The sequence below is a fragment of the Camellia sinensis genome, chromosome 1, assembly GCF_055761805.1.
Source record: "Camellia sinensis isolate YWXY chromosome 1, ASM5576180v1, whole genome shotgun sequence".
Classification (NCBI taxonomy): domain Eukaryota; kingdom Viridiplantae; phylum Streptophyta; class Magnoliopsida; order Ericales; family Theaceae; genus Camellia; species Camellia sinensis.
Genome location: NC_138961.1, coordinates 250770630 through 250841601, shown reverse-complemented (window position 1 = coordinate 250841601; position 70972 = coordinate 250770630). Strand labels below are relative to the sequence as shown.

The 70972-nt window shown below is 35.2% G+C and overlaps 5 protein-coding genes and 1 long non-coding RNA gene across 12 annotated transcripts; 3 read left to right on the top strand and 3 right to left on the bottom strand.

Annotated features, from left to right (window-relative positions):
• Positions 1-6917: 6917 nt before the first annotated feature.
• LOC114255883 (P-loop containing nucleoside triphosphate hydrolases superfamily protein) lies at positions 6918-9568 on the top strand. The gene is made up of 4 exons (XM_082902080.1): positions 6918-7371; positions 7875-8015; positions 8195-8422; positions 9107-9568. Exons 1-4 carry the CDS (start codon positions 7042-7044, stop codon positions 9257-9259), a joined length of 852 nt encoding a protein of 283 aa, XP_082758206.1. The 5' UTR covers positions 6918-7041; the 3' UTR covers positions 9260-9568.
• Positions 9569-10166: 598 nt separating this feature from the next.
• Positions 10167-17229, bottom strand: LOC114277561 (EEIG1/EHBP1 protein amino-terminal domain protein). Of its 2 annotated transcripts, none has more exons than XM_028219456.2 (9): positions 17092-17229; positions 15357-16129; positions 13936-15077; positions 13161-13455; positions 12591-12815; positions 11475-11648; positions 11154-11360; positions 10938-11051; positions 10167-10795 (listed from the first exon to the last, which is right to left on the bottom strand). In XM_028219456.2, the coding sequence occupies exons 2-9, from the start codon at positions 16068-16070 to the stop codon at positions 10460-10462; spliced, it is 3207 nt and encodes a 1068-aa protein (XP_028075257.2). In that variant the 5' UTR covers positions 16071-16129; positions 17092-17229; the 3' UTR covers positions 10167-10459. The 2 variants fall into 2 exon arrangements, with proteins under 2 accessions (XP_028075257.2, XP_028075258.2); XM_028219457.2 differs by having other exon boundaries at positions 15357-16083; positions 17092-17227.
• Positions 17230-18333: 1104 nt separating this feature from the next.
• Positions 18334-27953, bottom strand: LOC114277562 (Leucine-rich repeat protein kinase family protein). 2 transcript variants are annotated; one of them, XM_028219460.2, is made up of 8 exons: positions 27513-27953; positions 25943-27382; positions 25675-25808; positions 20994-21237; positions 20065-20276; positions 19952-19977; positions 19532-19643; positions 18334-18880 (listed from the first exon to the last, which is right to left on the bottom strand). In XM_028219460.2, exons 2-8 carry the CDS (start codon positions 27297-27299, stop codon positions 18647-18649), a joined length of 2319 nt encoding a protein of 772 aa, XP_028075261.2. In that variant the 5' UTR covers positions 27300-27382; positions 27513-27953; the 3' UTR covers positions 18334-18646. The 2 variants fall into 2 exon arrangements, with proteins under 2 accessions (XP_028075261.2, XP_028075262.2); XM_028219461.2 differs by having other exon boundaries at positions 25943-27371.
• Positions 18794-19569, top strand: LOC145806111 (uncharacterized). The gene is made up of 2 exons (XR_014348763.1): positions 18794-18931; positions 19052-19569. It is a non-coding gene; the product is annotated as an uncharacterized LOC145806111 (long non-coding RNA).
• Positions 27954-38850: 10897 nt separating the features above from the next.
• On the bottom strand, positions 38851-48145 carry HEMG2 (Flavin containing amine oxidoreductase family). 5 transcript variants are annotated; one of them, XM_028195427.2, is made up of 18 exons: positions 47827-48145; positions 47696-47735; positions 46503-46638; positions 46298-46363; positions 45760-45810; positions 45567-45623; positions 44841-44911; positions 43461-43497; positions 43135-43200; positions 42753-42793; positions 42177-42306; positions 41502-41681; positions 40860-40934; positions 40403-40526; positions 40083-40191; positions 39880-39954; positions 39653-39759; positions 38851-39396 (listed from the first exon to the last, which is right to left on the bottom strand). In XM_028195427.2, exons 1-18 carry the CDS (start codon positions 48005-48007, stop codon positions 39272-39274), a joined length of 1671 nt encoding a protein of 556 aa, XP_028051228.2. In that variant the 5' UTR covers positions 48008-48145; the 3' UTR covers positions 38851-39271. The 5 variants fall into 5 exon arrangements, with proteins under 5 accessions (XP_028051228.2, XP_082758190.1, XP_082758180.1 ...); XM_082902064.1 differs by having other exon boundaries at positions 46503-46627; positions 47827-48105; XM_082902054.1 differs by lacking the exon at positions 40860-40934 and having other exon boundaries at positions 47827-48130.
• Positions 48146-58790: 10645 nt separating this feature from the next.
• Positions 58791-65288, top strand: LOC114255887 (ankyrin). Its single transcript, XM_082901798.1, has 4 exons — positions 58791-59336; positions 62045-62320; positions 62918-63055; positions 63574-65288. Exons 1-4 carry the CDS (start codon positions 59010-59012, stop codon positions 65125-65127), a joined length of 2295 nt encoding a protein of 764 aa, XP_082757924.1. The 5' UTR covers positions 58791-59009; the 3' UTR covers positions 65128-65288.
• The last annotated feature ends 5684 nt before the right edge of the window (positions 65289-70972 follow it).

Sequence of the window (70972 nt, the reverse complement as noted above, 5' to 3'; positions counted from 1 at the left end):
CTCCAATCTGATTGAAAGTCTCCCAATACCGATTATTATAAGACTTTAATGTTTCCTTCTCGCCCATATCTATGGAGAGAAGTTGGTCAATCTCCACAGGCGTTTTGGTGTTTGTTTTGAATCTAGTTACAAATGCTTCTGCTAGTTACGCTCATGAAGCTATGCTACCCTCTAGCAACCTTTCAAACCATGTCAGACCCAGGTCACCAAGACCGGAAAGGAATATGATACACATTAGAGCCTCGTTTCACCGATACACCGCCATGAGCTGGCAGAAATGGCTTAAGTGCATGTAGGGGTCCGACTTTCCCTCATAAATAGTGAATTTGGGGTGGTGGAAGTTGAAGGGTAATGGTGCGTTCTCTATCGTCGGAACGAATGGTGAGCTTTGTAACCTTGCTAATGCTTTGTCTGCCGGTTCATAGGCAAGGCGTGGCTCTGGCATTCCTACCTCGACACTCTCATGTGTTCTAGGAGTCAACCGTCGTAGTGCAGAGACTCTACTGGGGTCGCTGGCCTGAGTGCATTCTCTCCTTCGAGCCCTTTCCTTAAGCACTGTTCGCAGGTCTATCGACCTAGGCAGCTCCGTGTGCCTAGATGTCGTTTGGTGTGAATATAAAGGCTAATAACTGCTTCCTTCTATGTAAGACCTTTCAGTTCTCATTCTCTCAGACATGGAGTAACGAGTCCTAGAAGTTCTTGATTGTGTATCGCCTGTCCTTAGGCTTATGCTCTCCATGTGAGACAACGTGACTTGCCTGTCACAATCTTCTGAGTGGGGAGGGTGCGTCTTGCTCTTGCCCACCTTTTCTTCTGCCACCTTTTTACCCTTTATCTGGCACTTCATTGTCTCCATATCTACCGCCATCCTCCGAATCAATTCATCTTGCTCCCTTGCGCGATCCTCCAGAACCTAGGGATCCAACCTCCGTCTTTCAGGACTTGGGAGCGATGAGGACTGGAGCCCCGTCTTTCCGTGTATCCCTCCGGGGGTTCTGTCGCTAGGGGTCTAACTCTGCCTTGAGTAGGATAAAATGTAAGCCTTTGTGTCTCTCACCCCCCTCCGGGGTTTTCTTACTAATAGCAAATTGTGGTAAATCTTCATTGTGCGCCATTGAAATCAGTTGAAGGAAAACTTAATCAAGAGGTTTGTTCTTTGTGATTGCTTCCCATAGATGACGCCAATTGTATGAGCCCAAAATAATCTTCTCGTATAATCCTGTTGATCAAGTTTGCACTTCTTCAAACTTCATCGCTTTGTTACCTGAAAACACAAACGTGAGCTAGCTGGCGGATATGTGTCGAAAACCTTTTTGATTCCTAAGTCAGCAAATAGATAATAGACAAAATCTCTGTGTATTCGAGAGTAAAAATTGTGATACCTGCACATAGGTCTTGTCATGAGCTTTTATAGATTTCGCCTGGCACAATCCTAGTAGGACTTCAACTCTCTTGAGTAAAATCCTCCTAGGAATCATACTCTCAAGGATAATGCCTATCCTGATAATATCCTATTCACTACCAACCAAGTGAGATGGCTTAAACCCCTTTACCTTGGTTTCGTAACAGCTCAACTGAGCTAGCATGGTAGTGCCCTACGCCAGACTCAACCGTCCTCACACAGCTCGGTGCTACTTTATGCAACACCGTAAGTCTTTACTGTTTAGACGACGCCCTGTAGAGTTATCATACACCTCGGTCCTCTTTCCTCCGATACCTCAGTTCAAGATAGCTAGACCAAGCCACTGGTAGCCTACCTCTGACCAAACTGTTGGGATAAAGGACCAAGCTTCATTACCTCGGCCCGCAGCGCAACCCAATGACCAAGAGTGAACCTAGCTCGGTCCATTCAATAGATGGCCTTAGTTCAGCCTTATTTAGACATAAATTGTCCTCTCAACAAGGATGGAACCAGACTTTTGAGGTCGGGGGACATTAAATAGGAAAATGGATTTACAGTGGTGCTACAGTAATGCTCTAAACAAAGTTGATGAAAAATAAAAGTTTCAATGTAGTAGTGAATAATGCAAATCTTAAAACAAAAACGAGAAATACTCAATGATATAAGTACATAATAACAGTGAAAAGATTATGGTGCACACTCTTCCTCTCCTATTATAAAAAAATAAAATAAAAATAAAAAGAAGTTGATATTTTTTGTGATATTAGTTACAAACAATTGTGATTATACTAAGCGCGCATCATAAAAAAATCTCAATTATGAACCATTATGGTTATATATAAAATGTTAAAATGTCACAAAAATTATTATGGTGAGAAAAATTATGAATCATTCTAATTTTATCACGAATCAATATTGTAAAATTATGAAAAATATTCTCTCTTTTAAGGAGGTATATTATAGCCTTCCCCTAACAATGAATTTTTAAAAAATATAATTAACTCCACATTGTCCATTAATTAGAATAAAAATATATATAATCAATAATGATAAATTGATTGATTACGAGATATTTTAATACAAATTGAGATTTCATCATAAATTAAGATTCTAAGTCCAACTAATGAATAAAGCAGAGAGCTCTTTTATTTGAGATAGGAAAAAGAGTTGACAGATGTTCAAATGGGAAGAGACCAAATAAGTATAAGGAAAATGTCGCGTAACTCAAATTTTGTGGCTCAAATGGCCAAAACGACGTCGTTTTAAGTACAGAACAACATAAAAATGGCCAAAACGACGTCGTTTTGGCCATTTGAACCACTTTTGAGCCACAAAATTTGAGTTACGAGACATTTTCCCATTGTCGTAAGTATAAGGCTATTTGCAAATAATAATAACTGTATGTTCAAGTGAGCATGGGGCATGGCCCCTCGGTGTCTCTTCTATAGTCCGTCCTTATATATAAGAGAAAAATTGGGGATCATGAAATTTTTTTTATGGAAATGATCATGAAAAATTTATGATCTTTAGATTATTTTAATTAATGTGTGGTGTTTTATTTTAAGCATAATCCAAAGGTCATAAATCTTTCATGATTATTTTCATGAAAGTTTTTTCATTATACCTAATAAGAATCGCTTACTTTTTTCTTCTTCTTGTTCTTCTTCTTCTTTTTTCTGATTTTGTTCTTTTATTTTGAATATTTTATTAATGGTGGATTATATGTTGAGTGAATTTTTTTCATAATTATGCAAATATTTTTGGCCAATTATGAAATAATTTTTTTTGTAATTACACAAACATTCTTGATCAATTATAAAATAGGTTTTTTTTCGTAAATACGCAAATATTATTAGTCAATTATGAAACATAAATCTTTCATTTTTTAACCAATTACAAATACATCTAAAATGTTTGTTTAAAATATGAATCGGTCCTATAATACTAAAAATTACAACTATCGTTTGTTATAAATTTTAATTTAATACAATACCTAGGAAAAAAAAATTCTCCTATGCAATAATAAATTATCAAAATTATTTATTGAAAAATATTTTTCATATCATTAAAAACTGTTAATTGATTTAGTGATTTATTTATTAATAAAATGGTTACTGAAGAATATTTTTCATATCATTAAAAGTTATTAATTTACTTAATGGTTTATTTATTAATAAAATTGGTCATTTGTTATGCGAGTCTGATTTGTGTATTAATAAAATTAGTCATTTACATATATATATATATATATATGTATTTTCTTTTATTTCTTTATTAGTTTAGCAAATTATCTAAGTAGTTTTTTTTAGATGAGAGAATTATCTCAGCATTTGTTTTATATTTATCTATTGAGAAAAATTACACACCATAATTTTTTTTATATAAATTTGGATGAAATATTAAAAACTCATAAATTCTTCCAAAATGATATAGTAATAGAATTGGAGTCTATATTATTATTATTAGGTGTATAACAAATCAAAAAATGATACGTATTTTATCACATAATTCTATTATATATCTAATGATTTATTCTATTTAATTTCATAAAATAATATTTTAATCTTTAAAAAACTATCAAAATATAAAATTTAAACATGTTATAATAATAATACGTGTATTGTACAGGCGTTTTTAAATTAGTTATTATACATATTCAAGATGACATTAAACTTGTAGTGTACACCAACAATTTTTCATCTTTCCTCCCAATCGATTTTCTTCTCTCTCTACCGATTGCAAGGAAGGTGGGTTTGGTATTGGTGGCTCTCAAACATTTTTCCAAACATTATTCGTATTGGTGGGGTTTTTTTAGTGGTCATAATAGAGTCATGGAGGTGACAATGTTAATGACGTTTCAATAGTGAGAAAAGCAACATAAATGATTAAAAAATTCCGCATTTATCTTTTTATTTTTACGAGTATTTAAACACGCTTATTTATTTATTAAATATATTTAATTTAAGTGTTGAGTTGAAATTATCAAGTAATTTCTAAATTTATGTATTACTTTAATTTAATTGTTAAAAAAGAGATAGATGTTAACTGAAAGTATTAACTTCAATTATAATGGATAAGATTTTGACCAGGAATTTATTTAACATATAACCACTATATTGTTATAATAAATTATAAGAATAATGTTACATTTATTATCTTTTTATATTATTTTTAAAGTTGAATAATGTTATATGCACAAATTAATGTATTAACTAATATATTAATAGATGATGTAATATAATTTAAGAGATTTTTAATATTTATAATGTAATTAATTAGTGGGGTCAATAATAATATCATAACTAGTGTTAGTACACTAGTTAGAACATTAATTGATAGATACAACACTACCATTTAAAGTTTCAAATCATTTGTTAACTCATCATTGGTATAATACGTTCCACTATATTTATGTCAAATGATGTGCTAACATAGGAAATGATTCCTGACTTAATCAAAACTTGTCGTGGGAGGTCGGGACAAGCTTCCAGGTTATAATCTCTTATTCGGAACGGACAACAGGACACCCTGCTGATCTCCTCATGGGGCGCTGCCTTGGACCTGCGGGAGGGTGGGAGGATTTTCCTGTAACCAAAAAAAAAAAAAAACATAGGAAATGATATAAAAGATGATATGTATAATATTGTGTATAGATACAATATAAATAGTATGTTTTATTAACAAATTTATTATAAAAAATTATTATTTTAACATTACTCAAGCCAATTGAATAAATGTAAATAAAAAATTATTATTTTAACATTCCTCGAGTCAATTGAATAAATGTAAACATCAAACACATTTGACATTTGAATTGACAGCACATGCAAATTTTTTGCCATAAATGTGGAAAATGTGGCAATTTGTCAAAGGTATTATGCCAAGAAATTTGACTCTTCTTCATCTTTAAAAATGTAGTGTATTTTTCCAAGTCAACCCTCATAACAATGCCGCGCCCCAGCTCAGTCGGTAGAGCGCAAGCCTCTTAACCTTCACCTTTTCCAATCACTACTTTTGACAATTTTGTGGGCCTACAATTTCAACATAACTAAGCCCAATGTTGAGATTTCTCGTGTTTCAGCCCATGTTTCAATTTCAACATAAGAAGCCCAATAACAATACCCATTTGTTGTGTTTCGGCCCAAGTTTGTTTCGTATTTTGCATCTTTATTTTTTCCGGTCAAGTTGAATTATATGATATTAAACAATTTATACAAAATGAAATTAGTCATTAAAAAAAAGAATTTCAACTCAATTAAATTTACTCCAGTTTCAAAAAACAAAAACATAATTTGTAATTTATTTGTTTGTTTCTTAGATTGGTGAATAAAAAGAATAAATTACTTCAAATGATTAATAAAAAAACTCAATTTATCTATAAAATCTTATTTTTTACATATTTTTTTATTAGTTCAACCGAGTCACATGAAAAATTCTATCAAAAAACCTATTAACACATTATTTATGCGTAATTACTTTTCTTGAATTGATGGGATCAGTTCACCCACGTACTTAGCGCTTTAATCAATGGTTACCAATGTGAATAACACAGAGGAGCCAAACATTAATCATTGTTTTAAGATATTATTATGACATAATTCTAAAATAAATAATATATGTAAAAATTATAATAAAACATTTTCCACTTATTTTTTTAGGTGAAAAAATTTGAAAAATTTATTAGTTATGTGGGTAGTATTTAGAAGGGTGCGATATATTTAGCACTTGTTACTGTTAGCATAAAAAAATGCAAAATTATATTAAGGAGTCAAATGTATTTTAAAACTTTGTACAATTATTTTTTAGAAAAATGTTTGAGGGCCACAAAAAGTGTGGCTCAAATGACTTAAAATTGCCAAAACGATGTTTTGAGTCATTTGAGTCACACTTTTTGTGGCCCTCTACCATTGCTCTATTTTTTATAAGCAATTTTATTTGTAATGTTCAAGTGAATGGAGATTAACGATATAAAAATTGGTATTGTTAATGATTTTAGTTTGAACATCATGTGACGGTATTTCAAGACTAACTTATTTTTCCTGTGAATTATCAGTACGAATTAGTATATTATAGGAATGATTATTGTTCTATTAATAAAAAAATAAATGGCATAGACAATATCAAATACTTTAGAGTTCTAATTGAATTAATGAAAAATTTATATCGAGTAATTAAAAAATATAAAAATATATGATAAATTGCGATTAGTGTGGAGATGACACTCCAAACCAGCCAAAATTTTTTCCAAATTTTGTGATTCGTTTGGCAACATCTAGATTACAAAAATGGAGTGATGCATGGGCCACAAACTCCATGTGCTACACGCCCCTGTACAAGTTGACGCCGACGGACACGGTCGTCATTCCTGATTCCCATTTTCAAGGATCGTAACGTTGTCCACGCGTCACCCATCCTACGGTCCACATTAAATCTAGTTTGTAACAACCACACACATCCATCCACCTGGCATCTCTCCAGCTATAACATGGCAATCAGTGTAATTACAGAACAAGACAGTGTCTTTTCCAGAACCTTCTCTTCTCTTAAACCTCAATTGTCTCTCTCGTCAAACCCCTCTTTCTCTTTCCGCCGCTCGCTCTTCCACTCTCTCTCACAGAAACCCCTCTCTCTCAGCCGCTATGGCCGGACTCTGCGGCTTGAGAGTGGCGGCGCAACCGGTGGCATTGCGTTGTCTGGGGATCACCACCGCCAGCCGAGCTTACGGATCGGCGGCCGCGATCCAGTACGACTACGACTACGAAGAGTACGAGAGCGAACCGTACAGGGCGATCGAGGACTCGGAGGGAGCGGTACGTGGAAGGGGAGTGCAGTGGGTGATCATGGGGGATCCACTAGCGAAGAAACACGTGTATGCCGAGGGGCTCTCGAAACTTCTCCATGTACCCCACATTTCCATGGGTACCCTAGTTCGCCAAGAGCTCCACCCTCACTCCTCCATCTATAAACAGGTTCGATTCTCTTCTCCCTCTGTTTGGTTGCCAAGAAAAAGCAGCGAAAATAAGGCAAATTGGACAAATTCTTTTCTTCCTCTGTTTTTTATTTATATGTCACAAGTTCTTTTGTTGTGTTTGTATTTGCAATCTGTTTTATATGTAACTCTAAAATTTATTATTTCGATTAAGTGTAGGTTTAGAACTTGGGAATTGTAGGAAGTCGAAGTGAACGCATGAGATTGTGCTTCGATATAGTGTTAACGAACCAACAATATTCATGATTGTGGAACGAATTTATATATAATGAAGTTTTGAGTTATAATAGGGAAAATCATTTATAATGATCATCCTAATCAGTTTCATATAAGAATGTATGTAATTAAGTGAGCACCTGTTATGTTACACAGTCCGTTGTGTGCTTCAGAGATGAGTGTGGAGTCTGCGGACTACATTTTTTTCAATTCCTTAGCAACATTTTTTTGTAATGTGAATTTATGGATTCATCTATTTTTAAATAGATTGCGAATGCTGTGAACCAAGGGAAGCTTGTTCCAGAAGATATAATTTTTGGTCTGTTGTCAAAGAGGTTGGAAGAAGGTTACTCCAGGGGTGAAACTGGCTTCATTTTGGATGGAATTCCGCGTACAAGAATCCAAGCTGTAAGATGTAGTTTTTCTTAAAGCATTTACACTCTCTTTGGAAGATACACATGCCTGTAAATCAGTAGTCCTACTCACTTAACAACCACATCCTATACGTCTGTTGTAATTCCCTGAAATTTTGTTTATTAGGGCAAGAAACAATAAGACTTTACTCATTTGATTGTTAATGTGATCAGGAGATCCTTGACCAACTTGCTGATATTGATTTAGTCGTGAATTTCAAATGCACAGAGGATTCCTTATTGAAACAACCTATGAGAAATGGAATCTGTTCTCCAGGTCAAGAAATTCTCATGGGCAAGTCCGGGTTAAAATTAAATCTCCCATCACAGGACAATCTAAAATCTTCATGTGCTGATGCAGAAGGTGCCTGGAAAGAGAGACTTCGTATTTATGCTGAGCAGGTACACTTTAAATTGCTTTTGGATCAGGAAAAAAAAAAAAAAAAATTTATGACAATATGTCAATTTGAGATGATTCATTACGATTGCAATTGGTTCTGAGTATGTAGGAACAATTTTCAGTTTCTTTTATCATCTGTTGTTTCTTGTTTCATCAGCACTCTCTTTTGTCTTTTCATTTTCAAAAAGCTATTATAAGGTTTCGTTGTGTTGAGGGCAAGTATCATGGATATTAGTAAAAACAGTTAGTTTTGATAGCTAGTTTAGAGAGAGCCTTTCTGATGAATCTCTTGGTTTCTTTTCTTTTTTTTTCCCCCCACCTTTTTTGGGTCTTATTCATTTTGATTTTCAAAAACAACTAACTTAGGCTTGAAGATAATGGTGTTTGAGCATGATACTTCTATGATTATTGTTTGAACCTTATGCTCTATTTTGTGGGAGTCTTGTGCTTTCTTCTGTTGTCTCTAATAACATTACTCTTGAGACATGACGATAGGCTTCAAATTTGAAGAGAGAATTGCATCACTTGATCTCTGAAAACATGTCGCTTGACAAAATGCTCTTTTGTGTTTTTTTTGTAATTTGTTAAATCTATGCTAAGGGGTAGTAAGATTTGAGTTGTACTTTTGTCATTACAAGAACTGCATTGAAAAACAATTTTCACTGATACAGCAATTTTTTCTCCAGAGCAAGCCTTTAGAAGATTACTACAGAAAACAGAAGAAGCTTCTTGACTTTGAAGTAGCTGGTGCACCTGGAGAAACCTGGCAAGGTCTATTGGCTGCCTTGCATCTTCAGCATATGAATGCTGTCAGTTCTTCACAGAAGTTGACTGCATGATCTGTCCAACCTGATCTTTTGATGATCTTCATTATTGTTTCGGCTTCATAGTAAATATAATCAATTTGAGTGTAGCATAGTTGGCTGGAGTTTTCCATGGCTAGTATCTCCAGCTCAGTTTTGAAGGCTCAAGTTTTTTTTTTTGCAAAGTGCATACGTTTTGATGATGCGTAGGCTATTGGTATGTTTGAGCACAATACGTATTATTTACATTTTATTTGTATTTTTTCTTTCTTTTGCATTGAGATTTATGATTTTGTGTCCTATACAATATATATTCAGTATGTATTTTCTTGGATCGTCTCTCTATTTCCCTGAGTTGAATCTGCTTGAATAGATCTTGTTATCTGTTTCCTTAAGTTAATGGAAAAATATGATTTGATTGGTAACATAGAATTCAGGTGTTTTAAGTGATACAAATCTTCTTGTGTTCGGTTGTACAGTATTGAGTTTATTCTCTCCATGCCCAGCTAGTAATTGAGATTCAATGTGTTTGATTTACGTTTTTTGGATTAAGTTTTTTAAAAATTGAATTTTTTGATTTTTGTGTTTTTTTTTGTTTTTGGTAAATATTTTTAAAATTTTAAATATTTTTTTTAAAATTTTTTTAGATGCACTTTACTTAAATGTATTTAAAAAGTAAAAAAATTATGAAAAAATATTTTAAAAAATACATAAAAATACAACAAATGTATTGAATTCTTATTTCTTTTTTTATATTTTTGGTATTTAGTAAATTTTTAAAATACTTTTTTCATAAATTTTTTATTTTTTAAGTATATTTATGTTAGGTATGCTTAAAAAATAAAAAAATTACTTAAAATATTAAAAAATTGAGTAAAAACAAAAAAAATACAAAAAATAAGAAAGTATTGGCAAAATGGAACCAAGCAAAAAGTGAGGTAACTTGCAAATTTCTCAAACCAGCATTTTCATATATACAATCAAGAAAAGTACATCGATCAACAAAGAAACCTAGCACAGCTCTACAACTAAAATAGTGATCCCAATTATTTATGCACTGTTGCATACATGTCATATACATATAGCTAGCTACTCATTATTCGTCTATGCCTTGCCAAAGGGATCTGCATCTACACAGCATTATAACTGCACTTTTCCTACGATATCAAGCTAAACCCTACAGGCTGTCTGATGTTTCAACTATGGGATGAACCAAATCTACGAAGTCCATTACTGCTACTCACTAGTCATCCAGATCTCACGAAGAAGCTGATACCTGACAGCATTTTGACTACCATTTTCCTTGGATAACCAGCAGGGTTTAGTTGAAATAGGTGAAGAAGCCAGAGGGCTGTCGATAATTGCAGTTAAGGGTGAATCCAATCCATCAAGCTCATCATCACTAGTGTACGATTTCCTCAGCACCAAGGACCCACTTCTTGTCAGCTGGGATTGGCTTCCAATCTCTCTGATAATACCAGCAACTGAAATTGCTGGTGGTGGTAAATAGACTATTGGAGTTGCGCTGCACGGGAAGTCCGTGACAAAACCTTCCTCAGCCTCAAAAAGGTCCTAATTCAAATTACAAAAAAAAAAAAAAAAATGATTCTCGCAGTAGAGTTTATAAGCTTGTGTTTACCATAAACATGAGGTAAACATAGGATAACTGAGCAAGGAAAACATAGGAAACAGAAACTTTCAGAAAGGGACGAACCTCAGAATCCAGAGCTTCAAACAAAACCTCAGGAAGTGGGTCGGGGCAAAATTCATCTGGGACAAAATTTTTGAGTACCCTCTTGATCAGTTGTGCACCAAATGTAGGACATACCTTCAAAAATAAAAACATTAGCATGGGGACAAGTACATGATAATATATATCATGCAGGTAAAAGACTGGAATGGAAGGGTTTAAAAAGTTCCAGAGTAAAACCTCTTTTCTGATTGACCTGCTTAAGAGCATGTCCTTCGGAAGCATCATGAGGTCACTCAATGCATTTAGAAGATGGAATGACTTGAAGGACGCATCATAGTCTTTGCTCTCGTCGTCGTCATCATTATCATGATCATTCTTGTCATTAAATGAGTTGTCATCATCAATACCAAACAGGTCAGTAAGCCATCTAGACCAGTTCCCAATCTGTCATCCAGAACACACAAAAGGGCTTCTTTACTCGAGAGCTATCAGAATTATGGATTACACACATTTACTAGTAAACGTACTTTGACTTGCAATATAAGATGTAATTCTCACCGCATTTTTAAGTAGTGCACCAGCCCCAAAGCTTGCTTTCCCTGCTGGAATAGGGAGAACCTTGGCATCACTAACAGGGTCAGATACAGGATCAGTTGGAATGTCATCATCAGATTCACGAAGAATAGCATTGAACATTGCCACATCCAATCTAGCCACACATTGCATCATTATCTAGTCACAAAGAGAGATGCATCCCAAATCATATTTCTATGGAGGTTAGTCGGCTACAATTTATAATCAACTATAACTACTAACATACATCTAGCCTTCCTCAGACTTCAAGTCAGGCAGCGCCACGTGGACTAGGTCACCTTTTTTAAGGTACCAACAAGTATTATATTATAAATGGAACATTATAACTTCATGAGAAGAAAAACAAAAAATTAAAAAATGGAGGAAAAAGACTATGTTCAGCTCAAGGACTGACAAATGCACCAAACTGTTGAAAAAGAGGCAAAAGACCATGGTATCCTAAAAGATGGTAGGAATTATTTTTTGGGCAAGACAACACCGTATATTCCTACATGTATTTTCCTAAATAAAAAAATATATGAAAATGGGGTTCCAACATAGCATACATACAACATGAATCTAGCCCGTACATAGGCCCCGATTGCTAGTGTATTTGAATCATTTAGTCTATCCAAGTTTAGCACCAAGAAAAGCAAATGAAAATACCATTATTATGCATTTTCTTATTCCTTTTTTTGGCTGAACTAGAACTCCAATTTCTTTACTGTTCTTTTTAGCAGTTAATTTGCTGTTATAGTAATCACGTTAGTCAGTTATACAGCAAGAATATTTATCATGCCATGCAGAATTACATGTATAAACTAAAAGATCATTCTTTCTCTCCAAAATGCTGCTCCATCTTGATTTGAGAGCTTCTGTTATCACCCAATCAGGTAGCTCCTTCACCATATGAATTTGCATCTCTACTAATGTTATTGTAGTTTGCTTTTTAGTCCTTTGGTGTATTATTTCATATAGCTGTACAGTGGCTGCCATGGTACAATACTGGGGGTTCACGTATAAACATACTGACAAAAAGGTGGTGTTTTGAGGTGCTAGACCTCAATAGTATAAAAGGAAACTAGAGCATGTAGATTTTACCAATCTAGCCAGCACAGGTAAGCAGCCACACTCGTGTCCGCCAGCTCGAACAGGACAAAGCCGTTCACAGGCATCCTTGAAAGCCTTCTTCCAGAGCTCTAATGAGAAGTTTACCTGATCTTGATCACTTAAACTAGATGTCCTTTGATAGGTTTTACTTGCGCCAAAATCCAAACCTGTATTTATTGCTTTTGTAGCAGCAGATTGCATATGGGGTGTCAGAGTCTGAAGAAAACAGAGAACAATGTCAGGTCAGCTAAATACGTAAATTCGTTTAGGGTTCAACATAGTATTTGCAATTACTATCTGGATTAGATTTGGCCCAGATCCAACCCCACCCAACGTAGACAACCTACAAGCTCTTAGATAGACTTGAACCATAGTACATGGAAAAGAAAAGAGAAGAAAACAAAACAAAACAAAAAAGAGCCATTACCCAATGTCACTCAAAGGGATCACGCCAACATGGGGTGTTGGGAGAGGTTGTCCAGTACAGATTTGATTTTTGACATTAATTTGAATACATAAAATAAAAATAACAATAAAAAAAATCCGTAATTGTAATATGACCTGCCACCAGACAGACTCGATGATCCGCGAGAAAATCCAAGCTTCAATCTTTTCCAATGCAGATATAAATGTACGAGGGTCCTCCCAGTCTTCAGAACTTTCACATAAAGCACCTTTAGTCTCCGTTCTTGAAGAGGAATCCCTCCATTTAAGTGTAGATAATTTACTGTGGCTTCGCTTCCCACCATCAGTCCTTTCAACACAAGGCCCAGCAGAAAGTGGTAATTGCTGCTCTGTGAAGGCTCGGCTTATAATGGCTCTCAACACAACAGAATTTGATAACCAAAAAGTCAACCTGTGTATGGTAATGTGGTAAAGTAAATGAGTTGTTAAGAAAAAGTCCAAAATTTTCTTAATTGGTAAGCATAGTTCAACATTGTGCTTCAAAAACATCACATGCAGTAACATTGAAAAGTACTTCAACTAACCACTATCCACTCCCCAAGTTAGGTAGGTCTCTCTAGACCTAGTGACCAGAGTTTCCATTCTATCAAACTGTGTTCATTATTGCATCTAATAGAACAAAGTTAAAAAAATTTAAATACCATTCTATAAAATAATTGGAACACTCAAGGCATATTAAACTTCCGTATGAGCAAGACGAACAAAAGGGCCAAAGAATGATTTTTGCAACCAACCAAGCAGAAGGATTGATAGATTTGGTTCCACAGCGAACTTACCTAGCAAATTCCAATTCAACATTCTATAATCTATATGATGTTTGATATATAGGATGTTTTCATAGGATCGAAAGAATGCTGTGATTTGAAAGTACCTTGGGACATCATTTCCACATGCTTTTGCAACTAGAACTAATCCTGAGACAGCACTTCTAGCAGCACTTGCTCTCCTTGTTTGGGAACTGTCTTTGCAAGCATGGAAATAGAGCCTAGAAAGTCGCCGAGCTGGAATATGGACCTTATTAATGGAACTTCCATGCTCTGGAATAACTGAGTAAAGACCAAGCTCCATAGCAGCAGCTTCTCTCAACTCTCCTTCAAGTTTCTTTATTCTATGTTCCAGTTGTTGGATTTTACCATCGGAAGTGATGTTTCTTGTCTCCTTTGGATAACTTTTGGTGTCTTTTCTTTCATAGCTAACAAAGCCTAGAGGGCCATTCTGAGCATCTCCCAGCTTACCACACCTGACTGATCCATTGCTCCTACCTGAGTCCACAAGTGATCGCACAGACCTCACATGCTTCAATCTATCACTGTTTAGGATATTACTGTTTGACCCAGAATTTTCCCCACAGAAAGAAAGTGCATCACTTCCTGAGAAGACTTGTGCTCCTTGTCCATTTTCTTGATGTTCCTTTCTGTTTATGTCCTTTGCAGGATCATTATGAATAACATCAGCACTTGCACCTTCGTGCGTTCCTTCTGTGCTAACACTCAAAACTTCATCACTATCCTCTTGAGTGACTTGAGATTCCATGCAGATTGAAAAGCCCAACTTCTCATCCACCTGTTGATCAGGGGATGCTAATCTTGCTGAAGAGCCATTTGGTTTAGATCCTTGCAGAGCATTACTGTTAATTTCACTTCCACCATTAGCATCCTTTTCATCCAGCACCAAACTGTCATAGTTTTTATTGCTCATGTTGGTGTTTACGTCTTCCTCTATAGCTTCATAAGTTATAGATGAGGATGATGATTGACCACTATGGCCAACGATTTTCTTTGGCATCGATGTCAAGCTTGTTTCATGGAAGTTGGATAATGCAGCGCGACCATTTTCTGGGCTTGCCATATCAGACGATAAGTCTGTTGATGATGAACAAGATGAAATAACCTTCAAACTTTCACGTAGTTCATTCACAGGCTTTGTGTCAAATTTAGCAAGCCCTTGCTTTGAAGTTAAGTGATGTTGGTCATTAGCCTCTCCTGGGCCATCCTTCATTGCCTGTGATCCATTCTGCAATTAGAAAACCAATTAGTCATCAAATTATGATGACACTGTGTAACTACATCTGTTGAGAAAATTTACAATCACAAACAGGTTGATGTTAGCCAAAACACGTGTGAATATCCTAATGCTAGTTAATTGCTTGCCTACTGCAAATTAGGTTACTTTATGTATCAGAACAAGATTCACAAACAGGAGCACGCCACATCAATTCAAACAATGGAATTAAAATGAAAGTTCTAAGAAAATGAAACATTGTTACCAATACAAGAATGTAAGTACATGTACCTCTTCACTACGAGGGGACAAACCCCCATTAGTCTCAAAAGCTGGAGAAGAAATAGCCAGAGACGAGTGAGAAGAAACATCATCATCAGTGATCGATGCAATCTCAGCTTCTTCAGCATATTCTTCATTCATCAAGGCGGAAACAGATTCACCACCGTTCCTCTCCATTGAAGTTTCTTTCAACAGGTTGTCCCTTGAAGAGGAGCCAGTGCGACCTTTTTCAATTGACTGGATCTTAATAAACAGAAGTGGTTGAGCTGTGTTACTTAAACTCCTCTTGGAATTCATTGGAACACTTATGCTTGTAGTCTCTTTAACAGCACCATAGTCTGCCAAGTCTACAATGGCAGTTCCCAACAATTGACCTTTCACCGTCTTATCCCTCCGAAGTTCATACAAATTGAACTCTAAGCAATTCTTTTGAAAACTATCACCATCCCAGCCTTTGGTGAAAGTTTCCCTTATCAGTGTCACGGGAAGCCTAAAAGACTCATTAAATTCAATTTTTCCATCACCAATACCAGACCCAAGCAAAGGGACAACTGGGTTAGTAGATCCAGAATTCCGCTGACCATGTTCCCATTGAATTAGAACAGAACGAAGGGTTCTCAGTGACTGAGATGGTGGCCAAGGTTTAACCTCCTGAACATGGATCAGATAATCAAGCTGAACAGTGGGGCTTTTCCTGTTTTTAGTCCTCATTCCCAGAACCATGATTACAAGAACACTGGTGCCACAGGAACGAGAACCCAAACAATTCAATCACAAAACCCCTAAAACTCACAAACAAAACGTGTAAGAAACAAGAAAGTGCAGAACAATTAAACCATCTATTTACTGTGTAGATGTTATAAAAGAATGAAAAACATGTTCTGCTTATGTTCTGCTTGGTTTATTGGAATGAGATGTAATGGAATAGAATGGTGATTCTTAGGCTTTTTTCTGGAATGGCCATTCTTTTAAAATGGTGAAAAGTAATTCTATTTGTAATGCATTAATTTGTCATTACATTTTTAGTCTAACTGAATATTTTGATGGAATAATCATTTTATTCTACTTCATTCCGGTGAACCAAACAATACCTCATAGCTTTATTTTGAGGTGAAAACAATCTGACCCGTGAAAAGCAAGCACAAAAGGAAAAATGGGTTAACGTGGCAAACACAAATGGGGTTTCAAAAGAATCACACATAGCCATAATGCTCAGTTCATTAAAAAGAGAACACAAGCGAAATTTCATTTTTAAGAAGAAAATAGAAAAAGGAAACTCAGCACTAAATGAATTCACATGCTAAGACACAAACACTATCTCTAGGTCTTATTTGCGACCTCATAGTTTTGCAAAACGAACTATACATACATATAAATATACGCAGACATTTGAGAGAGAGAGAGAGAGAGAGAGAGAGAGAGAGAGAGAAATGTCGGTGAAATTCAACTGAAAGGAACTTGAATCACAAATCATGAAGAGGCTGCGGAATCTGAGAATACTAGAGCAGAGGCTGGTGGTTCTAGACATCAGATCCGAGAGAAATTCCAACACAAACGATATCAAAAGCACTCAATCACAAGCTCCAACTATCACAGATTCTCCCAATGCCGGTAAGCATCAAAACAATATACATGCATGTGCATATATACATATTCATTTATATATATACCAATGACAAATCAGGAGTAGAAGAAATTCATCAGATCTTTGCTTTGCAAAAAATTAATGGGAAATTGAACTTACACTGAACATTAGAGTCCGAAAATGGGACAAATGTGAAACTGAAACGACTCGTATCGTATACGTATACACTGAGAGGGGAGATATCTGAGTCTGTGTTGGTCTGAGAGTCAATGAAAGACGAGTGTATCTGTGTTTGCGTCTGATAGTGATTTATTTATTTATTTATTTGTCATTAATTATAAAAGGAGAGAAGAAAAAAAATTGAAAATGGCATTTAAGCTCTTATTTTGCTAAAGAAAAAGTAATGTGGAAATTAAAAATTACGCCACAAAAAAAATTGAGATTTTTAAGAAGTATTCACACAATTCTATCCACATTTGACAAAACATGAATCAATTTTTTTATTTATTACACACTTAATGATAATAACTTTATCTTTCATGACATATTACTATAGCTAAATTTATAAATATAAATATATGAGTTTTTAACATTACTCTCCAAACATATCAGCCATCGTTCAAAATATACTCATCAAAATGTTAAAATTATATTATTTTATATATCCACTATGTATTGATTTCCTTCCATTCATGCTGTCTTTTGTTCTCAATTTTAAGATCATACAAAAAAAATCTCAAGCAGAAACTGTCTACATGAGGTTAAAATTTATTTTCCTAAATTCTTCTATTTATTTGTTTTAATATATTTTCAATCATTAAATTTTATAAAAACTCTAAAATATGTAAGACATAACTTAATAATTAAAAATATATTAAAATATAAAAACAGAAAAATTTAAAGCAAAACAATTCCCAATAGCCAATTAGAACTAAGGTAGCAACTAAAAAGTAGAGAATCACGTGAGAGTATAGTAGGTTAGTGGATGTAGTGTTTGTGAAATTGGGCGTGGTTCACTTGTTGTATTCGCCGACATTATTTTGGCTTTGTTTTCACTTTCCAGTCTGAGACCCACATCACATGGAGAATGGAGAGAGAGTCTGAGACCCACATCACATGGAGAGAGAGAGAGAGAGAGAGAGAGAGAGAGAGAGTAAAAATATTTTCAAACCCAGATCATATCGCCAGCCGTGGTAAATGGAACAATGAATGTTTGGTATCATCTTCAAATTTTTTGTTCTTGTTTTTCATTTGTACTTTTTCGTGTTTTTATTTAATAGCACAATAAAAAGTTAGAAAGTACTGTTTTATTTATTTATTTATTTATTTATGGTTTTAGGAAAAAAATTATTAACGAAATTTTTTAAAACACCAATCATTTTTAATACAATGTAAGTCATCTTTAAGAGTCTCAAAAACTCATCACTGAATAACTAATGAATTTATCATGACAACTTTACAAACAATTATTTGAACATGTAACTCTATATCAGCATTGCAACACCACCCTCAAGACTGATCTAAAAATTAAGAAATATTGTCGGCTGCAATTTCTACTTTGGAACTCAAAACTTATCAACAAGAGGTTCTGATCTATAAAAATCACCTACGTTTTAAGGGTCAATGCATACGAATTCAAATATGACATTTACAATTTTACAAAAGGAATATGAGCTAAACAGCTGAATTATGGGCACTGCTATGTGGTATGAAATTATGACTCTGATGATGCGGCGTCTGATTTCTGATCGGCATCGGCTGTGGCCTGGACCTGAGCTGCATATTGCAAGTTCCACAGGACATCCTCGAAAGAGGGACGGGTTGATGATTCAGGAGATATGCATTTGTTGGTGATTGAGATCACAATTGATAAGGACTCCTGGGTTGAGGTAGTTAACACAATCGGATCCACAATCCGTCGCCGACCATCCTGGCTGCCGAAGGATGCCTGTCATTTTCAAAATCAAGTCTAAGTATAAAACCTATCATCTAAAGCAAGGTTTGTGCCCTTAAAATTTGAACAACTTTGTCATTTTATTTCCATTTTATTTTCAATTTCAATCCATTGCCCAAATGGTACAATCTTGATAGTGTTCTGAGTGGCTTGTATTCATGCCAGCTGCTTCAGGATTGCTTCACTTTCCTCTATTTTGGGATGTCTGTTCTAACTGTGGCCAACATTTGGTATGAGAACCCCCTTCAGGAGAGGTCCTTATCAGGGTTGGCATTTTGCTAGTCTCTGGGGCAGCAACTGACCTTAATGGGCTAAGTGTAAACTCAAGCTAGATGTTGTGGATGGATTTGTGGAGGCTGAGATGTTTGGGTGATGGACGTGCTTCATTTTCCTAATTTCTTACCCACCTCCCTTGTTTTGCTATTTTTTGCTTGTTTGTCTATGGGTGTGTTAATTTTGCCTAGCCTCTTGAGTTGTGAGAGATTTATCTTTTTAGGTTAGGTGTACTATTTCATCCAAGCCTGTGGCTTGGGCGTCGCTTCTTTGAAACTTTTCTTTCCCGCTAACCACTTACCTACCAACAATAAGAAATGTTTTGATAGTGTTCAGCATAATAGAATTGTTTCTTGGATTGTAGTAGCATACCATTTCATTTAATAAAAATGCTTCTCCTTTTCCGGTTACGATTGGCCCCAATAGTGATTCAAGTAGTATGAATCCAAATTTGTAAACATCATTCTCTAACCTTGTCATATGCCTGCAAAAAACAAGAAACAGGAAGAAGAAACATATGTTCAATCACATATTCAGAGCTTTCCTAGAATACCATGGTGATCATAGTCCAAAAAGGACCCAAGAATGCACTAAAATTAGAATGAGCATTATTAATGAACGTTCTCCCGAATAAGGCTGTATTTAGATTTAGATTTTGGTAGAGATTTGGAAATAGAAAGAAAAAGGCAAATGAAATGTAAACTAAATTTTTCTCCATTTTCGCATTTTCCTTTTTCTTCCCAAATTCATGATCCAAACACAGCCCAAGAGTTCATTCAAAAGGATCCTCACCATGATTTTTGGCCGTCTCCCTCTCCCTGGAAGTACAAAAAATAGTCATGTCAGAAATATCTCATAAAACCAACAAATAATTGCCAGATCATCGAAGTAACAAGGAAAGATACCTCAAGTTTTTCGAAGTCTTCGGTGATGATGGACATTCCATAGTCACTCAGCTTCGCAATCCGATACTCATCTAGCAATATATTATTTGTCTTTAATCTGTTGCTGAAAGAGACAGATATTACCCCAGTATGCAGGAAGTCCACAGCCTTGGCAATACCAATTAAAACTGCCAATCTATCTGACCATGTAAGAACCTTCTCTGGACAACTTTCTGCACATATAATAATTCAGTTAGCCATGCAGCTTCGAATACATGAACTTACTGCGCCTAGAAGATTATAGAACTAATAGACCTGAATTATAATGTTTGTAACACATCTAAAAAAGTCCATCTAGATCAGCATACTACTTTTGACTGCCAAATGGGCATTTCATCTCCAGGTAAAAAATCGAAGTAATCAAAATACCAGAAGAAGAAGAAGAAGAAGAAGAAGAAGAAGCAATCATATCCAGGTTAAATCAGTCACCATATATATCCTTTACGTATCCCGGCTATTGGGAGCCAACTAATCTGTTCTACCAATTGGATCCTAATAAGGTCATCAAGAAAACAAACATATTCATGAGGATTTGGCTAATTAAGTATGACTCTGTCTAACAGATCAAACTTTTTGATGAGTTGGTGAATAACAATTTAACATGGTATCAAAGTATGCAAGAGATCATGGTTCAAATCCCACTGTCTTACCAAAAATTATAATATTTGCATATTTTTGGCCTACTTATGGTGATGAACATGGTCACGCTAGAGCATGTTGAGGAGGGTCAACTAATTAAGCTTTTAGAAAAGTTTTGTTGTTAACAATATAACATCAATTCCACCACTGCACTTTATCTCTATGAACATACTCGTAAATTATGTAAATATGCATGTTTGTACTTATGTATGAGAACTAGTTGTAGTACAACTTTGTTGTGTTACACTGACCTGAGAGATGAGAACGAAAATCCCCATTGGGTACATATTCGTATACAAGGAAGACTCTGTCAACAGTAGAATCATCATGTCCCCCACCATCAATGCAATGACCCAAGAGACCAACCAGATGTGGGTGTCGAAGCTTTGAAAGCAAATCCAACCGAAGTTTAAGGTTCCGAATTGAATCCTTTCTGAACAGAGCCAGAGATCGTATGGTGACATAAGTGCCATTCTCCAACCTTCCTTTATAAATCTGAGAAAAATGAAATAACATGTTAAGACGGTGCTTGGGCAGTATCGATTTTTGTGAAACTAACAATAAACACAACGGATTTTAATTCCCCAAACCATCATATTGGCTTGCAGTTTTGGAGTTACCAAGAATGCTTTTCACATATGGAAATAATTATGCCCCTAGGAGATAACTCAGATTTATCCATAAATTGGGAGAAGAAGACCCATCCGACTTATGTAGGAGCAAAAATTATAGTTATGTCAGCATAGACAAGCAACAACCACTATCTAACAATGAAGAACCACATAGTGGGTTCATAAGAACATATATTGGTAATAGAATTGCACAATTCCACACTTTTTTTCCGAATCTTCTCAACGTCAATATTGCACTCATGGTGCATTTAGGCTATGTTTTTTGATAAATAATAAAATTTATCGAAAAAGTATCAAAAGGATGCAAAGAATACAAGAGCACCAAAAGAGCAAAACAAAACCCGCCTAACCAACTACATCATCCAAAAAATCTAAGAAAGAAAACAAATCCGGATCAACTTTACACTCCAACCAACTATACAAGGTAACTAAGAACGTTGAGCCCGAAAAAGCCGCTAATAAAAACCCACAATGCCTCCCCGAATGTCCTTCTCAGTAATCAAATCTCTCCAATCCACCCACATTCGCACAATCTGGTTGACCCTTCTATGGCCATTTTCCATCTTGTAAAAAAACTAGGTATTCCAGTCCCCCTCTTTCAATCATAAACATTGAGATTTTTGTCTAAAACATATCTCTTCCATACGAGCCAAACGAACATAATCCTACCTGGCCGCCTCCCTTCTAGCCACATCTGCCTCTAGAAGCCTGCTAGAAACCTCCTGTACATCTAAGGACTGAAGGATGGCCACTACTTCAGCTTTCTCAACCTCCACCAGGCCAAAAACCTCCTTATTCCACTGTTTCAAATCCCCTTTGAGTAATTTTAATTTCTGAGCCAACATGCAGCTAGGAGTTCCGCTAACCATGTAATTGCTCCACCACCCACAAACCTTCTCTAAAAAATCCTCCGATTGCAACCACATATTTTCAAATCGAAAAGGCATCGGCTCACTACAAAACCCTCCATTGTCAAGCATAATAGGCCAATGATCTGACACTGGTTGAGGTAATCGACTCTGAACCACCTCTGTAAAATGCTCCTCCCAACTACTAGTAACTAGAAATCTATCAATCCAGGACATCTGTTGGCCATTAGACCAAGTGAAACTCCCCCCATGAAGAGGCAAATCAACCAGGTTCATCGCATCAATAAATTCACAAAACACTCGCACCGACCCCTTCGCCCTACTACTCCCCATCTTCTTTGTCAGCCATCAAACCATGTTAAAACCACCCCCCACACACCACGACTATGACCATCGATGCGCAATATCCACCAACTCGCCCAAAAATGCACTCCTCTCTGAACTTCAGACCGGCCCATACAACCCAGAAAACACCCACCTAAAATTGTCCGCCACATATCAAAATAGACAAGACATCGAAAAACCTCTTAACTCCCCATCCTCCTTCACCACCACTCTCTTATCCCAACAGAGTAGAACCCATCCTGCCGTACCCATAGCTGGTAAGTATGTCCATTCCACAAACCTACTACCCCAAACCTCTCTCACCACATCTCCACCCAACACCTCCATTTTCGTTTCCTGCAAATACACCACATCCGCTCTCACACTTCGAAGCACTGATCTGACTACTAGGCGTTTATCCCTCTCATTCAAGCCACGCACATTCCACTATTACACTTTTAACTTCAATTTAATAACAGATGACTTCCTCACTCTCTTCTTGGGCCCCGTCTAGCCGTCTCCCCTCCATGATCATAATTAACCGAGCACTCCAAATTTTTGAGCTCCTGCACCCCTTTATGTTGCACCACTGCTGAAGTACCATCCTCCTTAGTTAGAGTCCCCCTCCTCCATGAGGTTTCCACTGCTGTGAATAAGTGCAAAGCCTCTGTTTCTTGGCCTTCAAAAGATACACTAAGCAATCTACTAACCTCGCTAATCTTGCTGAGCACCCACTCTAAAACAGCTTCTACCGAAGGAGCCTCAAACCCATTCAACTCATCCTTATGGTCGATCCCACCTTGAGGCAAATCAGGAGAGTCCTCCCCAAGGTCAGCAATGATCGAACTGGCAAGAGGGTGGACCACAAGAGACAACTCCCTCCCGATATGCCCAGGAGCTGGTTTGATTCTCTCCACCCTTTCACTCACATCATTCATTGCGTCTTTTTGCACCCAGGTCTGTCCCAAGTCCACGTCTGTATCAAATGACTGAGCAAGGCTCCTCTAGAGTGATTTTTTCCTAAAGTTTCCTAGAGTACTACATTGTGTGGTTGAGATTTACTGGCAAGTCATATCAATTTTTCTGATGTGACTTGTCAGTAAATCTCAACCACACAATGTAACACTCTAGGAAACTTTAGGGAAATTTCACTCTAGAGGATCCTTGGTGCAAATGACTGGCTCAAAGCCTCATCGTCCTCCAACACATACTACGACCCACCTAACTCTGCCTTGCGACCGGGTTCAGAAGTTGACGGTGCATCCCTCCTCGCTACCTCTGTAGGACCTGAAGTCAAGATCCGACCCAACTGATTTGAATCCATATCCCGACACAGATTGTTAAACACTTGGGCCATTGGGATGATTGACCCAGATCGGCTTTCGACCCTCTTCACAAAACGGCCCAACTCCTCCAAGCCCAATCCTTGAGCCCCATCATCACTTTGGCCCACCCCATCTTTCTTTTGCAACAAGTTCAAACCCCCCACCTTAGGCCCTTTAGAAACTAGCCCAATGTCTCTGTTATAATCTCCCCTCTTACGGCCCAAAGAAGGACCAACCCACAGTTGGGCCTTTTAATGTTGGGCCCACTGCCCCATTCCCTTTTAGTTGCCATGCCTTCCGTGGTTCAACCCATCTCTCTGAAATCTGCAACTTCTTCTTTCCCAAATCACGGTGGCCATCACGTAAATCGTATCGCACCAGATTTCGATTTTCCTGTGCCAGCTCACGACTCACACCCTGCTCTTGCGTGTAACAATTCTCCACCACCGGTCCATCCTCCAACCAAATTGGAAATGTGTATCTCCAAAAGCCCCAACGAATGGTGATTCTTGCCAGAGCACCCCTAACTGAGCCATGAACCTTGATTCGAACACAGCCTAGAGGTCCCTTCATCGTCGTAGCATTATCAACCTCTAGGAAACCCCCATAGCGATCACTAATCGCACGAAACACCTGCTCTCCACGAAGATGCAACGGGAGCCCTAGCACCTCCACCAAAAAACTCTGTTTATGTGATTGAGTGCTTCCCCTGGCACAAAACGCCTCCGGCAACTACCAGTCAAGGCTCAGCCATCAACCTTCAACCATCCATTTGCCTTCCAGAATTCTGAAAGCATCTGCCTTAGATGGAAAAGTAAGCAACACATATTATCCGCCGATTGCCTTCACCTCCACGCCTCCGCTGATCTTCGACATTCGCTTTACCCATGCCGATAGGTAAGAAAGCACCACCCTCTGCTCCCTCACTGGCCCCACTCTCCCCACCAAACACGACTACAAAAAGGAGATCCAATCGGCACCAGACCCTGTCGCACCACCACATCATCCTCCCCAACCTCTGGGACGACTACTGCCTTCATAATCGGCCATGGATTGCCTCTCACCCCTTGTTGTTCCTTCCCTTTTAAGATCCAGCCATTCCCCACCGAAAAACCCTCCAAAACTAGAGCAGCACCTTCCCATCCATCCCTGAACAATGATTGTGGGAGAAAAATTTGACTGCGACAATGGCCCATGTGAACCACAATCTGAACTGCTGCCCCTATCTCCTTCGATAACAACCAACACGCCACACTACGCCTTCCCCTAGAGACCCGACCCAAAAACATTCCAACAGTGTTCACCTTGGATGTCTTTCGCATTTGGTCCGCAACCCATTTTATCTCTGCACCAAACAACTTGATGGCTCTGCGAATCCCTTGGCCGCGTTCAACAATATCTACTCGTCGCCAACCTATCGCATCAGCTAGCCCTTCTTTGAACTCAAAAGAACGGTCTCCTAAAAAAATCAGTCTCCGACGAAGCCTCTCCAGCTCCGCTAAAGACATACCTAAAAAAGAACTGCGCTAGATATGCAGAACAATATTTCCTTTTACACTAGTCATTTTAAAAAACAAAACAAAATTTCAGACTCACCATTTAGGCTATGTTTGGATTATGGATTTGGATAGAGATTTGCAAAGGGAAAGGAAATTTCCCTTGTCTATTCATTGCCCTTTCCAAATCTCTACCTACCTAAATCAATGATCCAAACACAACCTAAGAATCCATTGATTAAGAATTATGCTAAAATTCCAGTTCCATAGGGTATTGAAGAGGTACCTTCCCTAGAGAACCTTTACCCAAAAACGTTGACTTCTCAAATTTGTCTGTGGCTTCTTCTAACTCTTCTAGTGTAAATGATCTGTATAATGGAGCACCCTGTGTTCCTAGTTTCGCTGCTTGAGAAATGAACCCTGAAGCAAATAAAAAATGCTAATTCAGCTTTTTTGACAAGTAATATGAACTCATCTCTATTTAGCACGAAAATGTCTGGCATTTCAAAAAATGGTCAAAAAAGTAGATTTTACATAATATATATAGAGCTTACTGGCATTTGCAAGGAGTTCGGAGGATATCCCTCCTGGTGTTGTTTCGTGTACAATCACCTTTGGCATTGTATGCTGCCCCAATGTCCCTCTCGAATGGTATCTTCTATACAGAATGAGAAGCCCAAGAACCAACAGTACCGTAACAATTATTGCTCCTCCAATTACACCGATTAACACCCAAATTTCTTTCCCCTCGGAATTTTTCATCTCCATATAAGCTTTTTTGCAGTACGATTCTGGATGCTGATGTTGAATATCAACAGACAAGCAATTCCCCCCAAACTTAACAACTCTATCATTTGAAGTAGTCCCCAAGCAAGAAGGAAGTGAACCAATCAACCTGTTGGCAGAAATATCAACAAACCCAAGCTCTCCCCCACAATTCAGATGGTTGGGAAGTTCCCCAGTCAGTATATTGGATGCTAAATTCAAATAACTAATGTTAGGCAAAGAGAACAATGAGGAAGGTGGTGTTCCGCTTAAAGTATTGAACGACAGATCAAGGTGTTGAAGCTGATTTAGTTGGCCAAATTGTTCACAAATCTTACCAGAGAATGAGTTATTGCTCAGCAGAACTGTGGCTAAGCTTTTGGGCATGAGAGGTAGTTCAGAATCCAAATGGTTGTCTCTTAAATCCAATAAATGTAGACTAGTTAAGGTACTCAAGTCAGGCAATTTACCAGAAAGCCTATTGTGGGAGATAGCAATATCAGTGAGAGTCTTAATTCTGCATATGGAAGAAGGAAATGGACCCTTCAACTGATTGTTCTTCAAGCTCAACATTGTTAGGTTTGATAATGAATCCAACCAATTGGGGACAGTATCATTTAAGAAATTGCTATCTAATGTCAAACTTTGAAGATTTACCAATCTAGCTAACTGAGGTGGAATAGAACCAAACATAAAATTCGAACTCATGTCCAAAAGTTCAAGCGAAGATAACCGATGAATTTTATCAGGAAGTGGTCCCCAAATACCCAAAGACAATAAGCTAAGAACCCTTAAACTAGTTAACCTTGTCAATGTGGTCACAAATGAATCAATAGAGAAAGTCTGAGATAATGTCTGGTTGGGAATTGCAAATCCATTGAATTCACTAACCTTGGCAAGCTTATCTCCCATAATTTTGAGTTCAGTGATAGAAATGTCCTGGCATGTGATGCTCATATGTGGGGTTGAAGACAAGTTACAGAAATCTCCAGTGTAATTTTCCCAATTTACCAAAGCACTAGGGTACTCCAATTGCTTCCTTATCTGAAGAAGAACTTGAGTTTGAGAGGTTTGTTGTTGATGGGTACTGGAAACAAAGAAAACCCATGCAAGAAACACTACACCAAACCAGTATAGATGCCCCATTAAACAAGTTCCAACTTCAGAATTTTAGAATTTTTTTGACAATGCTGAAAGAACCCTGGAAAGATAGCAACTCTGTTGAGTTCCTACGAGAAAGAAACAGAGTCAGGAGAAATTCAAACCCATGAGAGATTTCACTTTGAAATTGTGGAATTTTTAAAGAATTGGGACAAACCCAAGAAAGAATTATCTGGGATTATAACTTTCAAGTCCTACCTAAGACGTCATTTGCAAACTTTCCAATTTAAAGAAACCCATGAAGCATTTAAAGCAGAGATCTGAGAACCCAAGAAAAGGGAAGAAAATCCACATGGGAAGGAAGCTATGAGATTTCAACATTTTCTCGGAAAACATTGAACATTAAAAACAACAAGGTCAAAACCCCCCATTAAAAAAAGAGACATAAACAGCCTATCTATGTTTCTCAAACAGGGAATGTCTAGTCCAAGATTTTCCAGATTTTCCGGGAAAATAAAGAAAAACCCACGAAGGATAATTGAAAGAAAGAAAATATATATACGGTTGGAAAGAAAGAAGAATGATATAAGAGTTGAAGAAGAGTTTGTACTAGCAGTCTTGGTTAAAAGAAGTGAACCATAAATGGGGGGTGGTTGAAAAACAGTAACGGACACTGATAAGAGGCATGGCATTTACTGCGAAAATTGAAGTTCGAGGTACTCTGACATTAATGGGGTCGGTTCCTCAGAGTCGCACACAAAGGACAAAGAAACAGTATTGTGTCCCACGTATTTGGGGAGAGATTTTGAAAAAGAAATGAAAAGAGTATGTGAAATTAAGACTAAGTTTGGGATGTTTCCAAAAAGTCAAAAAGTTAAAAAGTTACTCAAAAAGTTAAAAAGTTAACACTATTCACCAAAAGTCAACAATTACGGCTGCACAACTCCCAATTCAAATTTTTCCCTACAAATCAATTTTTACAATTTTTTATTACACATTTTTCAATAAAAAGTCAAAAAATTAACCCAAACATCCATATTTTCAACCTCAATTTTTTAGTCCAAAAAGACAAAAAGTGCACTTATTTAGTCTTCCCAAACTTGGCCTAGTGAAATTTAGATATATTTTATTCAGATTTTACATATTTTTTTTTATTTTCTTTTTCAAATTCCTCATCAAATCCCCCAACCAAACACAGCGTAAAGAAGAAGATGAAGCGAAAAATGGAAGCAACTGTGTATAGCGCTAGAGCGAGGCTCTATTTGGCAAGGAGGTTTGGGGTTATTTTAGTCACAAAAAATAAAACAGTCTATTTTAGTCATAACAAACAAAATATCACATCCAACTCATAATTATTACACTTTTCTTTCACAAAAAAAACTAAAAAAAATCAAAAAGTAAAAAAGTCCTTCCCAAATCAAACTTTTTAGTCCAAGCTAAAATATCCAAAAAAATCAAAAAGGCAACCCACTTTTCAAACGGAGGCCGAGTATGGTACGAATTGGATGGGATTAGGATAAAATCAGAATTAATTTGTTATTTATGGTTTTTTAAAAATTAGAATCAATTCAATCCGTTTAAATCGTGAAATCAATCTGAATCAATCTATTTAAATATAAATTGGATTGATTTAGGATCATGGATTCACATAATTAAATAATAAAAAATATATATAACACTTTAATTTTATAAAAATATAAACATGGTACCATATTAGTTTCACAATAACAACATGTCTTTCCATAATAATAACATACTTTTTACAATTCAAACAACCATAAGAAAACTGATTCCACCATACATATTTAGACCATTACAAATTCAAATTAAAAACTAACAAACAAAACTAATAAAAGAAGATACTATGTAGGTTTAGGTTTGGGCTTAAGTGTAGGATTCAATCCGGAATCAATCTGTAGACTACGAATTTTTAATTTTTCAATCCAGAACCAAACCACGAATTCAAAAAATCAATCTAAATTTATCAAATTAAACTAAACTGGATCGAATTACGAATTTCATAAATTCCTTACCCAGTCCTACGTAGGGCTGCAAATAAGTTGGGTTGGGCAACACTTCCATTCGAATTTGATTAGTTAAATTTTCTTTACGTTGGAATTTGATTTGTTGTTAAATTTTCATAAAGGTCGGTTTGGGAAGTGGGTTGGCTTTTTAACTTTTTGACTATTTTATTCTGGGCTAAAAAGCTTGGTTTGAGAAGGAATTTTTGACTTTTTGACTTTTTTGACTTTTTTTGTGAGAGAAGAGTGTAATGATTATGGATTGGATGTGATGTTTTGTTTGTTGTGGCTAAAATAACCTATTTTGTTTTTTGTGGCTAAAATAGCCAACAAAGCCCACAAAATCTCTTCCCAAACGGTGCCTCTAAACATTCTAAACCTCCGTTCTTTAGTTCAGCTCGTTAATTGATTTTTTTAATATTTATTATTTATATATTAAATAATATGAAAATATGTATAAAAGATAAAACAAATATATTATTTATATATTTTAAAAATATAAATATAAATAATAATTAACTATAAATAGTATATTTATATAATAGTGGTAATATATATTATTTTGATAAAATATTAATTTTTTAAATTATTTACATATATATACAATATATATATATATATGTGTGTGTATAATTACATAATCAAAATTTTAATTGTAATTTTAATTTCATACGTAAGTATGAATTTCTAAATTTTTGGGCCCGTTAAGGCTCGTGAACAGATTTGAACTCGAGTCAAGTCTAAGCCAACTCGGCTCGAGCTCGGTTCGTTAAATTTTTATTAAGCTCGAACTCGAGTTCGTTAAAATCATAATAAACAAGTCCAAACATACTAAAATTCGGCTCATTTGTAGCCCTAATTGTGTACGAGTATGAGTGACTAGAGAGAGATGAGCCTGGATTTATTTCTTTTTATTTTTATTTATAGAAATTCTTGGCACCTGACAAAGGGGGTGTTTGGTGTGAATTATAAGGGGTGATTATAATTTTTTCTAATTTGAGAATTTGTACTAGAGTATTTGGTGCAACTTCTACTTATAGTTTTTAGACAGAAATAACTTAAATAAGCTGAAAAAGTTGATTATTTAGAAGCTGGAGAATGGGTATTTTTGATTTCTATTTTCTAATTATCAACTTTTAACTTACAATAAGTTACATCAAATCGCACAAAAGAAATCCTAATACACATTATTTGTTTGGTTTAGTCTTTAACATTCACTAAATTTGTTTAGTTTAAATTCGTCTGAATAAATCTCTTTTCAAGAAGAATTCCATCTATCTTCTTGAGAAAATATTCATTTTGATGAATTTAAACTAAACAAATTCAATAGATGAATCATTAATCTTTAGTCTTTAGGTATAAATTTTTGAATAAAAGATAAATATTGAGACATAAATTTATGAACAAAAATAAATTATTTAAATATATATTTCGTTAAATTGTTTATCTAAATATTTTTTTTTTTTGTTCATAAATTTATATTTAAATATTTAATGTTTGCTCACAAATTTATATCTAAATTATATAAATGATGTATATTGAAATGTTTTGTGATGTATAAACAAAAAAAAAAAATGATATGTAAGTCTACTTTTTAAACCCATTTTATAAATTTACCGTGAATAAAATAATTAATTAATAATTAAAGAATAAATGAAAGATATTTAGTTTAGATATTTTAATAGAATAAATAACACGTCATTAAATTTAAAATATATATATAAATATATATATATATAATTTTTTAACTTAAGTAGCGGTACTTAAAAAGAAATTATCTTCTTCTTTTTTTCAATAAACTAACAGGTTATTTTCGCGAAAATCCAAGGATTCCGTTGTAATTACGGGACCTACCATCACATGGTTTTCAGTATTTTATTATATTTTTAAGTTTTCGTTGACTCCTTTGGTAATGCCAACGGAAACATGTTAGGATTTTAAATATTTTGCTAATGATATGTTTGAGAAAAATATATATTTTATTTATATTTTTTTATTTTTTTATTTTTTTTTTAAATTTCTCATTAAATCTTCCAATCAAATACGGCATAAATGTTTTATATGGATGTGTGATCCACATGTGAATTTTATATAGATTTTACACTCATGTGAGATATTTGATAGAATATTTAGTAAAACATTTGGACTCCCTAACATTATTCTTACCAAAATTACACAATGCATGTTTGGATAAATCACACTATTTATAAAAAAAAAAATACAACAAATTTTATAATTTTAATACGACTGTATTAAATTTTATAAATTTTAATTTAGACAATACTTTCGTAAGTTGTATGAATAAAAAATAATAATAAATTATTATTTTAACTTAAATTTTATAGAAAATTTATCACTATAATAATATAGTGATGGCATTTTAATAATTAACTGATAATTTCATGGTTTCTGTATTCTTTCCATAGTGTTGTGTGGATTCAAATCTCTAGTTTAAATTGTTTGAGTTTTCTTCTTTTAAGTTTTTATGTAAAGATTATTTATTTAAAAATTAAATTAATTAAAAAAATTAATTATTAAATAATATTATTATATTTATTATTAAAAATATTCAATTTGTTTTTAAAATTATACTTCCGATATATTTTTTTTTTCTAAGATGATGAAGTGAAGAGAGCCTTTACCAAAATATTGAAACATGTTCTTGAACTTAAAGCTAAGATTAAGGCTTGGTTTGGGAAGTGGGTTGGCTTTTTGGCTTTTTGACTTTTTTGGCTATTTTAGCCTGGGCTTAAAAGCTTGGTTTGGGAAGGACTTTTTGGCTTTTTGGCTTTTTTGAGTTTTTTTGTGAGAGAAGAATGTAATGATTATGGGTTAGATGTGATGTTTTGTTTGTTATGGCTAAAATAGCCTATTTTGTTTTTTGTGACTAAAATAGCCAAAAAAGCCTCCAACCTCACTTGCCAAACAGAGGCTAAATGATGTTAGTAAAATTATATTATAATTAAAGGGATCGTTATTGCCCCCATCAGCTCAAACGTCTGACTCTCCTCTCCACACACACCCTAAAGTTTATAAGACAGTTGGGACAAATTCAAAGTCTAAGTTCAAAAAACTTAGGGGTTGTTTGAGGTGTTCTAAATAAGTGTATTTTTTGTCTTTTTGGACTAAAAAATTGAGAAAAAAAATATGGATGTTTGGGTTAACTTTTTGACTTTTTATGAAAAAATATATATTAAAAAATTGTATAAATTAGTGTGTAGGGGAAAATTAAGATTGAGAGTTGTGCAGCCGTAATTTTTGACTTTTGGTGAATAGTGATAACTTTTTAACTTTTTAAGTAACTTTTTAACTTTTTTACAATATGCCAAACTTGGCCTTACTCTCCTCTCAACACACCCTAAAGTTTATAAGACAGTTGGGACAAATTCAAAGTTCAAAAATGTTACATGTACATAAAATATATAAATATACACTCACAATTAATATACATTCAAATTTATTTTAAATGTGATAAGGTTTCTCCAAATAAATCTGTTAACTTTTTTTGTACTTTTTTTTTCTGAAAAAATAAAATTTCAACAGAATTTAGGAAAAAACAATTTTCATATTAATGAAAAATTTTGTAATATTAAGAAATAAGCACATAATTTTTTTTTCATTAAACTGGTATTATTTTTTTTATTTTTTATTTTTTCAGTCGAAAATAAAGGAGTGAAATGGAAAAGGATGGGGTGGTTGTGGTTGGAAATTGGACCTACTGATGATGTGGGCCCCACATCTCATCTCAACATAGTGGGCCCACGGTACAGCCTGTTTTCAATACCAAACCACGTTGCTTTTTAGCATCCTATGAAAATGAAAAAACAAACCGTTAAAAAAACAAAATCACAAAAATAAAAAGCTGGAACTATATACTCCCACGCGCACCATCTCGCGTGAATTGTAATTTGCGAATGATCCAAAAATTTAGGTTAGAGAGAGTTGTCCGGTGCAAGGCTCACTGCATGTTAATTTTGATAATTATAACATTTTTATTTTATCACAGTTTGTTTCACAAAAAAAATATATGATAATTATTTTTTTAAATAGCTTATTATTATTATTATTATTATTATTTGTAAATAACACCCTCTGGATAAAGAAGAAGCCAAATCATTTGTGAATAATAGGAAAGTAGTAAAATGAACTGAGTTAAGTAGATTAAAATTTTAACACCTTGCTTGTTTTCATTTTTCAAAAAACACTTTTCAGGAAATTTTACTTTCTTATTTTTCGTATTTTTTTGTTTTTACTGAATTTTTTTAATATTTTAAGCAATTTTTTTTACTTTTTAGACACATCTAACATAAATACACCTAAAAAGTAAAAAAATTGTAAAAAAATATTTTAAAAATTCACTAAATACTAAAAATACAAAAAAAAAAATACAACAATTCAGTACATATTTTGTATTTTTATGTATTTATTAATTTTTTAAAATATTTTTTCACAATTTTTTTACTTTTTAGATACATCTAAGTAAGATGCATTTAAAAAAGGAAAAAAAATGTTTAAATTTTAAAAATATTCACTAAAAACAAAAAAATACGAAAACAAAAAAATTCAGTATTTAAAAAACTTAATCCAGAAAACTCAAACCAAACACACCTGGATTTGTTTGGTAACGTTTACGTTTTCAGTTTATATTTACAAAAATCTTATAAATTGGTTTTTGTTTATTTTTAGAAAAACATAAACAACAAACGCGTTTGGTAATTGACAAATATTTAAAAAAATTTAAAAATATAAAAATAGTGAGAAATGACAAGTGGTGGCAAGTGGCGGCGGAAGACGGTGGTGGAAAGTGGTGACGGTGGGTGGTAGTAGCGGGTGGTGGTGGGTGGTGGCGATGGGTTACTGTGGGTGACGGTGGCGAGTGGGTGGTGGTGGTGGGTGGGTGGGTGACGATGGCGGGTGGTGGGTAGTAGCGAGGGGGTAGTGGTGGCGGATGGTGAGTGGTGGTGGGTGACGGGTGGTGAGTGGTAGTGGGTGGTGGTGGTGGTGGGTGGTAGCGGGTGAGTAGTGGTGGTGGGTAGGTGGCGGGTGGTGGTGGTGGGTAGGTGGGTGGGTGGGTGACGGTGGGCGGTGGTGGGTGGTAGCGAGTGGGTAGTGGTGTTGGTGGTGGTGGTGGTGGTGGTGGCAAATGGGTGGCAGATGGGCGGTGGCGGTGGTGGTGGTGGATGGGTGGGTGACGGTGGCAGGTGGTGGGTGGTAGCGAGTGGATGGTGGTGGGTGGTGGTGGCAGGTGGGTGGCAGATGGCGGGTGGTGGTGGGTGGTGGCGAGTAAGTGGCTGGTAGTGGTGGTGGGTGGGTGGGTGACGGTGACGGTAGCGGGTGGTGGTGGTGGTGATGGCAGGTGGGTAGTGGGTGGTGGTAGTAATGGTGGTGGTGGTGGTGGTGGTGGTGGTGGGTGGTGGTAACGGGTAGGTGGCAGGTGGCTGGTGGTGGTAGATAGCTGGTGGTGGCGAGTGGTAAATGGTGGTGGTAGGTGGGTGATGAGTGGTGGTGGTGGTAGGTGGGTGATGAGTGGTGGTGGCAGGTAGGTGGTGGGTGGTGGGTGGTGGCGGGTGGTGGGTGGGTGGTGGTGGTGGTGGTGGTGGTGGTGGATGGTGAGTGGTGGTGGCGGGTAGGTGGTAGGTGGCTGGTAGTGGTGGGTGGTTAGTGGTGGATGGTGATGGTGGTGGTGGTCGGTGGTGGTGGCGAGTAAGTGGCAGGTGGCTGGTGGTGGTAGTGGTGGGTGGCTGGTGGTGGATGGTAGTGGCTGGTGGGTAGTGAGTGGTGGTGGCGGGTGGTGGTGGCTGGCGGTGAATGGTAGTGGCGGGTGGTCGGTGGTGGCGGGTGGATGGCAGGTGGGTGGTGGGTGGTGGTGGTGGTGGTGGTGGTGGTGGCGGCGAGGGGTGGGTAGTGGTGGCGAGTGGGTGGTAGGTGGGTGGTGGCTGGTGAGTGGTGGTGGTGGTGGCGGTGCCAGATGGGTGGTGAGTGGTGGTGCCAGGTGGTGGTGGGGGTGGGTGGTTGGTGGTGGTAGCGAAAGACGGTGGTGGAAAATGGTGCTGGGTGGTGACTAGTGTTGGGTGGTAAAAAAAAAAAAAAACTCAAAACTCAAAATGGAAACACATTTTTTGAGTTTACATTTTTTGGCCAAATTTATAAACTGAGACCACTGATTTATAAATCAAAAATTTAACAAACAAGTTTTTATTTGAGTTTTTAAAATTTTTATAAATATAAACAGAAAATTGAAAACGTAAGTGTTACCAAACGACACAAGAGTTTCAATATTTGCTTACTTTTTTTGAGTTATCTAAATTGAACTTTAATCGAATTGATATTGAGTAGTTTTTTTTTTTTTTGGTGTATACAAATTTATCAAGTTAAATTTAAAAAATAATTAATTTCATAAGCCTGATTTATTAACAAAAATAAACTATTCTCAAACAAATTTTTAATAAATTAAATGTAAACTAAACTCAAATGACTCAATTTATTTTACAGTTAATATTCAATATTTCTTGAGCAAATCTAAAAAATATTTAAAATTAATAATTATTAATCTACTTGACTTGTCAATTTTTTTGGTTAGAATTTTAAAAGAAATTATAAAATGGAATTGGAGCGAAATATTATTTAAATCTAAAGAGTAATTAATAATTTTTCAAGTCGCATTTGGGTTTCACGCGCCTACAAAGGAACGTCAGAGATAAAGATTTAAAGTACTGCTTTGGGAAAGACAGACAAAGAGTGAGATTAGATTTGAAAAACTCCAAATTAAACTTAGTTTTGGAATTTTTAATTTTGTTTTATTTGGTCTAATCAGTCAATCAAACCTTTTAACTTCATAAAACAAATGGAATCTTTCATGTAACATAGAGCCAATTTTGCATTTTATATGATTATAAATTGGGACCACATTTGAAAAGTGTTAAAATCTATTAAATTGATTCCCTCCTCCTATTTTACTTCTCATTTAAAAGATTAAGGGACAGCTTTCAAAAAACATTTTCGCATTCAACATTGAGTGTGGCTTGTTTACGGTTTTTAAAACATATTTTCATACTTATATTTGAAAATTTGTGTACCCAGATGTCTCCGGACGTTTCCCAAATGTTCGGCCGGTTGACCGGAACAGTATCCTTGTATTTTTTATTTTTTTTTACGCTTGTTAGTTTTATATGTTAAATAAAGAATATTTTCAATTTTTATTTTTTATTTTTTATGAGTTTTGAACAGAATTTTGGGTTGTATTTGGTTATGAGTTATAAATTTTTGTATAAAAATTATGTCACATCACTCAATTCAAAAATTCTTTTCAAAACTCATTCACCAAACAAATTTTCTACATTCAAATCATAATTCCAAAACTCACAAACTTAAAATACAACTCATATTCTCAAATCATATTTATAAAATTCTACCAAACGTAACATAATATTCACATTTCATATTTTATTAATAAAAAAAAACAACAAACAACCCAAAAAAAAAAAAAACAAAAAACAAAATGTGAAGGCAACAGTCTCATATAAGGTTCGTTTGGAAAGTGGGTTGACTTTTTAATTTTTAATTTTTTTTGACTATTTTAACTTGGGGCTAAAAAATCTAATTTGGGAAGGACTTTTGACTTTTTTTATTTTTTTTGACTTTTTTGTGAGAGAAAGAATGTAATGATTATGGATTGGATGCGATGTTTTGTTTTATTGAGCTAAAAAACTTATTTTATTTTTTGTAATTATTTTAACCCGAAAAACCTCAAAACCAACTTGCCAAACGGTGGCATAGTGTGAATAGAGTTTTTTTTTAGGGCAAATTACAAACACTCCCTCGAAATTTGGTAAAAATACAAATTCTTCTCTGAGGTTTGAAAAATTACAAATTGCCCCCTGAGGGTCAAATTTTCATAATAAATTAAGAGAAATTAGAGGAAAATCTGTATGAAAATAAAAACCTCAGAGGGCAATTTGTTATGAAAATATAAACCTCAAGGAGCGGGATGTAATTTCTCAAACCTCAGAGAGAAATTTATATTTTCATCAAATCTCGAGGGAATATTTGTAATTTGCTGTTTTTTTTACATGGGTGAAATATTGTAAGGATCTTGGTGAAATATTAAAGACAATACATCCACCTGTAAGGTTCTTTAAATTGTAAAAACATCGTATCCACATCATTATAGTGAGAGATTTGGTACCAAAAAAAATGTTAAAAAATAGGAAAATGACTCAGAGCTAACTGAGAGGCTTGAAACGGCTCGAATTTTTTTTTCCTTTTCAAGCAAAGGAGCTCTGCACAAACAGAGGGAAGAGGAAAGGAGAAAGAGGGAGAGAAGAGAGGAGAAGAGAAAGAGGAGGAGGCAGCACCACCGCTGCCGATCGTCGCAGCACCACCTCCTCGCCGATCGTCGCAGTCGCAGCACCACCGCCTCGCCGATCACAGCTCGTCGCAGCACCACCGCCTCCGCCGCGCCTCCACCGCTCCTCCGCCATTGGTTGAGGCCCCCTCCTGTCCAGTTCTCCCTTCTCCCTTCCCCCTTCCCTTCTTCTTCTTCTTCTTCTTCTTCTCCTCCTCCTCCTCCCCTCTTCTTCTTCTCTCCTCTTCGTTTCTAATTGAACAAAAACACAGGAAAAAGAAAAAAAAAAAAAAAAAGACACCAAGACGACGTCGTTTTGGTGTCGAGCCAAAGAATTTCGACCTACGTAGCACTGCCGTAAAAAATAACATTTTGAAAAAACTTACAATTCATATTTGTGTCAAATCCAAATAATTAATGTCATCATCTTAACCAATCATTTAAACCCAACATTGTAAATGTATAGTACCACACACAAAAGTTTTAAAAAGAACACAACTTGACCCACCCATATATGATTGAAATTAACTGGGTTATGATTGAATATAATAAGCACAAAAAACAAACAGCATCATTAAAGTTAAAGCTGATATATTTAGCTTCCAATCCAGAATATCGATCTATATAAAGACACAGACCAATTTTATTATTGGGGGCAGGAAAGTTGATAATGATGGTCCCACCCTTGGCCCTCATTTAATGTCTGCAATGCAAGTATAAAAAGACCCATAGAAATAATGGATTGGACCACCATTGAGAGGCTATGAGAGCTACATATATGTGTACCAAAAATCCTATCTTTTTTCCCTATCCATCCATGCATCAATTGCAACCTACCATCTCATAACGACACAAACCAACTTTATAATAAACTTCAAATTGATAAAACATACATAACATACATATGTATGTTATCAGGAATTCTGCTAATAAGTGCCCCTCGACACTAGAAAATGAAGGGAAAAAAATAAAAAACATTTTTATACAATTCTTAATATTAAACAATGTCTCAACCTATGCATAATGATGTTTGAGCATTTGAATGGCACAGTTCCTTAATTATCTAGGTCAGCAGAATTGCAAAAGTGAGAAAGAATAAGAGACTTTAATTTGGCTCCTCTTGTATGCTGTTAAGAATGCAATTATATGGACATAATAAATTTCAACTTAATAGCAAGCTAAATGTGCAATGACAAGAGCAGCGCAGTGATGTCAGGATACCCTAAGGAACTCATAGAAAAAGGTTGTTTAACAAAATAATTGAAAATGATCAGACAACACCCTTATTCACTCAACAAGAACTAACTCATACACAAGTATTCTACTGATACAACCCATGATTGAAGGACAACTGATGGGTCACAGCCCAATCTGTGTTACAGAAACTATATTTTCATTTTTGGCTTTTGAGTTCTTGCAAATAATGAGCAGAGGTGTCTGTGTGATGAGCAAACCTGGGTCTCATTAGTAGAGGAAATTAGTGGTCTGAACTTGAGAAGGAAATCCTGAAAATTTTATTCGAAATCCTAGTACATCAGATACATGTGCATCATGATCGACAAACCCAATCTTCCATGCTTCAAAGTCGAGGAAAATGAGAACAAGAAGTAGAGCATGGTCTATGTAGTAACCAATAAGGCCACCTCATGTCTTCAACAAGGTTTCTCCCCAGACAACTTATCATCATAAGAAGACTCCAGATATGATATTACAAGGTCAGCTGCTTTGCAACCAGATGACAACGCTTTGCCAACAGATAATCCTCCTCTATGGTTACCTAACAAGTTCATGGTTGGTTACATAAGAAAAATAACACAAATAAAAGCACCAAATCGTACCCTATTAGTCAATGCACAGAGAAGCTCCAACAAGTCTTGAACTTGTTCTAGATGGTATTAATAATTTCAAACATGCAAAGTTTCTAAAATTGCAAGATCTGATAGGCTATCAGCCAGATGGGTTGAAAATGATTACATATCAGTGACAGTTATTTTATTCCAAAGTTGTTATGCTAGCACCAACAAAGAAGTTACCTGCATAGAAAAATCCAGGTAGGTTTACTTCCATCTTCTCAATCGCTTGTAAAACTGCATCGTAGTTATGCCCATATAGTGGAAATGCTTTACTCCAGAAGAAGTGACTGAAATTAAGTATGCAATATTTAAGAGAGTAAAAGATTCACTCACGATCTCAACGACACTTTTGGAGAGAATTTAATAAATGAATAATACAAATCATGGAGTGTTAAGGGTTTCAATACTTTTTGAATGTTGGTTCTCCCTCTGCACCCAACAACTGTCTAAGGTCAGAAGTTACAACCTGCTTCAACTCGTCCCTATAACCATAGTTATATGAGGGAATTAGTTAGTTCAGAATATATGTACTAGCAACAAGACATTTGAAAGCAAAATGCAGTCTGAAGGATATATTTCACAAAAGATAAGGCATTTCAGCTCCCCTTACGTTGAAGCTTTTGCCAGTTCTTTATTTCGACTCCCCCCAACAAAGGTAGTATAAAGATACAAGTCACTAGGTGCACGATCTGGAAACATCATAGAAGAGAAGAGAGTACCTGCATCACAGAAATTTCAGTGGCAATACCAGTCAAACATCAACTTTTTTTGGGAGTTCGCTTTTTTAGCTTTTTATTCGTCTAGTCGAGACAGACCTAAAAAGTAAAAAAATAAGTTCAGAAATGACAAAAATAAGTTCAAAAAATAAGCTGCCCTTTTAGTTTTATCCAAATGAAAATGCAAGCTTATGCAATTACAGCTAATCTTTACCCAGGGTTTTCAAACCATTTTGTTGCTCTTTAGCAGGAACAAGAACTCCGAACCCCTCGAGTGGTCTCCTGACATTCTCCTTTTTGAATGTGGTGATTATAACAGAGAGTGGCAGATAACTCACCTGCATTATTGACAAGGACGGTCAATTAATGCTACTGACTGAGCTGTTTGTGACCACTTCAACTACTGGGGCAACATATTGTTACAAAACTGTCTATATATCACTGACTACATAATTGTGAACATATCAATTTTTTATTCACAATAAACCATATATATATATATATATAGGTAGGCACAGATGCAAGTATTCTTACATTCCATCCAAGTTTATTTCCCTATTTAACACTATGACACTAATATTGTAATTTCATGAGAGAATTGGTGGAATCTTTTAACACAGTGGCTAAGGATATGCATAACATGTTCACAGTCGAGCTACAAGAATATATACCTCAGGGAGAAAGTCAAGCAAAAACGGACTTCCTTTGTTTGTAATCTTCATCTCTTTAACATTACAGAGAGGGGCCTAACATATACAGGCTCTTCATCAGTAAATCACATTGCTTCATACACAATAAAAAAAAGAAAGTGAGTTTGACAAGGACTTAGTGTCTGACTATGTATGCTTCTCCACAGGTATGTGTGTGGACTTGTGGTGTGTGTGTGTGTGTGTGTGCCAGCATGAAGTCAAACCAGTTCAACTCATCCATAGGGTAAACTCTGCATGTCACAATGCTGTGCCTTTCTGATATATCTTATTTTCTAAATTTTAAGGGCAACAAATGGTAACAAGCTTTGAAGTATCCGTGTCATTGCGATACTGTTTCCTTTCTAACTAAGCCAGGTGAGGCATTTGCATGACTGGAAGGAAAAAAAGTTCATTTCTTTGTTCGTTACTGCTGTAATTTCCTTTCTCAACAACTCAAATATAGTATTTGAGTAATGCAACTAGCACCAATCAAGTCCCGTGTGTAGGAAGACAGAACTCCAGTTTCCATAAGAGATAGTAAAGAGAGTAATCAGTTCTTGCAAGTTACAACAGAATAAATACTGTCATCACCAATAAAGATAGTTACATATTGAACATACTCACCGTCATGACTACCGCGTCGAAAGATTGCTCTTCTGACTGCTTGTCATGTATTGGAGCATAAGAAACTGACCAACACTCTGACACAGAGTTCTCCTCACAGCCATAAGAAAATTCCAGCACCCTTGATTGGAGTTTAAGTTCATCTTTGCCAAGATCTTTGCACAGTGCATCTGTGAGAGTCTGCAAAGGCAAAGGGATCAGATCAGATAACAAGAACCAGCCATTCTGTATAAAGGCATGAAATGTTGCTGAAATACATCTCCAAGCATTGGTTTTCAATAGAATGACAAGCGTCGAATTTCTGTGAATTCTACAATTTAAGGGTTCTACAGTTACAGATCAAATCTCCTTCCCCTTTACATAAAGATCATTTCTAGACAAAGTTTAACACTTTAGCTTAATTTATGGTATAAAATTGTTGAGAAAGAAACACATTCAGACAATGAGTGCTGCCCAAAAGAGGATCCTGAGATGGATGAGGGGAAATATAAGAAAACATGGAATACGACAATGGACCATATGGTCAACATAACATACCATTTTATGACTGAGATTTAATTCCATTTTGTGCCAGAGTTTTCTAAAAGTAGTTACTTTGGCAAGCATTTCCTTCATACAACATTAAGATGCTGTATAAGGCACAAAAGTACTATAAGTCACCCAAGAATATTTTACCTGCATTCCACCCAAAAATGAAAATGAACCACGCTGATGCTTTTTATTTGTTGAACTGTTCAGTGCACCACTTTTTTCCCTTTTGGCAGAAAATTTAGATCGAATTGCCCCAAATATGATTGAACCAAACCTGATAGTAGAGAAAAGTTGCTATTGATCAACTAACATAAATCCCATTGGCTGTTGTTTGGTGAAATTTATTAGCATTTACATGATTGCAACAACACTCAGAAATAATGTAACAATTAATTCATAAATTATAACATCTCCATAGATTCTGTTAACATTATGAGGAATCAAGCCATACAGATTTGGCATAAATTTGCTACTGTAATTGAGCTCAAGTTTCATCATCATTAAAACTAAAACCAAGAAGGGCACACAGCTTTGACACATAAGGAAAAGTGATCATGCCAGATCAAAAGATTTCTGGGAGATATTAAAAAGTATGAATGAAAGTAGTTATAATCCTGTAATACCAGAAAATCAAGAGAAAAACTGAAGCAGATAGCAAAGAACAACTACGATTAAAATAATTTAGGGGAAAAAAGGGAGAAGAATGTGCATGCGGCATACTCTTTCTCTAGGTTCCATAACTCTGGAAATGCATGGGGCATCTGTTTGGAAAATGAAATGAGAATAAATAATGTTAAAGAACTAAAATAATAATGTGATAGATCAATAAGTGAAGATGACACAGCTCATAAAAACAACTTACTAAAGTAAAAGATGCAGCAACCCCACCCAAAAATATTATTAAGCAAAAGTTGCAACATAGAGAAAGTTGCTGGGGTTTCTTTTTAATTTATCCTTAACATGACATTTATGAGCAAAATGTCAAGTACAGGTCATAACAGTGACTAGAATTTTTTTTTTCTGTTTCCTTTTTTACTTTTTGCTACCATAGGGAGGGGTCTATATTATTCATGTCAATTCCAAAGCAATCATATATACTCACAGAGAGTGATTCAGGATCCCCAGCACATGTGCCCGCAACGAAAGGGTCAATTAGATAGTCAACCACCTTAAGAGAAAAACAGAAGAGGCATGAAATATTTCCAAAGTAATATTTTCAAGTAATGGACTTTACTACATGCATATTCATATCATTAGACAAACCAAAGAAATTCTTGTATGCCCCAAAATTGTTCTGCCAGAACTAGCAGTTAGGCCTCAGTTATATATCTTATGTTTCTATATATCCATCTTTCCAAGCACCAGAGAGAGAGAGAGACAGAGAGACAGAGAGGCAAGTATCCAAAGATAAAACAATTTAACACATACCTCTTTCCCAAAATGACGCTGAAAGAATCCACCTACACTGCAGCGAAAAAGATAGCCAGATAAAATGTTAAGAAAAACATTATGCGACAAGATTGCTTCCCTAACTTCCAGGAGAGAAGGGAGAGAGAAAACCATGTACCAGAGCAACTGCCTAATAATTGCATTATTGCACAGCCAAACATGAACGGGAGAGAAACAATAGTAAAGAAAGATAAACTACAACACATTGAGGAAACCATTAGAGAGCTCCCTACTTGGACAACAGAAATTTACTAACAACTAGATACATGATGAAGAGAGACAGCCAACAGAAACTTTCTCACGAAGGAGTGGGAGGACAAGAAGAAATAAAAAAGGACCTTCACAAGAGGTTGGTTAAAGAGAGCTCTTCATTGCTTGATCTTTGGAAAATGGGATTATGTCTCTGAATTTCTGTTGGGGATTTGGGGATAGAATAGGGAAGGTGTGGAAGATTGCCCCTCTTTTCTTATTTTGGAGTGTTTGGAGGAAAGAAAAAGGAGATGTTTAGAAGATTCTTAAGGAGCCAATGTACCAAATGAAGAGTATATTTCAAGTCCTATACCGTTTGGACATCAAGAAATCCCCTTGAGAATCTTATTAATTTGGTACATGACATAGTTTATTTATGGAGGTGTGTAAGGCCTTTCCGTGCCTTCTAGTGAATAACTTAGTCATCATTTTATATTTTTAATAATATAATTAACCAAATGAAACAATCATGCTAAAGAAAAAAACACAAGAACACCCTGCCCATGCAGAATAAGCAAATGAAGAGGAAAGGGAGGGTGGTAAGAAGCCAAAAATATATATCAGACACAGATGCAAAGACTGGTTGGCTTTTAATCCATAAGTTAACAATCTAAATAGACCCGGAATAAAGACGAATGCTTGCATAACCTAATTGATACTGTATACACTAGCACTTGGGAGAAGTTTACAACAACTAACTACATTTATGCATTCAAAAGAAAGTGATTCAAGCAAATGCTTTTCTTCAAAAGCCATATAATTGTGACTATTTTATAAGCTTAAATGTATAAGTCATCGGTCATAGCCTACAAAAACGAAATGCTGGTTTCCTTTGTAATTATCATCATAACTGCTTAGTATTTTGAGCCAACAAATTTCATCATTTATCCACGCCACAAGTTACAACACATATCAACTGTTTTGGGGTATGCACACACTGAGACAGCAAATTATGAAGACACATATTTGACTGCACCAGAAGCAATAACATCATTAACTAGCTGTTTAATTTTGAATCACAAGGTGTTTCAAGTGTTACTGTGGACATAAAGAAAAGTAACATGTAAAAAGCAAAGAAGTTTCAACTCATGAGAAAATTGGATCAGTCACCTTTCCTCTGCATCAGACATCTTTGCATAGTTCCGTTTCTTCCACAGAAATGGCTCTAACATTATTTGAAACTGAAAATAGATAAACTCAGTCCATTAGGGGATATTCACAAAAATTAGAAAGTTCTGTCTTTGTAAAGAATATAGATTAAGTTCAGCAAAATTTGTATACACTTATAAAAGTCAAATTTGTAGTTCAACCTCCACATGTTATGCCAATGGAAGTGGTTAACAATAGTAAGTATTCATGGTCACAACAATTACAAACATTCACAAAAGAAATTAACAAGTGACAATTCCTTAGTCCCAAAATTTTGGACACCATAATTTTGGCCAATACAAACACAGGTATCCAATGTTAAGAAGTATCCAATAATCCCACTGGGAGGTGGGGAATAAGGTGCGACACAAGATGCAACAGCCAACCAGTGTAAGGCTCACATTGTCCCATCCCTAATCCTGACCAAGCACAAAAGAAAGCCAAATAAGAGTATAAAAATAGTCCTAGAATTGGATGCCTTGGTCGGGATACCCGACCTCAAATAATCATAACCATGAAACAGCTATGGGGCAGCATTTGTCGAATCAGCATGCCCATATCATGTTATATGAATGTCACACTTCCATGACTATGTTACAGTTGTAAGGGACATGAAACAAATGCAATAGAATAAAATTTTAGTTTTAGTTCATAAGATATGCTTCAAACATGTAGAGAGTAACATACCTTTGATTGTGTAGAGAGAAAATTGCTTCTAATCAGTGCAATGGGATTCGAAGGTATCTGGCATATTGAACTAAGATGATGGTGAAAGACAAAAAGCACTATATGCATAAAAGTGAAAAGGGAAATATATAATACACCCTATATGTGAGAATAAAACTCAATCAGCAGTACAGATGAAACAAACAGGACGTACCAGTACAGGTTCTCCATTTCTTGCAATATAGCGCTTGTTCTGTGAAATTGGCTGCAATATGAATGGTATGAAAAAGCAATTTTCAGTGACGAAAAATTCTGACACAAATTTGTATATAACTCGAAGTACCAAAAACAATCAGGGAAAAACAAAACTGAAGAAGATTTGGTTGGCTTGCTGGTCTATACAGCTGTAAATAATGCTGTGTATGGTTATTCCAATCCAATCATCACAGCAGAGTTTAACAAAATTGGAAGGAAAAAAGATCACGACTAAGAATAGGACAGAAGATGGAATTACAAGTCGATACCTCATCCTAGTATGAATGTGAAACCAGCACAACCTGTGGTTCAAGGACAAGTTTGACCTATGTGTCTGATCACTAGGAAAATTAGGCTAATAAAAGAGAGCTTGCTCAGAAGTTAAAGCAATCCCTGGTTGAACGATGAAATTAAAAAAAAAAAAAAAAAAAAAAAAAACCCCAACCTACCATAAAAACCAAGTAGCTAGGATATAAAATAAAGGTAGAAACCCTTACAAATTGTTGCTTTCCACGAAGTTCAAGATTATCGAGCAAATATCCAACCTCCATCTCACTCTCTGTCTGCACAAGATCATCCAAAGCTCATTTACTTTTGTAAGCAATATTAGATCAGTTTGAAATTCATAGCAGAATCATAAGATTTCGCCGGACATGTACAAACTGAGAAAAAAACTTTAAAGAGTTGTGACAGTGAACTTACCATTGTATTTGCCCCCTCATCCCATATTAGACCATCTTGTGAAATGCTTCTTAACTTCCCTCCAGCTCTCCCTTCAGCTTCAAATATTGTGACATTCAAACCATGTAATTTCAACTTGTATGCTGCTGCAAGGCCACTTGGAAATCATATATAAAGCCAAATATCAATTTTGGGAAACACATACCACTTTTCAAATAGATAATAATATGTATAACAAGCATATTTCTATAAAGTACAAACACAAACAATTTGATGGGATTGACTGCTTCCAAATTGCATAAATAAATCTGACAAAATAACATAGCGAATAATTCATTCAAGTTGCAAACTGCAACTATTACGTAAATGCATTTTTTTGGTCATAGAATTTTTTTACACGCGCGCGCGCACAGTGCACACACACACACACACACAAAAAAAAAGCCTCTAAACCCTACATTAATAACTATTTAAACTCGACGAGGCTAGCTATGATACCAAATGATAGAAACCTCTTAATATAACTCATCCTTGAAAACTGGCTTGCAAGGAGAGGATGCCTAAGAGCCAACCGTAACATTTTGACCACTACAAAATCTCATAACTAATTCATAAGCATATGGCCCCGATGTGTCCCATAAAACTTTCGAGTGACATTTTTAGCCTATTGATTTGACTTTCGCGGTACCAATTAAACCCACATTGTGCTAAAAAAAAAACATAAGCAAATAAGATTCATCTTCTTAATTCTTACCAAAGCAATCATACATAATCAACGACTACCCAATTTGGCAAGTCTTCATGGTAAAGAAATTAAGCTTTATGCTATGTTTGGTTGGGGTTTTTGGGGTGAGATTTGGAAAAGGAATGAGAAATGTAATCCTATTTATGTTTGGTTATAATAAAAAATATATGGGAAAAGAAAGGGGGTGAGAAATAAATAAAGAAATAGGAGACCTTTTAAGATATCAATTCTATTTTATAACCAACACAACCAAACATAGTGGGGATTTGAAATTCTATTAATTCTTTCTCATTTTCCTTTCATTTCCATTTCCCTTTCCATTTCCCTTCCCAAATCTCCCAACCAAACACAGCGTTAAACAATTTCATATGCACCAATTACAAAATCAATGAAAGAAAGCCCAGGTTAATTTCACAATTTCAACCCAACAACAGCCAAAAGCTATAATTTAAAAAGTTAATTAGCATACCTAACACCAGCACCAACAACAGCAACTCTTTTAGCAGAACCTAAAAAAGCCCACAAACCATAGTTATTCTCTTTAGCCAAACTAGTCATCAGTTACCCAAATTTCAAAAACTTAGAGAGAAAGAGAGAGACCTTGCTTATGTCCTTCGTTAGCTGAAGCCATTTGTTGTGTCTCAGTCCACTGACTCCGACTCCGACTCTGGTTGTGATATACGGAGAGAGAGGGAAATTGTGATACAGTGAGTGACAGACCACCGTATGGGCTATAAATCTTGCTGGGAGTTATTAGATGAGAGACGACCTCGAAATTCATCTGAGATGAGACGATGAGGACACATTTGTGAAACCAAATTTCGTGAGATTTTGAAATTAATTGAGAAAATAAGACATCATTAGCCCACCATCAGACACAATAATTCAAAGATTTTCAAAATTTTAAAAGTTAATTACCAAAAAGAAATGCGATAATCACCAAAATTGTAATTGCCTATGAAATAGTCCACTGGGCCGCATTTTCAGCCCCATGATACAGTTTTATATTTTCAGCTAAGCCCATATTGCAGTCCAATAGGTCTCATCGTGCTTCTTGGCCCATATTATTATTGGGCCAAGACACCACTTAATACATATTTGGAGACACCTGGTGGGGGGAAAACTAAGGAACAAGTTAAAAAGGGCGAGAGAATTTGAGGGTACGTGAATTTATTCTATGTTTTATTTTGATAATTTAAATTATTTATTTTATAAAATATTTGGTATATATTATTTGTAAAAAAAATTAGATCGATTTGTCTCTTAAAAATTTGATGACGAATATATATTTTAAAATAGGCTATTTATTTTTTTAGACAAACACAAAAAATATATATTATAATTATTAAATCGATCTAATTTTTTTCATCAATAATCTAGATGACCATACAAATTGAAGTATTTGAATCATTAAAATAAAATATATGATAGGTCTCACAAGCATCTCAAATTTGATCAAATTTAAATTTAAACTTTAAAAAAAAAAAACAAACAAACAATTTATTCCTTTTAAAAAAGGTCATGCACCAAGTGCAATTCAAGCCTATTGAATCTTTGCTACAATGGATTATGGATATGGTTCCATCATTTTCGAAATGGGACCTTAACGATGTGTTTGGTTGAGGGATTCGGGAAGGGATTTGGAAATGGAAAGGGAAAAGGAAAGGGAAAGGGAAAGGGTGTGTGAAACTAGGTGAAATATAGGCATATTTTATTCACATTTCACCTATCTTTTTCATTTTCCTTTCCAAATCTCTCCTCAAATCCCCCAACCAAACACAGCATAAACAAACATATATAGGATTCGTTTGGCATGAAAGTTTGAGTTGGATTGGAGCTATTTTAATTATAAAAATATAAAATAAGTTAAAAAGTTAATAAGATAAAATATCATATCTAAATCATAATAATTTTATTTTTTCTCTTATAAAAGTCAAAAAACTTATCCCAAGCGAAATTTTTTAATCCCAAACTAAAATAGTTAAAAAATCAAAAAAACCAATTCATATCCCAAACAAAGGCATATAATATGCCACAAGTTTTAAAAGGTTGGCCACCAAATTATGTTTAAAAAGTTTCCCTCAGTGATTATTTCATAATAATTAAAAAGACAAAAGAAAATCATACTTGCTTAAGTTTAACGACTTTCAGATACAACCAACTTGAATGGGATTAGTTGGAGACATGTATCTCCCTAAGAAAGCAATGTTATCCGCTTTAAATAAAAAAATATTTTAAACGTCGAGAATTTGAAAGTTTGGCATGAGTATTGTTGGATTTCAAAAATATTATCTCACATTTCATCTTAACAATTTAAGTTGTTTATTTTTTTTTTATAAATATTTGAATTGTTCATCTTTTTTTTTTTTTTGGATAAATATTTAAATTGTTCATCTTATAAAACTCTCAAAGAAAATTATCCCTATAAGAAATCAAATTAATCAAATTATCTACAAAAAAATGAATAGCTTATCATAAAAATCACATTTGTCTTCTATTTTTGTAAAAACAAATATGATCTAATCATATATTATAGTTATCTCATCAGTGGCGGAGGCACATAGTAGGGGTAGGCGCGGGTCGGTTGCGGCCACGAAACCTCCAATCCGCCATCCGTCCGCCAGATTAGCGGATTGGAGAAAATCAATCCGCATCCGTCCGCCAATCCGGCGGATGTGGATTGAGCGAATTGGCGATTTGGCGGATGGATGCGAATCGGTTTAGCGGTTTAAAATTTTATAAATTTTCAACATAATTCAACTTGTGCACTTCCTCAAAAAAAAAAAAAAAAGAAAGTATTACAGTCTATGACTCAAAAAAATATTACAATTACTGCATGTATCATCCAAAGAAAGAAAGTTCGAAACTTTAGAATATCACAATCACTGCATGCCTCATCCACATAAAATATTACAATTTGTGGTTCTTAAAATATAAAAACAATTCAAATCATCAAAACTATGAGCAGAACAATAGTAGAGATTGTATGTCTCTGTATTATTACATTTATATATGTTTTTGAAAACAAAAACCAACTAGCATATGTTATATTTTCTACTTATTACTTTTAGAGTTAGATTTAAAAACCAAAAAATATAGATAAATAATATGTTTATTTTTTTCAATTCAAAAAATATATCCAAGTTGAAAACTTTTTTTCAACAGAATATTTGAACTCTTTTTCAATTGAAAACACAAACAAAATATTTAAACAAATTAAAAACACAAAGTCTTATAAATTACTAAAGGTGTTCGCGGTTTGGCGGTTCGGTTGCGGCCAAAGGAAGTTCAAATCCGCCATCCGTCCGCCAAATTGGCGGATTGGAGAAAATTAATCCGCAACCGTCCGCTCGTCATCACGCATCCGTCCAAAATGCGGCGGATCGGTTCGGTTCGGTCGGTTTTGGCGGATCGGTATATCCGCTGCTCACCCCTAGCACATAGGGCCCATGGGTCACGTGCCCCCTGGGTTTTGAGAATTTTTTTTTTAAACATAAAGAAAATATTTTAAATAAAAAAAATTATAAAAATATTATTTAAAGTGAAATGTCAATGGCATTTTTAAAATTATGAGAACAATAATAGTTATTTTGATTGAAAATAAAAAGATTATGATAAGTCATATTATTATCTATGAAAATTTCAATATAATGGTGATGTCTATCATTTTTGCCTTGCAAACATAATTAATTTCAATGAAGATATGAAATTTATTAAATTGTTAGTTACATTTGACATGTGGAGTTTATCCTCCATTCCATTCATAACTTTAATGACCACTATATAAATTATGATCCAGCAACATCTTCAATTATAAAAAAGAAAAAAAAAATTACAATAGGTCATAACTAATATCAGAATGAGTCATAAATAACTATTACATAAAATAACAACCAAACGAAATTATAACTAAATTATATCTAACACTATAATATGTTATAACTAAAGACCACGAAGATCATAATTGCGACATATGATAGACATTTTTTTTTTTTTTGCGGTATATTTTATAGAATTTCTCTACTAAAATATATAATTTCTATCTTAACTTATCTTCTTTTTTAATTTTCTAATCCACCTATAAAATAGTTACTCCCCAATACTTATATAAAATTTAATCTCAAATCCTTTAATTTATAATTCACATTTATCCAAATGTACTCTTAATATTTGAGTTTAGTAATATCTCATTGTTTTTTATTATGAAAAAAAATTAATGTTGCCATTAATTTGTACTCCCTCTTCACTGAATTTCTGGCTACGCCACTGTAAATTAACCTAATTTTTTGAATGAATGCTCAAAGAATATTACAAATCAATTGTTTTAATTATCAACATGAGGCTATGAAACCCAACGATGCGCCCCATAGATTCCTAATTTATTTATTTATTTATTTTTTTGGAATGACCATAGGATCCTAATTCAACTTGAAATAGTAGATCACATTATTCTGGATTATAACCCATACTGCAATAATTTTAAATTTATTCCATAAATTCAAAATTTTGCCATTTTTTAAAATATATATTATTTTTAAGTGCACACTAATTATACTCTTATCAAATTCAATTACAGGTCATGACCAAACCAACCAATTTTATTCATTCAAACGTGCCTTGCGGTTAACTCTTTTCCATTTCATTCGAGACAAGTAAGTAGGTCATCAAACTCGAAGAAAGTTATTACAAGTTATATATGGGTCACTTGTGTCTATTTTTAACAAATGACAGTGAGACTCTTTTTTCTTTTTCTTTTTTGGATGAGAAAATCATTGGCATCAACCCTACATCAACTGTGGCGCCAATGCAATTCAAATTCTGCTGCTTGTGCCCCCATATGATTTGGGTGGGGATCGAATTTGAAGCCAATGATATGCTTCTGATCACTTTGAACCTCATTTACCATGGTCCTCCAAATATTTTTTGGTTGTGATTATGATTTTTTAAGGAGGAACTAAAAAGTCCAAACGTGTATATATATATATATATAGAAGAGGCCAGAAGGTGAAGAGGAAAAAAAAAAGAAGAAATTCTCACTTGTCTGTGATGTGGGAGATGGATGAGATAAGCTCCGACCAGTCATGGGTTAAGATTGTTTTTCATGTTTTCGGAAACAAAATATAGGATAATATGTTTTCACATGTTTGAATAATTACGGCAAGACATGTCTTAATTAAGACAAATTCAACTTAGTTTATAGGCTTACCATAAGTCTTATTTTAATTATTTAATTCGTTATTTTTTTAAATTTTGCTGTGTAGATCATTTATAAAATAAATTAATCTTATAATCATATGATTTAATCATGTATTTTCAAAAAAATAATTATTTTCAAAAAAATTATACTTACTATCTATTTTTTATGACAAATGCAATGAAATCGTATGGTTCAAATCCTCATCTCAGTCACGTGACATATCTATTTCGTAAAATAGTTTGGGAAATAACAGTGTAGTGAGTTTTTTAAAAAATAATTATTAAAAAATGATAAATATTAATATTTAAAAATATAAATTTTTTTATTAAAATATAATAATTATTGAAAACTAGCATTGTAACTAAGCCTTCGTTTGATTTTCTTTGTAGGCTATATAATCACAAAAGACAAAAAAAAAGTTACAAAATCACAAAAAGACAAAAAAGTTACAAAAGTACCAAATTACCCCATATACAAACAAAAAGTCAAAAAAACATCATTCTATACTAAGGGCAATTTTGTCATTTTAAATTCAAAAAGTCAAAAAAGCCAAATAAGAATACCAAACAACTAAAAAAGTGTCAGGCTAAAAAAGTCAAAAAAATCAAAAAGTTAACTAAAAAAGCCAAAACCAAACGACACCTAATTTTCCCAAATATTTTGACTCCATTTGGTTTAGTTTTTGAAATGAGATTTAAAAAGAGAAAACTTATTGTTATGAGTTTTGAGTTTTGAATTATATTTTAAAATTATTTTGTGTTTATTTTTTAAAATAGTTAAAAATTTTCTTATTTTTATTTTTTTAGGGTAAATATTTTGTTTTGTAAATATTTTTTTTAATCTGGGATGTATTTACTACATTTGTGTACTATATTTTTAATTTTTTAAAATATTTCAAAATTTTAAAAAATATATTATTTTTATTTAAAATATATTATTTTATTTTATTCTTTAAATATTTTAATTTTTTTAATATTTTAAATATTTTTTAAACATTTTTGTACTTCATTTATTTATTTTTTAAAAATATTTAAATTTTTTTGTATGTTCCATATATATATAAATCATAACAAATTATTTAGCTAATATTTTGTCTGACTCAGAGAAATTTCGTCTAACTCAAAGAAATTTTGGCTCCAATTTAGAGAAATGTTGAAATTTCTCTGTAAAAATTGAAATTTCTCTTAGTCAAGGCAAAATTTATCTGAGTCGGGCAAAATTTATCTGAATCGAATTTTCTCTGTGAAAATGTTGAGAGACCTTAACTATCATAAAAATATTTTATGTCTTTTATCTTATAAAATCTTAATATCAAAGACCTTAAAAAAATTCCCTTAAAAAAATGAAAAAAAAAAAAAAATATTTTTTTTCAAAAATATATATAAAAAAACAAATAACTTTAAAGAAAAAAAATTTGATTTTTTAAATAAAATTTTTAAAAAATATTTGTTGAATTGAATTAAAAACTTCATCTCATAATGAATTTTCGAGAAAGTTTTAAAATTATTTTGATCTTGATTTAAAAAACAAACCAAAAGCTACATTTCTTGCGTTGCATGCATTCCACGAGTACACGTGGCTCCCTGTTTAAGAAAAAATGATTGATGAACTATAGGACATTGCGGTTATATTTTAGGCTGATCATAAATTTTTATATTTCTTCATATTTATCAATCACTCAATATAAAAATTATGAATTGTATTTCCTCTATCAGTCATAATATATTTGGAATATGATGTGACGATGCCACATGATGAATGAATGCCTTCTTCCTGTTTAAGAAGGGCTGGCAATACTCATCCGGCAGCAAAAAAAATTGTAGCTACAAAAAAAAAAAATTGAAATTTATTTACATCTTAGCACAAGCCCAGTAATTTAGGTTTAACTCGAATCGAATTTGGATGGACAATCTCAAATTACAATTTGAATGGCGACGGATCTCGACACAAATTTGAGCTGGTTTGGACAATCTCCAAACCCAACTATACCTGCCCGAATAGCACCCTCCCAATGCAACTCTTCCACGTGGAAGCTCATGTATGTAAAGACCTCATTGGTCTACAATTCGAGTGTGCTCACGGTCGTAAGGTTAAAAAAAAAAAAAAAAAAGTTATAGCCCCGTTTTATCTACTCTTATTTATAATTATATAATTTGTTTAATTATAAATTCACATATTAAGTGTTGTTACTTTTTATTTTATTTGAATGTTTATATAAATTTGGATATTTTAGTAAAAAATAAAAATAAGTATTCATTACATACAAATATTTTGAAAATTAAAAAAAAATACTTAATAAGTTGTTTACTATGCTAGTCAATGGTAAAGAGTGATCGGAGCTGCTTAGGTGTGGTTAGGGACAGATCTAGGATTATGTTTTGGGGAGGAGCTATTTTATAGTTTAAAAAATTGGGGGTGCATCTCTATATAATTTTAAAATTATCTATAAAAAATTTGAGAATGCAAACACCTATAATTTTAAGTTATTTTAAAAAATTTAATATAATAAAGTATGATATTTAAAAAAATTTTGAGGGTGCAGCCGCTCCCTTACCCCCTAGATCCATCATTGGGTGTGATCGGCCAAATTTCATGAAAGTTGCTCGAAGTGATGGGTTGATTTTGGTGGAAGGTTGTTGGAGGTCGGATGAGGATGGCTAAAGAGGATGGTTGGAGGTAAAAATGGCAAGGAATGAATATGGAGACAAAAAATTTGAAAAAATAAAAAATATCGGCTTTGTTTGGTTTGACTTTGGAAGATAAGTTTTCAAAAAATATTTTGGGAAGAGAATTTTAAAATTTTTGTAGTTTGTTTGATAGTATATTTTGAAAATAGTTTTGGAGTTTGAGAATTTAGAATGATTTGATAGTTTGTTGTAATTAAGTAGATGTATGTGAGAGAAAAAGTGATTAAAAATGAGAGAGAATAGAGAAAAAATGATTAATTGATGTGTAGGAGAGAGAAAGTGATTTTGAATTTTTTTTTGAGAAAAATTACAAATCAAACAAAATTTCTAAAAATTTTCTCCAAAATCTTTTTTACAAACCCAAACCAAACAAGGCCATCATAATTTTTTTAATTGTTTAATATTTTGAAAATAAAAACAAAAAGGGAAACAAAAATGTTTACAGATAACTAATCGAATGTATTTGAAAAAAAAATTAGAGAATTTGTTTTCAATTTTCACATTTTAGATTTTAGTAATTTTTTTTTTTAAAGTTTTGAAAGCTCAAAATAAATTCAATGTTTAAATATCAAATTTTACAGTGTGTTTGTTGTAGCTTTTGGGATTGTTTATAATTTTTTATTTTTACGAGTCATTGTGAGATTGTTATTGTAGCTTATGTTTACAATTCATGATTGAAAAGTAATTTAAATAATTTTTAAAAAAAAGTGATTTTCTAAAAATTGGTAAGACATGCTTTTAGTAACTTTTGCTTGTAGATTGTTAATTTTTAACGTAAATTAAGTTATAAAAAATAAAATTTTGAATAAATTATTATTTTTTTAATTTGTATATATTCTATAAACAAACAGCCATTATAGCCTTAGAAGATGGATTTTGCATGCTGAATAAAAGTGAGAAAAAAGTATTGGTAAAAAAAAATAATAATAAAAAAAAGTCTCACTAAACCTTTTCTGGAAAGGGTTTGCTTCTCAATTACTCGTATTGACTAGAGGTACAACAAATTAAAGTAATTTTCTCATTCAATGCGTACAAGAGGTAAAGCAAACAACTCTATGTGGTGATTTGATATCGGTTAATATAATCAATTTTTTTAATATGAAATTTTTTTAGTTTCGTTTGATTTTTATTTTGAGATTTTTTTAATTTTTATGATAGAAAAAATATAATAATTATGAGTAAAAAATGATCTTTTGTCTTATTAATTTATATAACTTATTTTATCTTTTTATATTTTTTTTAATTCTAAATTGTTAGCCAAACGAGCACTAAAGTTGTTAAAATCAAAATTGTAAGATAGATCATTGGAAGAGACTCATGAGTAGATTGTAAAATTAGGTTAATAATTGTAAGATTTTATTTTTATTACAAAATAATAAAAAGAATATTGATAATGATAATGTGTTACATAACCTTAAAACTATTAAAAATATTAATAAATTTAATATAATACATATTCTATATTACAATAAATTAAAAAAAAATGTTTAAAAAACGAGTTTATAACAAATTTCATATATAGATATACATATATACTTACATATTAAAAAAAATAACAAGGGAAAAGATTATAATATTAAAATATATAGTATTAAAATTGAAATCATAGTGCAATTATACATAATTTTATGACTACGGTCAATCACTGTAACAATTGAATAATATCATAATCCACCTTTTTATTCCACCAATATCTCAAAAGCAACATCATGCATCCATCGCTATTATCTCTTTAAATCGATACCATCTAACATCATTATCAAACAATCTCTCTCAGAATTAGTAATTAAATTAATGCAATAGATCTAAGGAAGGAAAATGCTTGAATTGGGGGAACGTGTCTCCAATTTATCCAATTTTTGACGAATGTTTGGTTATTAGAGCAAATTTTTTTTAAAAATAATTATAAACATTAGGGCCAAAATAATAATTAAAAAAAAAATGTGTTATCAATAAAAAAAAAATGAAGCACAAAAAAAATTTCATTTAAAAATTTTAGATTGCGTTTGGTAGAGCTTTGTAACTATGGCGCTGTTTGGAAAGAGTAGATTGAGGCTATTATAGTCTCAAATAAAAATTTAGCCAAAAGTCCACTGTTCGAAGCTTCTTTTTAAAAAAAAAATAAAAAAATAGACTGCACTGCCGGTAGTGTAGGCACAACCTACACTGTCAGCTACACAAATTGTTCCATCAATGAGTAAATTACGATTTTACCCCTTTACATCAATTTAAAAAAATATATTTTTAGGGATAAATTTGTCATTTTAACTTCAAACATCATTTCAACACATTTTTCAATATAACAACTCAAATAAAATCCATCTCATCTTCCCAAATACAAAAACTAAAATAGTCTACTAAAATAGTTAAAAAGTCAAGAAGCCTCTAAAATAGCCACTTCCCAAACGAGGCCTATGATTTGAGAGTATGAGTTGTATTTTGAATTTGTGAGTTTTGAAATTATGATTTGAGTGTGTAAAATTTGTTTAGTGAAAGAGTTTTGAAAACAGTTTTGAATTGAGTGGAAAATTTTTGATGTGACATTTGATATTTGATACAAAAACTTATAACTCATAACTAAAGATACAACTCAAAATTTTATTAAAGCATATAAATTTTTTTAAAATTCAGAAAATATTTTTTCGAATATATAAAAATTAACATATCAATTGAAATTTTTTTTTTTTTGCATTGTTTCGGTCAACCGGCCCCGATGACCAATTAGGCCAAATTTTGAATTTTTTTTTTGAAAATCGCATTCTCAAACAGAGTTTTCTGCAGAGTTGTAAAAAATTAATTCTACAACTCTATCCAAACATCATATTTAAATATGAGAGTAAAGAACTCGTTTGAAAATGATTCCAAACAGAGCCTTATTATTTTTTTTAATAACTCTTCAAACACAAACTTTTTAAAATTTACATAAAAAAGTAAAAAAAAAAAAAAAAAACCCAACACTCGTCCTCAGTTCATAAATTTCGGCTGAAACGGTCCACATAAACATAACTGTCTTGCTTGGTAATTTTTTAGATAAATAGGACGAAAACTTGTTTGATTTGTTTTTTTTTAAAAATGATTTTGAAAAATGATTTTAAGAAGAGTATTTTAAGAAAAGTGATTAATTTGATGTATATGGAAAAGAGAATGATTTTAGAAAGTAAATAACTAAACAAAATAAAAAAAAAATTAAAAATTTATTTAATTTAATTACTCTTAAATAATTATTTATAGAGAATTTTTTTTAGGAAAATGCATGAGACCCCAGTGGGGGTACTGGGTCCCTTCTGATTGGTCCAAAAAACTGTTTGTTTTTTTTTTTTTTTTTTTTTTTTTTGATTTTCAGCCACAAGCAGCCCCCACGTGGAGGTGGGGGTGCTGGGGGTGCCCTGGAGCTGGGGGTCTCCAGCATTTCCCTTTTTTTTAAAATTTTTTCTAAAAAACAAACCATATCACAGCTGGACTGATGCCGTCCGATCATCATTTCTTACGTGAAAACAGTCAAAATGCCACTCTGCGGATCAGCCATTCATCACCAACAGTATACTCACACCTACACTTAACCCATGATGTCAGAGCCAACCCAGCTCTGACAACACACAGTAAAAAATATTCTTACCCCGGGTTAAAATCTAACCACACCCCAATAAAAATGCTCCTTACTCTGACTCCCTTCCCTCTTTATCTCTCTGTCTCTCTCCTGGTCCCTGGCGCTCACTTCTTTTAAGTTTCTCCCCCACTCGAGCCTCGTGTCTATATAGAGAGAGAAACTAATATATAGAAAGAACAGACACAACAGTATTTTAATACTACTGTATACATATATCGAGAGAGAGAAGCGAAGTACGAGAGTATTGACTCTGAGCGGCTCTACTTGCCAACCACCACTTGCTCCGCCGCAAATGACGGTGTTTGGCCACTCTAGCGGAGGCGGTTTCCTCGCTGGAAAGCAGGTGTTTCCGGTGGACTGCGAAGCAGAGGTCTCGCAGCGCCTCCTCGAAGCTTCTCACTGCAACGATCTGAAATCTGCTCTCGATTGCATCTCCGATCGCTTCGTCGATGTCAACTTCGTCGGTGCTGTGTGCTTGAAGGTTCGAAAGGCGGAGCTATCATGTTGCGACGAATCGGCGAATGAGGTCCGCGTTGAGTATGAAGAGTTCAAGACTGATGTCACGGCGTTGTTCCTTGCTGTTCATGCTGGAAGTGTGACTCTCGTCAGGAAACTACTGGTAATGTGATTTTAGTCTTTGATTTTGATTTTGATTGTATCTGTTCGATTAAGTTCTTGTTTCTTGCTCTGTTCTATATGACAAAAGGCTTTTTGATTTCGTTCCGCTTATTTTGAAGTGTTTCATGTGTTAAAAATGTTAAGTTTTCGATGTGTTCGTTTACATGTTTGTTTATCTGCATTTTGTTGATCTTTACCTCTCTTTCTCTCTCGTTCACTCATCGTATTATTTTCCATGTGGCCTTCACTCTGTTTATTTAATTCAATTCAATTCAAAATCTGAAACCAGGTGCCATAGTGATTGTCTCTCATGTTTTGAATGACTTACGATTGAAATTTGCACTGATTATTGTTTCATCTTATACTTATTAATTTCTACTGGTAGCGCCCGATAAAGATTTTTTAAGCTGCCTTGCCTTGCTGAAATTTGCTTCTGTGACCTTCTAATTGCTTAACTTTGTTTTGTTTTTGTTTTTTTTGTTTGTTTGTTTGGTTTGTTTTGTTTTGCTTTTTCTTCTAGAATTAAGCTACAGATTTTTGGTTTCCTGCTATTATACTTAGATGGATGAGGACCATATCATCTCTCTTAATTGTAAAAATTTCTACATCTAAAACAATTGATTCCTGATTTCAGGATTGTCTCAAGTATAATTTTCTTGACAAATTGCATTTATTTTGTTTCAGTTTTTTATCATATTAAATGGTGACAGACACCACATAAATGCCACAAGCTGTATGGAAATTTCCCACATCTGCAAAGACAAACTTTATGTTGATTTAAATTTTGTTCTTCTTATTTTGTGTGTGCACATCTGGGCATGACCATGTGCTTGTACATCACTTTTTTTGTTCATGTAACGATTTTTTTTATTTATTTAGCGCCCAAATTTCTTATGGTTTCCTCTTATGTTGAATCAAATAAATCATAGCATGACACAAATCATCAGGTAAATGGAATACATCTATTTTGATTGTTTAGTCTTTCCGTCGTGACTGCATTCAGCAGATCACGTTACTAACTTAAATTTGTTGGTTTTTATGCAATTTTGACCATTAATTGGAATTTCAATATTTTATTGCTAAAAAATTGTCATCGTGCTCATAAATAGTTAGAGATATTTTGATACATTGTCACTGATTATACCATTGTGTTTGATTTTGATTTTGTAACCCTTGGTGGTCTTTGACTGAAGGTAAAAATGATGCATACTGAAACCTTGACAGTTGAAGTAAACATTTTGTTGAGTTGATTATAAATTTTTAAAAGGGCTACATCATGCTAAAGGAATAAACTCTCTTTCACCTCAAGACTGGAGTATTTCCAACGGAATTTGCTTTGTTTTTCTCTGGTTATGTTCTACCAATGCAAATTTATCACAGCTATTCAGAAAGCTCAAGCTTCATGGTATCCTTTCTACTTGGATTGAAAAGCTACTAACCACCCTATTCAATGGCAAATTTAATTTTTGTGCATGCTTATGATACACATACTATGTGGTAATTTGTATGGCTTTAAGATTATGTGTAGGGGTATTTTTCGTTTACAGAGTAATTTTTTTCTGTATATATTTGGGTTTCACTGAGGCATAAATTATTTTGACAAGTCTAATTTATTTAAAATTGAAAGCATTAACTTTTCTGTTTTTGAGAAATGAAATGGATTTAATCCAAAAATGTGTGCGCTACAATTATCTGGCTGGGCTTTTTTGCTGTTATTTATGTTTTCTGAGTTTCTTTTAAATATTCATTGTTAACAGTCACCAATTTGTAAGTTTCTTGTACAATTAATTGGCAGCATCAGGACTTTGATCTTATTTTACTTGTAATGGAGAAGATTAGAGCTATTTGTGAATGTGTAAGCATTTTGGTGTACCATTTTTTTTTTTTTTTTTTGCTGTTATGTTCATTTTATTCTCTGGGCATATCATGTGTGATCTGTCTTATTTCATTTCATCTCTTGTTTACGTAGGCATGTGTTATGAAGTTAAAGGGAAAAAAAATGAAAGCAATGTTATCTATAATTTTCTTTATTTTCAAAATAATTGTTACTTAGAACATACTTTTCTTTACTATAAATTTGTTCATTTCATCCCTTGTTCTTTTTTCTTTTTTTTTAAATATAAATTTCAAGTTTGGGTCGGTGAGGCCCATCGTGGGTTGTCTCTAACCATTTGTTACAGAAAAGACTTTCTTTACTATAATTTTTTTCATTTCATGGCGTGTTCTTTTTTTTCTTTTAATATAAATTTTCAAGTTTGGGTCGGTGAGGCCCATTTTGGGTTGTCTCTAACCATTGACCAGAGCTTGTGCATTGTGGCATACGTACATGATACATCCCCCCTTTTCTTCGTATTAATGACCTTCTACTGGCTGCTTAGTTGAAGTCCCATGTCCCATTATGTGTCACACGTACATGATACACTCCCCTTTTTCTTCATATTATTGACCACCTACTGGCTGCTTGCTTAGTTGAAGTCCCATGTCCCATCCATTATTGTGTCACATCAGTCATGTTGCCCATTTTTGTTTGGGAGTGGCCATGGCTACCTGTACTTGATTAAGAATCCAAAATGCTTACTAAGCTGCTAGCTTAATTTGTTTCTTCTTAACCAGCTTGAAGATTTTGAGCCAAAATGACGAATGTCTCCTTGTTGAGTTTTTTCTTTATTTTTGCAATGTGCTGAGAGTTGGCATTTGTCAAAATGATAGAGCATTGGAGCCGATGTGAACCAAAAATTATTCAGGGGCTTCGCGACAACAGCAGCAGTGAGGGAGGGCCACCTTGAGATTTTGGAGATCTTAGTTAAAGCTGGTGCTTCTCAGCCAGCTTGTGAGGAGGCATTGTTAGAGGCAAGTTATCATGGTCGTGCAAGGCATGTGGAGTTGCTCATGGAATCTGACCTGATTCGTCCTCATATTGCAGTGCATTCTCTTGTCACTGCATGCTGCAGAGGGTTCATGGATGTGGTAGATGCTCTCATTAAGGTAAAAAAATCATATTCACTGACTCAAATGGGCTGTCCAGCGGCAATTTTCATACTAAAAACATTGTAGCAAAACAACCAATGACTACTGCTACATTGGGTTTACCATCCAATCACATCAACTAATTTATAAGAGACAAACATTATAGTCATTTTAATCATTAGGTTGTCTTTGGTTTCCATTAGCTTCACCATGGTCCTTCTGAGTATTGCTTTCTTTCCCGTCAGTCATGTCATTTGAGTTAAATACAATAGTTGCGGCTTCTCTTCTCCGTAATGCAAAGAATATGCTTACCATGTGGGCTCTCTTGTAAATTGAAGCGGTTGAAACGAGATGCTTTTCACTAAATTTCTCTAGACAAACATTTTACTACTTGTCAATTTGCTAAAGTTGAATGGTTGAATTATTCAGACAGATTCTGTGTTTTTTTCCTCAAGTAGTGTAAGCTTTTCTGTAAGCAGAGTGCCATGTGCAAATTGGAACAGTTACTGCTATGTGTTTAATAGGATCTGGGGACTAATTAATCTCTTGAATGAATCTCTCTATCTTGCTAAATTAGCATGCTATTTTGATATAATAGCTGTTGCCTATTTGCAGTGTGGAGTGGATGCAAATGCAACTGATCGGGTGTTGCTCCAATCTTATAAGCCTTCTCTACACACAAATGTTGACTGTACTGCACTCGTGGCTGCTGTTGTGAGCAGGCAGATCTCTGTGGTCCATTTGTTGCTACAGGCAAGATTCTAATCTTGATTTAGATAATAGGTAGCAGGACGTACGAATAATAGGTGCAAGTTCATCTGTATCCCATCTCTAAAATGAAATTATCCCTTTATCTTAATCGAAAGGATTAATTTTTTTGAAAATCTGATATTCCGGAAAGAGATTTGGAATAAAATGAACTATTTCTGGTACCCTCAACTCCCTAGCCCACGTGTCATATACAGGTGGGTCCCTTTTGTTGGTATGACAACTGTGATTCTGAAACAGCTGGATTTGTCCTCAGGATGACAATTCCATGATGATGGTTATATGTACTACATGAGAATCTCAACAGAAACTCTATCCTATCTCCCTGGTACATTCAATTGTGCAGTGGACTAAAGTATCATCAGCCTTAGATAGCGACAATTCCAAAATCCTTTATTTATTTGTTTGTTTTTAATTTTTTAATTTTTTTAAAAGTTTTCTTTCCTGTGTTCCTAACACGACTAACAAAACTTGTTTGCTTTCTCCAAAAATGGTAAAACCAGGCTGGTGCCAGAACAGACATCAAAGTGCAACTAGGGGCATGGTCATGGGATACAGCTTCAGGCGAAGAGTTTAGAGTGGGCGCAGGACTAGCAGAGCCCTATGCCATCACCTGGTGTGCGGTGGAATATTTTGAACACAGTGGTGCTATCTTACGTATGCTCCTCCAAGTAGTCTCCCCCAACACCCCACACTATGGAAGAACCCTCCTGCACCATGCCATTCTCTGTGGCAATATAGGAGCTGTTAATGTGGTATTGGGTTGTGGTGCACACGCAGAAGCCCCTGTTAAAACAACACAGAAAACTATGTTCCGTCCAATACACATGGCTGCCCGGCTTGGATTGTCGACAATACTTCAATGCCTAATTGACTATGGCTGTGATATGAACTCAATGACAGACACTGGTGAGACAGCTCTGATGATCTGTGTAAAATATAAGAGGGAAGAGTCCCTCAAAGTATTGGCCACAGCTGGTGCTGATTTTGGTTTGGCCAATATAGCCGGTCAATCTGCATTGTCAATCGCAGGGTCAAGCCAATGGTCTCTTGGGTTTCAACAAGCTGTGCTAGATGTAATTAGGGCTGGAATAGTTCCCAAATCGAGTAATGTGTCCATTTTTTCTCCTCTAATGTTCATAGCTAGATTGGGTGATATTCAAGCCTTGAAAGCTCTAATTGGACAGGCTGAAATTGATCTTGACCATCAGGATGATAAAGGTTTCTCTGCAGTCATGGTTACTGCAATGGAAGGTCATGTTGAAGCTTTTCGCTTGCTTGTCTATGCTGGGGCTGACGTGAAGCTGTGTAACAAATCTGGCGAGACTGCTATAACCCTATCTGGATTCAATCAAAACCGTGATTTGTTTGAGAAAGTAATGCTTGAATTTGCTATTGAAAAGGGTAATCGTAATGGTGGAGGTTTTTACGCCCTACATTGTGCAGCTCGCCGTGGAGACTTGGATGCAGCGAGATTGTTGGTGCATATAGGTTATGACATAAATTTCCCTGATGGGGATGGCTACACACCACTCATGTTGGCTGCAAGGGAAGGCCACGGAAGCACGTGCGAGCTCTTGATTTCATATGGAGCACGTTGTGATTTAAGGAATGCAAAAGGTGAAACTGCACTTTCACTTGCAACAAAGAATGGTGGTGCGAAGAATGACGCAATACGGGTGATAATGGATGAGCTTGCTCGCAAGCTGGTGTTGAGTGGTGATCTTGTGCTGAAGCATAGGAAGGGTGGGAAAGGATCTCCACATAGTAAAGTTATTAAGATGGTGGAGGCTACCGGGGTGTTGAGGTGGGGGAATTCAAGCCGAAGAAATGTTATATGCCGGGAGGTTGAGGTGGGACCAAGCTTGAGTTTTAAGAGGCTGAGGCAGAGGAAGGGTGATGCGGGTGAGCCTGGAGTGTTTCGGGTGGTGACGACGAAGAACAAGGAAGTGCATTTTGTGTGTGAAGGTGGATTTGAGAAGGCAGAGCTGTGGGTGAGGGGAATAAAGCTAGTGACAAGGGAGGCTATATTTGGTATAAAGAAAGTGGAAACATAATGGAATAGAAGGTTCATAATTAGGAAGTAAAGTATGTAGATGTTTTGGGGTAGTACTTTGTCTCGAAGTACTTGGGAACTATTCGTCTTCATTGTAAAAATTTTGAATTTACCCTAGTTGTAAATGGATTTTGGAAGTAAAAGCAAATGTATTCTTCAAAACAGAATCTTTAGGATTTGTTTACTAATATATGTTGGTTAGTGGGTTCAGTCATGACTCACGAGGCCCCAAGAAAAAGGACTCTCTGCCCTATCCCAAATGCATTTTTCCCTTTCAGGGACGATAAAGACCCAGAGTAAGAGTGCCTGCAACTATTTGTTTAGATTGATTGGGTTTTTTTTTTGTAAGAAAAGAAAATGAATGAAATGAACATAAAAAAAATCAAAAAATCAAAAAAAAATCAAAACAAAACAAAAGAAGGAGAGATTTCTCAGCACTTGTTTAAATAATTAAAAAGATTAAAAATGATTAAAAAAGAGAGAGAGACAAATCTCTTAAAACACCGTCATTTTGCAGTTGATATTTAATCTATCTCATCTTTAAATCTACACAACCTTTTTCTTCCTCTCATGCGGTAATATTATCCTTTGTTGTAAAAAAAATAAAAAAATTCTTCCTCTGTTTCATCCTCTTTTACCGATTTTTTATTATCAAAAAGCAGAAGACATGACGGCATAATTGTCATTTGATAATTATATATAATTATATATATATATATATATATATATATATATTATTTTTCATTTTCCACACAGGCTGAAAATAAACTCTGTCTGGGTCTATTTGTTTTGGATTATAGGAAATATGATTGGATTATGATGGATGTGAGATCGACTAATACTGTGTTTGTTTACCAAAATAAGGAAGATGATTCATAATATCTTAGGATTCTGATAGACGGATGGAATTAGTAGTTCCGCATAAGAGATGGTATTAGAAAAATAATCCATTAGAATTAGAGAGAAATTTACTATTTTACCTTTTATTATTCTACCTAATTTACTCACTCTACTTGATTAGTATGATCTTTTCTCTATTATTATTTTTAAATATTCTACCATTTTTTACTTCACCATTCTTTATATCAAAATAATATAATATAAAAATAATTTTTAATATAAAAATATAATAATATTTATACCAAAAAAAACTATATTAAAAAGATAAAACAGTACCCAAAAAAAAAATTTATGAATTATAATTGTTAATATTAAAATATAATTTTAATATTTATAAAATATATTTTTACTATTAAAATTAATTAATCGGTAAAAACTCATTTAAAAATAATGTAATAAGAATATTTATTAAATTTTACATGACTAATCTTATTCATATCCCTCAAAATAAACAAAAACTAATATTAATCCATTAATAATCAAACGAACACAATCCACCCACTAATAATTCCGCCAAACTTACTTATTAAAACAAACGGCCCCAAGGGTTTAACATATCGAATATTTGTGTGCGAGGTACTGTCACTCTCTCTGAGGAGAGTTCACGATTCTTCATCATCCTTTGATCTCTTTTTGATTCGCTTTTCTTTGAATGATCATTGTTGCTGGCGGGAGAGCCAAACCAGGGGCAGGGAGACATGACTGCCGCAGCCGAGTCTTTCAATGGTGAGAGGGAAATTTGTATGAATAAATTGGGTCGAGATTGGGTGGTGGGCCGCTTTGGGCCGTAGTAAGAAAGGCGGAGTAAAATGGTTTTTTTCATTAGCTCGGTCTAAGAAGGCTTTGTTGTTATCTCGGTCGCCACGGCCAAATTGGTTAGTTCGGTCATGGCATGCAAAGCCGAGGTGGACGTGAGGAAGTATACTGAGCCCTCTTCAGGATTTGGTTTTGGGTTAGTTCGGCGTAGGCTCTTCTCTGGATAGCTCGGTTTTGGCATGTGAAGCCGAGGTAGGGGAAAAGCAAAGAATAGCCGAACTAACAGTTAGATCGGTTACGCCAGTCAGTCTAGCATGGCAATGTTATTTCGGTTGTATGGTGGCTCGGCCATGGTATAACCATCTCACTTGGTTTAAGCAGTGAGGGGGTGTTGAAGGATAAGCATTATGCTTCAGGAGTATGAATCCTAGGAGGACTCTACATGGAGGAATAAGAGTCCTACTTGGATTGTGCCACACGGAACCTATAAAAGCTCACAAACATCACCTTTGGAGAGGTAACACAACTTTGATTCTCGGATTCACAGAGCTTCTTGTCTACTTGTCTGTCTTTCTGACTTAGGCATCGGAGGGGTTTCCGGCACACACCCGCCGGCTAGCTCACACTTGTGTTTTCAGGGAGTAAAGCGACGTCGTACGGAGGAGCGCAGACTTGATCAACAGGATTATACGAGAAGGTTTATTTCTTTCCCGTACAATTGGCGCCGTCTGTGGAAAGAACAGACAGGACAAAACCTCTTGATCAAGCTTTACCTCTCTAGGAACAATGGCGCACAATGAAGATTTACCGCAGTCCGCCATCGACGAGCAAACACCAGATAGGGGTACAAGGCGTGAAGGACTACCTTCTATCCCTCCCATGGCAGCCTTGGAGCCCCAACGGCATAACCCCAGGAGGGATACTAGGGAGAGGCGGAATAACAGCCCCCGTCACTCTCGTTCCTAAAGTCCTGACAGACAAAGGCGGAGGATTGATCCTCAAGCTCTGGAGGACCGCGTGAAGGAACAAGACGAATTGATACGACAGATGGCGGCGGACATGGAGATCATGAAGCACCAGATGAAGGCAAAGGAAGTGGCGACAGGAGAGGGGCACAAAAACAAGACGCCCCATCGCCGCTTAGAAGACCGTGGAAGGCATTCCACACCATCACAAGCAGAAAGTAGGAGCCTCAGGACAGGCGATACTCAGTCTAGAACCTCCAGAACTCGTTACCCCAGGTCTGAGAGAACGAGATCATTGAGGTCTTACACAGAGGAAGTACCTATCGACCCTCACACTCGCACCAAACATCATCCAAGCAAATGGAGTTACCAAGATCATCCGATTTGCGGACTATGCTGGAAGAAAAGGCACGATGGAAGGAGGACACTAGGGCACGCGACCCTCGCAGAGTTTCTGCCCTTCAACGGTTGGCTCCTCGAACGCATGGAAGCGTCGAGGTTGGAATGCCATTACCACAACCTGCCTACGAACCGACGGACAAAGCATTAGCAAGGCTGCAGACCTCGTCGTTCGTTCCGGCAATTGAAAACGCGCCCCTACCTACAGGCTTCCTTCAGCCCAAATTCACCACGTACGAGGGGAAGACGGACCCCTACATTCACCTAAGCCACTTCCGCCAGGTTATGGCGGTATATCGGCGAAACGAGGCTTTAATGTGCATCATCTTCCCATCTAGCCTCGGCGACCTAGGCTTGACTTGGTTCGAAAAACTTCCAGAAGGCAGCATAGCCTCCTGGGCGCAGTTGGCGGAAGCGTTCGTCACAAGGTTCAGAACAAACACTAAAACCCCGGTGGAGATTGACCAGTTACTCTCCATCGACATGGGCGAAAAAGAGACATTAAGGTCCTATAATAGTCGCTACTGGGAGACATTCAACCAGATTGGAGACTGTCCCACCAATCTCGCCATTGCATAATACAAGAGAGGCCTTCCGGTCAGGAACAGACTAAGGGACTCAATCACCATGACACCACCCCTCACCATGGAAGCCTTGATGGAAAGAGTGCATCAGCACATCAGGGTAGAAGAGGATGGCGCACGTGCCAAAACAAAATCTGGCATGACCATAGTACCAGAGAAGAAGGCCTCAGCAAAGGTCAACGCGGTAGATCGTCCAAGCAAAAACGGACGAGGCAGACGAGACAACGAAGAGGACCAGGATAAAAGATGGTTGAGAGTCCGCACTGCCATAACCACGGTCTTCAAGAAACCGATCTACCGAATTCTAAGTGAAATACGAGATGAGCCTTTCGTCAGATGGCCAACTAAGCTTGGGGAAGCTCAGAAGGACTATGACGAAAGATCACGGTGCACCTTCCACAAAGAAAAGGGGCACCGCACTGAAAATTGTATGCCATTGAGACAACATTTGGAGGAGTTGGTGGCAGCCGATCACTTGGATAAATACATTGAAGGAGGGACGCAACCAGCCCCCCGGGACCATAACAACCCCAACGGAATGCCAATCGATGCCCCACCTCAAGGCATTATCGATGTGATACATGGAGTTTTCGAACCTGAGCGTGTATGTGAGCTCAGAGGATCAATCAAAAAGGCTGAGCATTTAAAAGAGGTACAAAGTGCCCAACCTGCCGTCAAACAGGGGAAGACAGAGGCCACGAACGTCATGTCTTTTTCGGATAAGGACTTGGCAAGGATATATTGCCCTCACAATGATGCCTTGGTTGTCACTCTCCGCGTCAAGGATTTTGACGTTAAGCGGATTTTGATAGACCAAGGTAGTTCATGTGAAATAATGTACTACGACACCTTTAAATAGTTGAAGTTACAAGATAAAGACTTGGCACCTGCCGTATCTCCCCTGATTGGATTCAACTCCATGCTAGAATGGCCCGTTGGCAAAATAATCATCCCAGTCAAGGCAGGAAGCGTGACGAAACAAGTGGAGTTCTGGGTATTAAAGGTCCCCTCCACTTATAACATCATCTTGGGCAGAACATGGCTGCATGCCATGCGATCGGTGGCGTCATCCTACCACCAAGTAATGCGGTTCCCCAACGATACCGGTGTAATTGAAGAGGTCTATGGAGATCAGATTATATCCAAACAATGCTTTATCACGGTGAATGGCAGCCGCGCTGCCAAAGGATACGTTCATTCGGTGGAAGAACCTGAGAGCAATGAACTATTCGCAGATGTAGGCAAAGCAGCTAATCAGAAAGCGGTGGAAGACTTGGTAGAGGTAAGAATAGATGAAAAGAACCCGAATAAGTTCTTTTTGCTCGGTTCATCGTTGTCCAGCATTGAGAGATTAGAGGTCTTGGAATTTTTAACCTCTAATATCGAAGTGTTTGCCTGGACACCATACGACATGCCAGGCATTGATCCCAACTTCATCTGTTACCAACTCAATATCCACCCATCCGCCAGACCAATCATTCAGCGCACTCGTAGATCGGCACTCCACCATGCCGAGATAGTGGCGGAGGAAGTAGGAAACCTGCTGGAGGCAGGAGCAATCAGAGAGGTGCACTACCCAAGATGGATCTCCAACACAGTCGTGGTGCCAAAGAAGAATGGCAAGTGGCGTGTCTGTGTCGACTACAAAACAGTCAACAAGGCATGTCCGAAAGACAGCTTTCCTCTACCACGGATAGATCAACTGGTCGACCTAACGGCGGGGCACAACCGACTTAGCTTTCTGGATGCACACAGAGGCTACCATCAAATCGCCATGCATGAACCAGACCAGGAGGTCACATCCTTTACAACTCCAAGAGGACTGTATTGCTATAAGGTCATGCCCTTTGGCCTAAAGAACACAGGGGCAACATTCCAGAGAATGGTCACCAAGATGTTTGAGCCGTTGTTAGGAAGAACAATGGAGGCTTACATCGACGACATAGTGGTCAAAAGCAAGGATGAGAACGACCATCTAAGGGACCTAGGTGAGATGTTCCAGATTCTGAAGAAACACAAGTTGCGCCTTAATGCATCTAAGTGCGCGTTCGGAGTAGGATCTGGCAAATTCCTGGGCGTCCTTGTGACCAACCGAGGTATAGAAGCAGACCCCTCCCAGATCAAAGCAATCCAGGATTTGGAGAGACCAAACTCAGTAAAAGAAGTGCAGCATCTCACCGGCATGGCAGCTGCGCTCAATCGGTTCATAAGCCGGTTATCGAACAGACTACGACCATTCTTC

Excerpts from the sequence above, each read along its gene's own strand:
- LOC114255883 (XM_082902080.1), top strand. The coding sequence starts at position 7,042 with ATGGCCGGACTCTGCGGCTTGAGAGTGGCGGCGCAACCGGTGGCATTG. Across the intron at positions 7,372-7,874 it reads ACTCCTCCATCTATAAACAG|ATTGCGAATGCTGTGAACCA; the intron begins GTTCGATTCTCT and ends ATTTTTAAATAG. Across the intron at positions 8,016-8,194 it reads CGCGTACAAGAATCCAAGCT|GAGATCCTTGACCAACTTGC; the intron begins GTAAGATGTAGT and ends TAATGTGATCAG.
- LOC114277561 (XM_028219456.2), bottom strand. The coding sequence starts at position 16,070 with ATGGTTCTGGGAATGAGGACTAAAAACAGGAAAAGCCCCACTGTTCAG. Across the intron at positions 15,078-15,356 it reads TGTCCCCTCGTAGTGAAGAG|AATGGATCACAGGCAATGAA; the intron begins GTACATGTACTT and ends TTCTAATTGCAG. Across the intron at positions 10,796-10,937 it reads TTGAAGCTCTGGATTCTGAG|GACCTTTTTGAGGCTGAGGA; the intron begins GTTCGTCCCTTT and ends AATTTGAATTAG.
- LOC114277562 (XM_028219460.2), bottom strand. The coding sequence starts at position 27,299 with ATGGGGCATCTATACTGGTTTGGTGTAGTGTTTCTTGCATGGGTTTTC. Across the intron at positions 21,238-25,674 it reads GTAAAGGTTCTCTAGGGAAG|ATTTATAAAGGAAGGTTGGA; the intron begins GTACCTCTTCAA and ends CATTTTTCTCAG. Across the intron at positions 20,277-20,993 it reads TTTTCGTTCTCATCTCTCAG|AAAGTTGTCCAGAGAAGGTT; the intron begins GTCAGTGTAACA and ends TTATATGTGCAG.
- HEMG2 (XM_028195427.2), bottom strand. The coding sequence starts at position 48,007 with ATGAATTTCGAGGTCGTCTCTCATCTAATAACTCCCAGCAAGATTTAT. Across the intron at positions 45,624-45,759 it reads GAAATGGAGAACCTGTACTG|ATACCTTCGAATCCCATTGC; the intron begins GTACGTCCTGTT and ends TCAATATGCCAG. Across the intron at positions 39,955-40,082 it reads GAACTGGCAAAAGCTTCAAC|GGACGAGTTGAAGCAGGTTG; the intron begins GTAAGGGGAGCT and ends CTATGGTTATAG.
- LOC114255887 (XM_082901798.1), top strand. The coding sequence starts at position 59,010 with ATGACGGTGTTTGGCCACTCTAGCGGAGGCGGTTTCCTCGCTGGAAAG. Across the intron at positions 59,337-62,044 it reads CTCTCGTCAGGAAACTACTG|AGCATTGGAGCCGATGTGAA; the intron begins GTAATGTGATTT and ends TCAAAATGATAG. Across the intron at positions 62,321-62,917 it reads TGGTAGATGCTCTCATTAAG|TGTGGAGTGGATGCAAATGC; the intron begins GTAAAAAAATCA and ends GCCTATTTGCAG.